The sequence below is a fragment of the Amblyomma maculatum genome, chromosome 8 (assembly GCF_055883805.1).
Source record: "Amblyomma maculatum isolate TAMU_Amacu chromosome 8, ASM5588380v1, whole genome shotgun sequence".
NCBI lineage: Eukaryota > Metazoa > Arthropoda > Arachnida > Ixodida > Ixodidae > Amblyomma > Amblyomma maculatum.
In genome coordinates, this window is record NC_139351.1 from 62780191 (window position 1) to 62852279 (window position 72089).

General features: G+C 46.4%; 1 protein-coding gene across 1 annotated transcript; it reads left to right on the forward strand.

Moving 5' to 3' along the window:
* The first annotated feature begins 41620 nt into the window (after positions 1-41620).
* Positions 41621-58523, forward strand: LOC146181285 (uncharacterized). The gene is made up of 4 exons (XM_084575752.1): positions 41621-41903; positions 43200-44069; positions 56101-56176; positions 58384-58523. The coding sequence occupies exons 1-4, from the start codon at positions 41751-41753 to the stop codon at positions 58521-58523; spliced, it is 1239 nt and encodes a 412-aa protein (XP_084431878.1). The 5' UTR covers positions 41621-41750.
* The last annotated feature ends 13566 nt before the right edge of the window (positions 58524-72089 follow it).

A 72089-nucleotide genomic window follows, 5' to 3' on the forward strand; every position in this document is an offset into this window, starting at 1 on the left:
GCTTTCTACACTTAGCGTACGTGACGCGGACATGGATCTCCAGCGAGTTGGGAATAAGCGATGTGTTTCGTCGCCCTAAGGATCGGATATGGCACGAGAAGATCGCCCGGAGGAATATCCTCCCAAGAATTCCCGTCCTTCATCTGGAGGACCGGGAAACCCCACTTAATGTGAGTACAAAGCACCTTCGTGGTGCTACGTCATGTCGCGCATCTGCCTTATTGGCTTCCTGAACTCAATACCCGATATGGCATTGAGACTCAAAATTCTCTCTTTAAATGCCCAGGGGATTCGGAGCAAACGGAAGCAGACAGAAATAGTAGATTTGGCTTTAAGAACGCTGTGTGCTTTCTTGTGTCATCAGGAAGCAAATTTTATTACTCTTTCCTATGTATTGGTATTCAAGAACCAGTTTTAGTTGGAGTGCTTCTTTTCGTTCGCTACGCTACTTCGCACTCGAGTGGCGTAGGAATTGTGGTGCTAAGCAGATCCTTCTGCACAACCATCACTTGACATATGACATGTTAAGGCGTGTACAAGCTTTCGATTGTTCATTTCTGCTGTGAGGGTGCCCATTTTTGAATTTATGTGTCGGAGGAGACAAGCCTTGAAAATAACTTCTTTAAAGGGTTAGATGTTTACTTTCTGGATCGCCGCTACGTAATAATAGTGGGCGATTTTAACTGTGTCATAGTCTCACACTTAAGATGTTCAGGGCCATGGTTTAGGGCGACGGACTTGGAGAGCACGTGAACTGCAACGTCTGGTTCAGAACTTTGCGCTTCTTGATGCACACGAACTCACATGGGCTGCGTTTCTGCTGGACATTGTGTCGTGGTTCATCGGCGAGCAGGCTAGACCGCGCGTATGTGCCCCAGTCACTTTCTACATGTGTGACGGCTATGGATATTCTGGCCTTGCCTCTGACAATTAGCTCAGGAGAAAGGGAAAGCGTATTTTCTACACTCCTTTCGGTGGACACCTGAAATGCACCGTAAGGGAAGGGAGGAACGAGGGAGTGAAAGTGGATAGAGGTAAAAAGGAGCTATAGTGTAGGGCTACAGAGTAATTTCGACCACCTGGGGTTTTTAACGTGCGCTGAGATCGCACCGCACACGGACGCCTCTTCGTTTCGCCTCCATCGAAAGGCAGTAGCCGCGGTCGGGATCGAACCCGGGTACTCCGGCATAGTAGTCGGGCTTACTATGCACCACCCCGGCAGGGCTGCCTCAGACTCCGACTCACAATTCTGACCACCGGCCAGTATTGGTAACTCTCCGTTCGTAGACCTGGCTCATTTCGTTCGTGACGTTTTGATGTGCGTGTAACTTACGATTTGCGTTCACGTCAGACCTTGTCACAAGGTTTGCGCGCTTCACTCAGCGATAGTGCTGAGAATGAGTAGGATTCGCGCAGTTCAATTTGGCGCATGCACAGTTTGGTAGAGGGTCGCGCAATAAGGCGTCGCGTGTCTCTGGAGCTGGCAGATAAGCTGCTAAGCTCAATTTGCGTACAGGGCGAGTTGGCATTCCCCTCTGATGCGTGCCTCGTGTGATGGGTTACATTGCCGGTATCATTGCCTTACTGGAGCATCGTCCCTTTCGGAGGCTGACTGGCGTTGGAGGCGTACTCCATCTGCACATTCTGAAGTGCTTTGATTTGCGCGGAGAACTTACATCCATAGGTCAGCGTTGAGCAGAGCGCTGCCATCTGTATCCCATCAGACTCGTGACTGCATGCGTTTCTTGGCGCAAGTCAAAAACATGCCGTCTCAGGATATCATTATTGATGTAAGGGCTGTAGAGCAGCATTCAATATTAGCTGGGCTACCGCTGGTGAGCCCTGAGATGCATGATGTGCTTTGCACACTTCCCCCTTTAGAAGAGGTCACGACAGCCTTAGAGTCAATGAAACGCGGGTGAGCACTTGGGCCTGATGGGTTCCTTACACAATTTCATTTAGATTTCTCGGACGTTGTCGGTCCAGGACTGATCAGTGTTCTTCACCAGTGCTTTAACATTTAGGTTTCCCGGCCAGTTTTTGGAGAGGGTGAATAAATGCGATCCGCTGAACCGCTGACTCGGCTCACCCAGGGAGACACCTCTTTTGTTTGGACTCACGAGCAAGAAGCTGCTTTTGCCGAGCTGCGTCTCCGTCTCCAATTGCTGCCTGTTTTAGCCCATTTTGATGAGCAGGGTGAGGCCGAAATACACACCGACGCCAGTAACATTGGCCTTGGAGCGGTTCTCGTGCAACGTCAAGAGGGTGTTGAACGAGTCATCGCCTATGCCAAGCGTACTTTGTCGCGTGCCGAGATGAGCTATTCAGCGACTGAAAAGGAGTGCCCCGCCATTATCTGGGCTGCTGCAAACTTTCGCCCATACCTTTATGGTGGCCCATTTAAACTGGTCACTGATCACCATTTCTTGTGTTGGCTGGCCAACCTGCGTGACCCATGCGGCCGCCTGACGCGATGGAGCCTCCGCCTACAGACGTTTGACCTCACTATAGTCTATAAGTCCGGTCATAAACATGAAGACGCTGACACGCTCTCTCGTGCGCCTGTCGAGCTCGCTTCACCAGACACGAATGACGCTGGCAACTTCCTCGGAGCTGTTAAGGCTTCCGATATGTCAAATCAACAGCGTGCCGATCCAGAGTTGCGAGCGCTGATCGAGTATTTAGAAGGTCGTCCAACCTCCATACCTAAGTGCTTTTCTCGGGACCTATAAACTTTCTGCCTGAGAAGTGGTGTGCTCTATAAGCTCAACTCTAAATCCGAGTCGAGCACATACCTCCTCGTGGTACCTACAGTGCTGCGAGAGGAAATCCTTTCCGAGTGCCACGATGAACAAATTTCTGGCCACTTGGCCTATTCTCGCACACTTTCTAAAATACGAAATATATTCTACTGGCCCAACCTTGCCACTGTAGCTAGGCGCTATATCAAGAGCTGTCCGCAATGCCAGCATCGCAAGGTTCCGCCTTCAAAGCCTGCAGGCCTCCTCACGTCCATAATACCACCACACGCACCGTTGATAAAGTCGGCGTGGACCTTCTCGTTCCTTTCCCTCGGTCCTCCGGTTGAAACCGTTGGATAATAATCGCCACAGATTATCTGACTCTCTATGCCGAGACCAAAGCGCTACATAGTGGTACAGCATCTGAAGTTGCCAATTTCTTTGGACACCAGATTATACTGCGGCACGGTGCTCCAACCTGTGTTATTACTAACAGAGGGACTCCCTTTACTTCCCAAACGATGGCCGAAGTTATTCATCTTGGCGGTATGGCGCATCGAAAAGCTAGTGCTTACCATCCGCAGACAAACGGGCGGACCGAAAGGCTTAATAAGATAATGGAGGACATGCTGGCAATGTATGTCGACGCCCAGCACAAGTCTTCGGATGCAATCCTACCCTACGTGACATTCGTGCACAATTCGGCAGTCCAAGAGACGACACGTTTCCCGCCGTTTCACCTCGTTTACAGCAGTGAAGTCCAGACGATGCTGGACGCAATGCTCCCTTGCGAAACAGATAGCAAGCTTTCTTCTGACGCCGAGAAGTTTGCCTAAGGTGCTGAGCAAGCACGCCAACTAGCACGCGTCCACATCGCCCAGGAACAGGGCAAGGATTCACGCCGGTACAACCTCCGCCACAGACAAGCTTGCTATAACACTGGAGACCAGGTGTGGGTGCGGACTCCTGTTTGATGTCGCGACCTATCAGAAAAGATAATTTTCCGCTACTTTAGACCATATAAAATCTTGCGGCGCCTCCGTGACGTCAACTACGAGGTGCTCCCGGATATCTCAGAGTAGAGAGGTCGTCGGCTACCTCATCCAAAGACAGTCCATGTCTTGCAAATAAAGCCGTATATTGCGCAGTAACTGAAAACTGGCATCTGCAAACATTTTATGTTTGCTTTTGTTCGCTTCTGTGCACGTGCGTGTTCGCTTCTGTGCGTCACACATAAGGAGGGAGGAATGCCAGGAAGTGCTCGTAAAAAAAACGTTGAAGTGAATCGACTCCGCCTTCGCAGGGACGTATCTAAAACTTTGACCATGGACTTTCACGTTTACCGGCTGTCTTAATCTAGCCCCAGTCACCAACGCCGTGACAAATCTCTGTAGTGAAGTATGAGCGCTGTGTGCTGAGGTGAAGTAAAAATGAGAAGTGCAACAGCTGGATTAAACCACTTTGCCGGTGGCTCTTGTGAATGCAACATTTACAACAGCAAGAGCTAAGCACATGAGCCTCTAGAATACTTCCGTAATCGGCTATCGGCGTCTCGTGGTAGCAGCAGCTCAGCTAAATTGACTGCGAAGCTAAGGCCCCTACCACTGACCTCCTGTGAACCCTGTTCTGCACCAGCTGAACTACCGTACACCTCAAGCTTCTTGTCTCATCTTTCTGCATTTGCGTTCTCTGGGAACGCACTGCAGTGCACTAATAGATCCTTGATTATATACCACCTTAGATTCAGCGCCCTGCTCATGCCACTTCTACGACCATGTAAACCTTCAACGCGATACTGGTATTGTTGCTGACAACAACGTGAACTTTACAGCTCACTATGCACCCATCACTCCAAAAGGCCCTTACAGGCCCTTACTACACACTCCTGGCCGAATATGCACCATAAGCAATGACCTTATCCCTCATCAGTTCAGTTCAGGCGTTCAGTCGTGTCCGACTCTTCGTGACCCTATGGACCATGTCACGCCACGCTTTCCGGTCTCTCACTATCTTCCTAACATCACATAGCTTCATCTGCAATGCCTCGAGAATGCCATCTAACCATCGCGTTCGCTGCCTACCCCTTCTCCGGCGACCCTCAACCTTTCCCAACATCAAATCTTTCTCCAGCGACTCCTCTCTTCTCATCAGATGACCAAAGTAGCTGAGCTTTAACTTTAGAATTTGACCCTCCAAAGAGCAGTCAGGGTTTATGGTCGACAATATCGACTGATTTGATCTTCTGGCAGTCCAAGGAACTCTTAAGAGTCTTCGCCAGCACCACAATTCAAAAGCGTCAATTCTTCGGCGGTCAGCCTTTTTCACAGTCCAACTCTCGCATCCATACATCACAACTGGAAAGACCATAGCACGGGTTATACGGATCTTGGTTGGCAGACTAATGTCTCTGCTCTTTACTAGGCGGTCAAGGCTAACCATTGCTCTCTTTCCCAGAAGCAGGCGTCTCCTAATTTCATGGCTGCAGTCTCCTTCCGAGGTAATCTTGGCGCCCAAGAACAGAAAATCTGTCACAGCTTCCACTTCTTGTCCATTGATGCTCCAGGACTTGATAGGGCAAGACGCCATGATCTTCGTCTTTTTAATGTTCAGTTTAAGCCCAAACTTCTCACTCTCTTCTTGTACGCGCATCAGAAGTCTCTTGAGTTCCACTTCACTTTCTGCCATTAAAGTGGTATCATCCGCATATCTAAGGTTGTTGATACGTTTTCCAGCAATCTTCACTCCAGCTGAAGACTCGTCCAGACCGGCCTTCCTCATGATGCACTCTGCATATAGGTTAAATAGGCAGGGCGACAGTATGCAGCCTTGCCTCACCCCTTTCTCAATCGGAAACCAATCAGTAAGACCATGTCCAGTTCTGACTGTGGCCTCTTGCCCTTCATACAGGTTCCTGAGGAGACAGATGAGGTGAATTGGAACTCCCATCTCTCGGAGAGCTTGCCACAATCTGCTGTGATCTACGCAGTCAAACGCTTTCGCATAATCAATAAAGCAGAAGTAAATGGGTTTCTGGAACTCTCTTGCTTTTTCCATGATCCAGCGAAGGTTGGCAATTTGGTCTCTAGTTCCGCTGCCCTTGCGAAACCCAGCTTGCACGTCCGGAAGCTCCCGATCCACATACTGCTGCAGCCTACCTTGCAGGATTTTTAACATCACCTTGCTAGCATGCGAAATAAGCGCGATCGTGCGGTAGTTGGAACAATCTTTGGCACTGCCTTTCTTTGGAATGGGGATGTAAACTGACCTCCTCCAATCCTGTGGCCACTGCAGGGTTGTCCAAATCTTTTGACATAATGTATGCAGTGTGTTAACAGCGTCGTGGTTGAGGTTTTGAAGCAACTCAGCTGGAATACCATCAATTCCGCTTGCTTTGTTCTTAGCAAGGCTGGCTAAGGCCCATTCAACTTCACTCTTCAGGATGCCCGGCTCGAGATCAGTAATCACAACCGTCCTATGTTGGGATTGCACATCCGGGTCCTTATTGTACAGTTCTTCTGTGTATTCCTGCCACCTCTTCTTTATCTCTGAGGCTTCAGTGAGGTCCTTGCCTCGTTTGTCCTTTATCACGCCCAGCTTAGCACAGAAGCTTCCTTTGATATCTTTGATTGTCTTATACAGAGCTCTTGTGTTTCTTAATTGGCTGTTGTCCTCAACTGCTTGACACTGTATGTTCAGGAAGGCATTCTTATCTCTCCTTGCTATTTTCTGAAAATCCGCATTGAGAACATTGTATCTTTCTCTTTCCCCCATACCTTTTGCCATCCTCCTTTCCTCAGCTATTTGCAAAGCCTCTTCAGATAACCAGTTTGCTTTTTTGCATTTCTTTTGCTTTGGAACTACCTTAGTAGCAACTTCTTGTATTATATCACGAACATCAGTCCACATCTCTTCGGGCTCTTTGTCTTCTAGATCTAATTCTTGAAATCGATTCCTCACTTCCACAGCATATTCTAATGGAATCTGATCCAGATCATACCTGAAAGGCCTTCTAGTTTTCTGCGTTTTCCTCAATCGAAGCTTAATTTTGGCAACAAGAAGCTGATGATCGGTGCCACAATCGGCCCCAGGCCTTGTTTTTACTGCTTGTATAGCGCTTCTCTATCTCTGCCGGCAAATAATATAATCGATCTGATTCCTGTACAGACCGTCCGGTGAAATCCATGTGTACAGGCGCCTCTTGTGCTGTTGAAAATGAGTATTCGCTATGGTCAGGTTGTTTTCTTGACAGAACTTTACTAGCCTCTGCCCAGCTTCATTTGGCTCACCAAGACCGAACTTGCCTGTAATTCCGGATATTTCTTCACTCCCGACCTTAGCATTCCAGTCTCCTATGAGAAAAACGACGTCTGATGATGGGGTGCGGTCTAAAAGGCATTGTAGGTCCGCATAAAATCTCTCAACGTCAGCTTCTTCAGCAGCAGTGGTCGGTGCATAGACTTGGATAACTGTTATGTTGAAAGGGTGACCTTGGATCCGAAGTGAAATCATTCGGTCGTTTTTGGGGTTGTACCCTAGCACTGCTTTGCCCATTCTTCTGTTTACTATGAGAGCGACCCCATTCCTTCTCTTGGATTCGTGCCCACAATAAAAGACATAATGGTCGCCGGAGTTAAATTCTCCCATTCCGGTCCACTTGAGCTCGCTGATACCCAAGATATCAATGTTCAATCTGTCCATTTCTCGCTTGACGATATCCAGTTTACCTTGCGTCATAGATCTTACATTCCATGTTGCTATGTGATATATCTCCTTGCAACATCGGACTTTCCGGTCGCTTCCCGACACATCCACAACTGAGCGTCCTTTTGGCTTTAGCCCAGCCGCTTCATTCGTCCTGGAGCTACTAGGAATCGCCCTTTGTTCATCCCCAGTAACATGTGGGACGCCTTCCAACCTGGGGGGCTCATCTTCCGGCGCCATATCGATAATGGTATTGTGACTGGCCATAGGGTTTTCTTGGCAGGAAGTACTGGAGTGGGTTGCCATTACCTTCTCCAGTGAATCACATTTTGTCAGAACTCTCTGCCGTGACCTGTCTATCTTGGGTGGCCCTACACAGCAGAGCTCACGACTTCATCGAGTTTCGCAAGCCCCTCCGCCACGACAAGGCAGTGATCCATGAAGGGGTTATCCCTCATCACTCTCACCAATTCAGTTCAGTTCAGTCGCTCAGTCGTGTCCGACTCTTCGTGACCATATGGACCATGTCACGCCACGCTTTCCGGTCTCTCACTATCTTCCTAACATCACATACCTTCATCTGCAGTGCCTCGAGGATGCCATCTAACCATCGCGTTCGCTACCTACCCCTTCTCCGGCGACCCGCAACCTTTCCCAACATCAAATCTTTCTCCAGCGACTCCTCTCTTCTCATCAGATGACCGAAGTAGCTGAGCTTTAACTTTAGAATTTGACCCTCCAATGAGCAGTCAGGGTTTATGGTCGACAATATCGACTGATTTGATCTTCTGGCAGTCCAAGGAACTCTCAAGAGTCTTCGCCAGCACCACAATTCAAACGCGTCAATTCTTCGGCGGTCAGCCTTTTTCACAGTCCAACTCTCGCATCCATACATCACAACTGGAAAGACCATAGCACGAGTTATGCGGATCTTGGTTGGCAGACTAATGTCTCTGCTCTTTACTAGGCGGTCAAGGCTAACCAGTGCTCTCTTTCCCAGAAGCAGGCGTCTCCTAATTTCATGGCTGCAGTCTCCTTCCGAGGTAATCTTAGAGCAAAAGAAGAAAAATTCTGTCACAGCTTCCACGTCTTGTCCATTGATGCTCCAGGACTTGATAGGGCAAGACGCCATGATCTTTGTCTTTTTAATGTTCAGTTTAAGCCCAAACTTCTCACTCTCTTCTTGTACGCGCATCAGAAGTCTCTTGAGTTCCACTTCACGTTCTGCCATTAAAGTGGTTTTATCCGCATATCTAAGGTTGTTGATAGGTTTTCCAGCAATCTTCACTCCAGCTGAAGACTCGTCCAGACCGGCCTTCCTCATGATGCACTCTGCATATAGGTTAAATAGGCAGGGCGACAGTATGCAGCCTTGCCTCACTCCTTTCTCAATCGGAATCCAATCAGTAAGACCATGCCCAGTTCTGACTGCGGCCTCTTGCCCTTCATACAGGTTTCTGAGGAGACAGATGAGGTGAATTGGAACTCCCATCTCTTGGAGAGCTTGCCACAATCTGCTGTGATCTACGCAGTCAAACGCTTTCGCATAATCAATAAAGCAAAAATAGATGGGTTTCTGGAACTCTCTTGCTTTTTCCATGATCCAGCGAAGGTTGGCGATTTGGTGTCTAGTTCCTCTGCCCTTGCGAAACCCAGCTTGCACGTCCGGAAGCTCCCGATCCACATACTGCTGCAGCCTACCTTGGAGGATTTTCAAGATCACCTTGCTAGCATGCGAAATAAGCGCGATCGTGCGGTAGTTGAAACAATCTTTGGCAGTGCATTTCTTTGGAATGGGGATGTAAACTGATCTCCTCCAATCCTGTGGCCACTTCAGGGTTGTCCAAATCTTCTGACATAATGTATGCAGAATGTTAACAGCGTCATGGTTGAGGTATTGAAGCAACTCAGCTGGAATGCCATCAATTCCGCTAGCTTTGTTCTTAGCAAGGCTGGCTAAGGCCCATTCAACTTCACTCTTCAGGATGCCCGGCTCGAGATCAGTAATCACAACCGTCTTATGTTGGGTTTGCACATTCGGGTCCTTCTTGTGCAGTTCTTCTATGTATTCCTGCCACCTCTTCTTTATCTCTGAGGCTTCAGTGAGGTCCTTGCCTCGTTTGTCTTTTATCACGCCCAGCTTAGGACAGAAGCTTCCTTTGATATCTTTGATTGTCTTATACAGAGCTCTTGTGTTCCTTAACTGGCTGTTGTCCTCAACTGATTGACACTGTATGTTCAGAAAGGCATTCTTATCTCTCCTTGCTATTTTCTGAAAATCCGCATTGCGAACCTTGTATCTTTCTCTTTTCCCCATAACTTTTGGCATCCTTCTTTCCTCAGCTAATTGCAAAGCCTCTTCAGATAACCAGTTTGCTTTCTTGCATTTCGTTTGCTTTGGAACTACCTTAGTAGCAACTTCTTGTATTATATCACGAACATCAGTCCACATCTCTTCGGGCTTTTTGTCTTCTAGATCTAATTCTTAAAATCGATTCCTCACTTCCACAGCATATTCTAATGGAATTTGATCCAGATCATACCTGAAAGGCCTTCTAGTTTTCTGCGTTTTTCTCCACCGAAGCCTATTTTTGGCAACAAGAAGCGGATGATCGGTGCCACAATCGGCCCCAGGCCTTGTTTTTACTGCTTGTATAGCGCTTCTCCATCTCTGCCGGCAAAGAATATAATCGATCTGATTCCTGTACAGACCGTCCGGTGAAGTCCATGTGTACAGGCGTCTCTTGTGCTGTTGAAAATGAGTATTCGCTGTGGTCAGGTTGTTTTCTTGACAAAACTCAACTAGCCTCTGCCCAGCTTCATTTGGCTCACCAAGACCGAACTTGCCTATAATTCCGGATATTTGTTCACTTTTACAGCAGCGTAATAATAGCATGTGTCATGTTTTATAGTTAAATGCATTTCTACAAGTTAGCAGACCACACGTTTCAAGTGATTCAGGTACAAGCAACACAGCCCCAAACTTAAATCATGCCACACATAGAATACAATACCTATGCACTGCTCATCGATGAAATTATATAGGCAGAGATCCACGTTATTGCGTAATTCACTGCTTTCCGTATCGTCAACTGACAAGTTGAGGTATACAAGGGGTTACTGAAAATACACTAACTACAGCCATCTCACAAGTCGCCCTCAAAAGTGTGGTGCACCCCATCCACGTGCTGATATAAGCAATCCAAGAATGCCCATGTGCTCTGCAATGCCTCACAAAGTTAAGAAACTTCCAAGTTAGCTAAATTAATCTGGATTTATCCAAGGCGTCCTTTATAAACCATGTGAAGAATTAGGGCATCAATGCACTAGCTTACCATGTTCAGGGATGCCCAAAAGCTGTTGCATTGGTGCTGACAAGAGAAACTGACTGGCATATTGTGCGTCACATTGGATCAGTGGTTAGGGCTATCAGCTGTTGAATCCAATGATGTGGGTTCAAATGCAGCTGTACTGGTTGCTTCAGGACGGAGATGAAAAACAAGGTCCATGAGCAATGTGCGATCTCGGTGCTCTTCCTTCAGTAGGCAACGAAGCAAATAACTCACACAAACATTCCTGGTGGCAGAAAATTCTGGAGCCTTCCACTATGGCGTGCCTCATAGCCCAAGCCTGTGGAATATAGAGCCCTAAAAACCAGTCTAACTAAGCTGCAATTGTTGCTGTCCTCTAGAGTGGCTATGATGCTTGGCTCGTGAGCACCAGGTCACAGTGCTGAATCCTGGCTGTAGCTGATACATCTTCATGGAGCCAAAATGCGTTTGCAATATCAGTACACGTTAATGCTCCTAAGGTGGCATAAATTAATCCAGAGCCCCGTGCTTCAGAATCACTTATACCTCGGTCACGAGGTACTTCTGCAAGGTCTTTACTGCAAAAGGAGCAGCGGCACATCTACATCGTGCGTGCGAAAGAGATAGATGGTGAGGATTCAGGTAACCTCTGTTAACACCTGCTGTGGACCAGCAGAATCTTTTTAAATATATAATACAGTTCAACTGAAGTATGGCGATATGTAATAAATAGTACATTAGCAAGCAAACACTGCCCAATAAAAATGTGTGCAGAACAAAAAGCAACAAAGAAAGAACACTGCACAAGTAGCAAAGAAATACACGTGTACGACGATGTAGCTACTGAAAACGTTCGTAGTCTTCTCTCCCCGCTACAGATTTCTAAAGGTTATTGTAATGTAAATGTTACCTCAAAAATGAATTAGGGTTAAATATAACATCCAATCTTTAAATACGTCAGGGTTTGTTTTTCGAGCTCACTCATGGTCATGTTTGGGCTGCTCATTTGCGCAACTTGAAGGCCGATGACACCCGCCTTTCCTGCAACCGACCTTTTCACAGAGGTCTCAAGGTTTGCTGTGTAGCTCCGCGTCAACCTTCTTTGAAGCAAGAGACATCAATTTCAAATGCCTAACAAGGGCATCTATGAGGAGGTATTAAGCACATTTACAAGCTTAAACCTTACACATCTAGTACTGTTATTGCAAGAACTAAAATGCGGGCTTCATTGCTAAGTAAGTCATATTGAGATCATAAATGGCTTACGCTTGTGCACTGAAATTCAGCTATCATATTTATTACAGGGTGCTTAAAGTTGCTCAAGTAGCAACATGTCTTATGACTGCATTGACGACATCTGTCATATTCAGCAGAAAGCCGTCATCTAAGATGTGGAATTCTTTAATTAAGTGTATGATCCTCTCAGTGTGAAGACAGTCCCGCGCTATCCTTCTTGTCTTCAGGACATCTCTAGCGCTCATTAGGCTTAGTGACAGCTTGCTGAAAGGAGGCATGCCAATCTTTGTCAAGTGGCAGGAGGTCAGCATTTGTGATGACCTTATCAACCGTAATGTAATCTCCTGTTACAAGGTAGGTAAAAAAATCACTCTATAGGACTATTTCTTTATCTGACACCTATCCCCCTATACTTTGTATATAAAAAAAGATGTACTCATCAGATGTAGCGCCAACTAAAACTTCAGCATGTTGCCGTGCCTGTAGAGCGAAAATTTTTGTTTTGTGCCTCCATACTGCATGATGTTTGCAACCCGATGTCAGTACGATTTATTACATACAGCACGTGGATCCGCAAACTTTAAATGTTTCGGCAGATTACACGGAACATCCTGTAGGGATGAAAAACGAGTCATTTGCTTCAATGCCCGCTGAAGGAAGAGAATCCACTTTGGGAAAGGCTAAAATATGGTGTGACACTAACGTTCCATGCCACTTCTTTCACAGGCATCCCTATCCTCAGCCGTACAAGAGCCACCAGGAAATATTCTGCCCTGTTAAGTACACGTAATGGTCATTGTACAGTATGCGGCATGACAGAATTATATGCTATGCGCAGGACATCTAAAAGCAGAGTATGATGCAGCCCAGTGTAACACTGACATTCCATGGTCTGCCTGAAGATTCATATTTATTTCAGGATACTGCCAATCCCTTCAGGGATTTTTACAGGAGTGAGTTTGTTTCTTGTTGCAGCCATGTAGACTACAAGGCATAACATTGTGGAAAAAAAATAGAAGAACACTGGAAAATATTCAGACAATGTGACAATGCACTGGAAAAAGGAATACAAAGAATACAAAAACGCATCAAGCACCATCACCCTATCACATTGTGCATGTTCATGAGATTGCAAAAATACAGAAATTTCCCGGAATGGAAAAAAAGTACATCAGGTCTTGTTTTCTGACAACCCACATTTGCCAACCATTTCTAGGAATTTCTCGACTGTTGGCTGTGCAGTCACCGTACCGTCTAGAGAGTTCCACTCTCGTACAGCTCGCGGAAAAATGGAAAACATAAACGTGTTATTTGCACAGAAATATTCTAGTGCGAGTTTATTCTCGTGACGCGCTTCTCCGGCAGTGTTGACGGTAATGTAAGTGTCAAAACCAACTTTAAACTTGTTATGCAAGAGCATATACAGACACTTCAGCCTGTGAAACGTCTCACGACTAGCTAGCGTATCAAGCCCGATTTCAGACAGCATCTGCGTCGGTGAGTCGGTACGCCTATATATGTTGTAGATAAAGCGCACACCTTTCGCTGGACAGCCTCAAGCGTGGTTATGTGATCTTGAATATGCGGGAACCATGCAACGTTTGCGTATTCTAGAATTGGGCGAACGATTGTTATGTAGGCCAAAAGTTTGGCTTCCTTTATGGAATGCCGCAGGGCTCGTTTCAAAAGCATGAGCTTTCGCATTGCTTTATTTGCCACGTGCTCCACGTGAGCAGTCCACCCCTGGTTGGCTGAAATAATGACGCCTAAGTATTTATGTTCAGTGACGGTCTTCAGTGTGGAGCTGCCATAGCCATAAGGAAATTCAGTTTAGATTTCTTTTTCGTTACAGTCATAGAAACTGTTTTGTCAAAGTTAAAGGGCATTTGCCATTCCGAACACCATTCAGCTATCTTTCCTATATCATTGTTTAAGATTATTTGATCTTCTCGGCTTTTTATTTCTCTGTACAGGTCGCAATCATCAGCGAACAGCCTTAGTTTGGATTTTGTCTGGTTGGCAATGTCATTAATAAAGAGAAAGAACAGAATTTTGCTAGAACAGAGCCCTGCGGTACACCAGAAAGGATCGGGACAGTATCTGAAATGTGGTCACCGAGTTGCACAAACTGGCGACGGTCAGTTAAATAGTTGGCGATCCATTGTACTATAGGCCCCCCTCCTAATATATAATTTAGTTTCTGTAACAGTTTAGCATGGCACACTCGATCGAAGGCCTTCGAGAAGTCTAGAAAGATTGCATCTATTTGTGTATGGTCATTTATTGCTTTAGCAAAATCGTGTAAAATCTCCACAAGTTGTGTGACAGTAGACAGGCCGCGCCTGAAGCCGTGTTGGTGAGGATGAAGAATAATGTTTGACTCAATGAACTCTGTAATTGATGTAAGTATAATGTGTTCTAACAGTTTACAGGAAGTACAAGTAAGAGAAATGGGTTTGTAATTTTATTGGCAAGACATCATCTGATTTATGAACTGGTATTATTTTTGCAACTTTACATTCCATGGGGAGGCAGCGCTCGCGGATAGACTTATTGAACACAAGGCATAAGTACTTGCTCATAGCTTCGGCATATCGTTTGAAGAAGACATTAGGTATTCCGTAAGGACCGCTGTACTTCTTGTCTTCTAGGTTTAACAACACTGATAATGCTCCATCTTCGGTTACGACTGGGGCACCTATCACACCGTATTGGTTTCTGTTTTTTTTGCCGGAAAAGATGGATAATACCATTGTCAGGTGTAAATATGGATTGAAAAAATACATTAAACGCTTCTGCCTACTTTTTCTCTTCAAGAGGGGGCAAAGGGTCCGGACGATTTTCATTGTCGCTAATATAGCGCCAGAATTTGTGGGGCAATTCTTTTATAAAATGACTAAGTGTTGTACTGCAGTAATGCTGCTTTGCTTCTTTTGTCTTTTCTTTCAGCTCTTTGTTTAAAGTATTAAACTTTTGGAAGAAGTTTGAGACCGGGCTTGATTTGTTAGATTTTCTCAACCTTTTAATTTTGCGTTTTAAGTGTTCACGTGTTATTCATGGATTGAGGCTTTTTGTGTTCTTTTTATTTGTGGGACAAACTGCCTCAGGCAGTGCATAGCATGTGCCTCCAATTATAGCCATATTTCATTGATGTCTGCGGAACACTCTGTGCATATTTCACGAAAGTCAAGGTACTCATGCGCAAGGTAAGTCATGATAGCGGCATCTGCTTTGTTAAAGGCATATACACTCTTTGCAGACACGTTGGCCGATTCTTCCCGGAAACGATAGTGTGCAAAAAACCATATCATGATCAGATAAGCCACCAAGAATATTTACACTAGCATTTTCCTTCACAAAATGATCGCTTACAAAAATAAGACCTTAAACAGAGCTTGAAGCACCCTGCACACGAGTAGCCTTGCAAATGATTCGTAGTAGATTTAAAATGAACATAAAGTTTACCAGAATGTTCTTTGTTACCATGGATGGCCTTAATAAGTTCCAATTAACGTTTGGAAGGTTAAAATCACCTGCCATTATTATGGCGCTTCCAAGCATATTTATCTTATTTATTTATTTATTTATTTATTTATTTATTTATTTATTTATTTATTTATTTATTTATTTATTTATTTATTTATTTATTTATCTATTTATTTATTTATTTAAGCATACTGTAAGCCTTGGTAGGCTCTTACAGGAGTGGGTGAACTGATGGGACCGTTATACAAAATGAAAAACATCAGAAACACAAAAAAATGGAAAACATACGCACTGCAACACTCTAACGGGCATTCAATATGTCGCATAGGAAGGACTTTTTGCATGTACTCAAGAAGCGGCTCAAGATAGGAGACCTCTGCATTTGGGGGTCTGTATACTGCACCAACGTAGACAGAGCTCGGACATAGCTGAATCTTACACCAAACTGCTTCTACGCCTGGAACGTTTGGCATTAACGAATAGCATATTGCTTGTCTCAGGAGCACAGCCACGCCCCCGCCCCTAGTTAGTCTATCTTTCCGAACCATGGTGTAGCCAGGTGGAAGAATTTCATGGCTCTTGATGTCAGCATCAGCCATGTTTCCGTAATGCAAACTATATCAGGGTTTAGAACAATCAAAACTGCCTCTAGCTCTTCAACGTTGTTCGCGAGGCTACGCGCATTAACATTAATGACAGTCAAGGGCGTCGGCGCCTTCGAGTTACTAGAGTTGGAGCAACGTCCAGGCTTTCGTTTTTTTTTTAACTTCAACAACGTCGTTGCTCTCGTCGTCCCATCTGTACAAGCGTTTATTTATCTTGATTTTATCGTAAATCAGGTACACCTTGTCTTTTTGGTCACGGTTTACTTTCGTTCGCTCCCAAATATATCAAGATGAATAAGCCCATTTTGTGCATTGGCATACTGCCTCTTCCAGTAGGCGGCTGCTGCCTGCGCCACACTGATTGCTGTCCTAGCTGAGGACAGATCAGCGTTTGCTTCATTACATTCCGCTGTCATGGCAGCAAGCTCCTGTTACATGGGCCTGCTAAGGAGAGCAACAGAAAGCCCTGAAAAAAAGCGTGTTACAACAGGCCACCAGTTGTTTCACACAAAATCTTTCTTTCAGAACACACCCACCCCCCCCCCCCCACACACACATTATATATATATATATATATATATATATATATATATATATATATATATATATATATATATAGACTGAAAGAAACGCGTGCTAAGACAGTTCAGAAGTTCTGCCACACGAACACTTTTTTCAGGACACACATACGCACACACGTATATATATATATATATATATATATATATATATATATATATATATATATATATATATATAAACGCGCTTCTTTTTCAGATACTGTTTCACTGTACTGGTCCAAAGAAATATTTTTGTAGCGCATTTCGCTTACATTCTTCCCCTCTGAAACCCAGTTTTATGAGAGCCTTGTTACATTCGTGAAAAAAAAACGTTACTGTCTTGTTTCGTCCGGGAACAGCAGACGAAGGCCCGGTGCCCGAACGACGTGGCTTATCTTATAGCAAACTCTCGCGATAATCGCGCCACCGCTATCGCTATACCCGCGATTACACAACACTCCTCCCCTTTTATTTAAAGGGTGCAATTGTATCCTTATACACTAGTTAAAAGCGAGCTTCGCATCGCTCGGGTGGACGTCGTTGTCGTAATGGGTAGCGCCTCCCGGGAGCTGACGTCTCAGATGTATGAGCGGGACCCGGAAGGACCCCAGGAGACTGTTCGGGCCCCGGCTCATCCGAAGCTGGCTGATCACCCGTCGTGCTTGAAGGGAAAACCAGGCAGTCTGCGTCGGTAGACCTTGTCACCGTAGGGCTTGAATTATCCAGCAGCTGGTCGAGGTGCCGACGCCAGATGAACTTGCCTCGAGGTGTGGCCACCATGACTTTGTAGGAGACTGGTCCAGTCTTCTCTAATATAGTCCCACGAACCCACTTCGGCGAGCCTCTAATTTTGAACTAAAACACTTTCATTAATGCCAAAACAGTCCCTCTTGCTTTTACGCTGCTGCATCTGGGTGAACTGCTTGTGCATCACCTTTCCCTCCACTGTAGTCTTGATTGCGTCCAGCCTAGTACGCAATCTTCTACCTATCAATAGGTTAGCTGGAGCCTCTCCCGTCGTAGGATGGGGCGTATTTCGGTACGCCAGCAAAAAGTTATGAAGTGTTTTTTTCGACAGACTCACCAGGAGATGCCTTGCGTAGTGCAGACTTCAACGTTTGCGCGAAACGTTCTGCCAGACCATTTGTGCTTGGGTGGTAAGGGGCGCTCACGACATGTCTGGCTCCGATGTCCCGCATGAATGCCTTTAACTCATCGGAAACTAGTTGTGGTCCATTGTCAGACACTACCGTCTCCGGTATTCCGAATCTGCAGAAAAGTTCACGTAAGCAAGCAACAGTAAGTTCGGACGTGGTGCTCCGCATGACAAACACTTCTGGCCACTTTGAGTGGGCATCTACTACCACTAGAAACATTGTTCCTCTGAAAGGCCCCGCGAAGTCCAGATGAATACGCCTCCACGGCGTGGTCGGCCATGCCCAAGGATGCAGAGGTGCCTTACATGGATCATTCCGTTGTTCCTGGCACGCTTGACAACTTCGTACCTTTGTTTCCAAGTCTGCATCAATTGACGGCCACCATACGTAACTGCGAGCCAATTCCTTGCTCCGCACGATGCCGGGATGACCTTGATGCAGTTCTTCGAGCACTGACTCTCGTAGGGAAGACGGGATCACAACCCTCATTCCATACATGGGGCACCCTTGATGCACACTGAGCTGCAACTGTGTCAAAAAATTGCTTTAGGCTCGCATCTCGTAAGTGCAGTGGCCAGCCTATACTTGTATACTGGATCACTTTGAAAAGCAACGGATCACGTGATGTAGCTCGCGCGATCTCTTTGGCAGATACAGGCATCGACTCCAGGCGCAATGCATAGAACGATTCCTCGCCTTCGGACGTGCCGTCCTCCTGGCTGTTAAGAGGGAACCTTGAAAAAAAATCTGCTTCTGCGTTGTCACTGGACTTTTTGTACACAAGCGAGTATTTGTAAGCAGACAAAGTGACAACCCATCGCTGTAAACGTGCTGTCGCAATCGGTGGAATGCCTGCCTTTTGCCCCAGTATAGTTTGTAACGGCTTGTGGTCCGTAATCAACGTGAAACATCTTCCATAGATGTAGAAATGAAATTTTTTGATGGCAAAAATAATGGCAAGCGCTTCCTTTTCTAGCTGACTGTACTTTTTCTCGGCGTCAGTTAATGTGCGCGACGCATAAGCGACCGGGCGGGAGCTTCCATTTTCTGCAACATGAGAAAGTACTGCCCCACGCCGTACTGGGAAGCGTCACATGCCACTTGCAAAGGTTTATCTGGGTCGTAATGCGCCAGCACAGATGATGACGTCAACGCGTTCTTGATTTCCTCGAAAGCCACTTGGCACGATTCATCCCAACGCCATGGCTCGCCGCAACGCAGCAGTTTGTAAAGAGGGCTAGCAAGAGTGGACAATCGTGGAACAAACTTTCCGTAGTAATTCACGATGCCCAGAAACGACTGCAGCTGCTGCTTGCAAGTGGGCGCAGAAGCTTTTACTAGCGCTTCTATCTTCTCTGGCGTTGTTCTGACTCCTGCTGCGCTGATAACATGACCCAGATACCGCAGTTCTTTTTGAAAGAACGAACACTTTTCTTTTTTTACTCGAACCCCGCGCTCCATTAACCGCTTTAGGACCGCTTCGAGATTGCCAAAATGCTCATCCGGCGTCCTGCCTGTGATGAGAACATCATCCAAATAGCAGCTGACACCTTTCAAGTCTTTCAACATTGTGTCCATATTTCTTTGAAAAACGGAAGGTGCCGATGAAACTCCGAACGGCAGCCTGTTAACGACAAAAAGCCCTTTATGGGTATTAAGAGTCAAGTATTTTCTTGAAGACTCCGACATTACTACCTGCTGATACGCTCGGTTGAGGTCAATCTTAGACAACTCTTGGCCCCCTGCGAGCGCTGCAAACAACTCGTCGACTCTCGAGAGTGGGTACCGGTCAGTTTCAAGACAAGGATTTAGGGTAGACTTGTAATCTCCGCATAGCCTTATGCTACCGTCTTTCTTTACTACTGGTACCACCGGTGTGGCATAGTCACTCGTCGCGACTGGTGAAATTACTCCCATGCCTTCCAACTTCATAAGCTCTACCTCGACTGCAGGTTGCAATGCAAAGAGCACACTTCTTGCCTTTAGAAATTTCGGCACACTATCTTCCTTTAGTGCCAATTCCGCTCTTTCTCCTGCAATCGTCCCCAGTTCGTCCTTAAACAAACTCTGGTACCTGTCTAGAAGCGTGCACAATCTACCGCTTTGACTTGAACATGCAGAAACATCTGACCTTGAAATGGCGTTGAGCTCCAAAATACGGCTCCAGTCGAGTCTGATAGCTTGCAACCATTGTCGACCAAGCAGAGGGAGTCCCTTTTCTCTCATGATGTAAAGAGACAGCTGGGCCCTCTGTTCTCCATACTGCACGGCAACGTGAGCACCTCCGACAGGGTCAACGATGGCTCCCTGGAAAGTCTTTAGCTTGAGCGTCGTTGCCATGACCTTAATCGAGGGAAACATCTGACGAAACTGATGCAAAGACATGACGGACACAGTAGCCCCAGTATCCAGCTCCATTTCCAAAGGTACACCTTGCACGTTAAAACTTTTATCGGTTCCAGGCCAGGCGAAACAATTTCCTTCATGTTAACAGACGCTTGACCGGGAATTAACACCTTCACCGAGCTTCGCCGCTCTCCCTTTGGCTTTCGCTGCTTACTAGCTTAGCACACTCTTTGAATGTGTCCTTTTTTATCACATTTGAAACAGGTGTCTGCGATATGCGGGTATGAACCGCTTGCATGCTTCGCAGACCCGCAGCGAGAGCAATTCCGCTGCGTCAAACCACTTTCCCCAACCGTTTTGACCTTGTGAACGTCCGGTATGCTCATTTCAGAGGCGTGCGCTTCTACCACGCTCTTTTTAGCCGCTTCCGTGGCAAGCGCTCGTTCCACAGCTTTCTGGAAAGTTAGCTTGTTATCCTCCCTGAATAACACACGCTGTATGTCTTCTCTGCGCAAACCGCAGACGAAACGGTCCCGCAGAGACTGATCTAGGGCCGCCTCAAATTCGCATGTCTGCGCCAACTTGCGCAACTGAGCTACAAATTCTGAAATGGACTCAGTCTCGAGTTGCGCTCTTCTGTGAAACTTTGCGCGTTCGCTAATTACCGACGGCTTTGGTGACAAGTGGTCACCTAGAAGCTTCTTTAACACGTCGAAACTTTTAGCTGACGGCAAATCAGGTGCGGTCAACGACTTGAGGAGACTGTGTGTCTTTGGGCCTACGAGACTCAAAAAAGCATGTATACCTTGTCATCCTCGGGGATACGGTTGACCAGAAGAAACGACGTCAATCGTTCCTCGTACGATGGCCAGTCGCTCGTAGACTCGTCGAAAGGCTCGATATGTCCCAGTCGACCGAAGACTTGCGTCACTGAACCCGCCGCTGCCGGATCATCCGTTGCCTTGTCGGCTGATCAGGATCCCATCCTCGTCACCAATATCGTGTTTCGTCGGGGAACAGCAGACGAAGGCCCGGTGCCCGAACGACGTGGCTTATCTTATATCCAACTCTCGCGATAATCGCGCCACCGCTATCGCTATAGCCGCGATTACACAACAGTTACCTTTTTCCCAACATATAAATACCAGCATTTTAATGCAGCAGTTGTGTTTTTTGCTCCAAAGCTATGACATACAAGCCGTATGTCTCACCTGCAGTTCTCCCAATGGTGGGTGACAGTGGTTTCACCACCCATTTTTAGGCCGACATCTCCAGCCATCTGCCCACTACTCCTCGCCATTAGCCTTCAAGTCTGCTGCACACGAGGAAGCGTTCTGTGACTGATGTGACCAGGCACGCCGTTTCAGATACTGCAGGACGCGTCACTGCCCTCTCTGTTTTATTTTGGAACGGCAGTCTCGCCGTTTTAAGGCCTACTCATATTTTTATCTCTTCCATTCACTTGCTTCCTACGCTCTTCGAGTATACGCAAAGTTTAGCGGAACCATTGCGTTTTGAGGGTAATCAGCACACGGCCTACAGACCGCGAGTTCAAGCATCTTCACAACACAACGGGACTGTTGTAGCTAGGCACCGCTGCTACTTTGTCACAATGCAGAAAGGGCGGCGGTGGAACAGGCATTTTTGGAATTTTTCTTCAACCCTCTCAATAATGTGTGCAAAGCAAGGCACTTGAGAGCAAGACAAATCGTTGTTGTCACCTATCTATTGTCTCACATTTATAGGCAACCATGATTAGAGTGTTAACCAAAAAATTGGATTCGATGCAAACTCTTTTCAACCGTGAGTTAGGATGATTCTATAATTCAAAATTTCAGATTATTCAATCATTTTCTGTGAATGCGTAATTATTGAGATTTTACTACCGTTGAAGTGTAGCCCCTTCATTCTTGTAAATATATCATTATTGCTTGCTTCAGAAACGAAACAATTTTCTTTTTATGCAATGCTACCATAGCACAGCCCCTACTTAAGTGGCAAATTTTCCCTTTCAAAACGTTAACTGTTTCACTATAATATGGAGTTACTAAACGTACCAATTTTAGGCCAGGAAAACGCAAATCTTGTACTCTTGAGCGCTGGAGTGGAACTGACTCATAAAAAGCCAGCAGGTGGTACAGTGGAGTGTCATGCGCAGGCGATGCTCCCAAAAGAAAAGTTGCGCAGCCATCTGTGTTGTTTTTTTAGACATTTGGTGTATTATTACTATTCGGTTTACACAGCCTCTACAAATTCCCACCACTCCTCAAATGTCCACTGCTCAGAATTTTCTGGGGAAATGGGTACACGCTTTACTACCGAGAAACTACATGCTTCTATTTGCAGATTTCCCAGATGTTGACTTCAAATTCACATTAAGCAATTCACCTGCGTTAATCAACTCCCTAAAAGTACGAGCTTCTTCACAGCAAGCATGGATAAATTGTCTTCATACAAGAAATAAGCTATTTGTAGGGTTGATAGCAAAATAGTGTCTCTCAATTCTCACCCAGAGCAAAGTGGTTTGGCAATGTTGGTCTGATATAGGAGGCAATGGAGACTTCTCCCTGAATTAATAATATGCAAAAAATCTATACAAAGGAAGATTATTTTAGGTTGATCCTCATAAACATTTAGCTAGTGTGCCTAGCCTTCGACACATTGTCTAGAGTATGAGAAGAATCTTTCCTGCTAAGCATTTACTTTGGACATGTGCAGTATTCATACATGCCACCTAAGGTACATTGTAGATTGATTGGACAAGTGACTTACCTAGGCTTTCCGTGTGCCATGCGCACTCTATGTTTGCTAAAAAAAATTGCAGCCATGAAATTTGGAGACGCCTGCCTCTGGGAAAGAGAGCAATGGTTAGCCTTGACCGCCGATCCGTATAACTCGTGCTATGGTCTTTCCAGTTGTGATGTATGGATGCGAGAGTTGGACTGTGAAAAAGGCTGACCGCCGAAGAATTGACGCGTTTGAATTGTGGTGCTGGCGAAGACTCTTGAGAGTTCCTTGGACTGCCAGAAGAGCAAATCAGTCGATATTGTCGACCATAAACCCTGACTGCTCATTGGAGGGTCAAATTCTAAAGTTAAAGCTCAGCTACTTAGGTCATCTAATGAGAAGAGAGGAGTCGCTGGAGAAAGATTTGATGTTGGGAAAGGTTGAGGGTCGCCGGAGAAGGGGTAGGCAGCGAACGTGATGGTTAGATGGCATCCTCGAGGCACTGCAGATGAAGTTATGTGATGTTAGGAAGATAGTGAGAGACCGGGAAGCGTGGCGTGCCATGGTCCATAGGGCAACGAAGAGTCGGACACGACTGAACGACTGAACTGAACTGATTAGGGTCGAACTGAGAGGCCAAGCAATATTTTTAGGAAGGCACTCGTGGAAACCCAGCAAGAGCAACAAACTGGAATGATAATAGTGATTTAGTTAGAGTTGCATCCTCCAGATGTATAGACTGTCAGGTCATCTGCAGGACAAAACTCACCAGGAGACAATATTGGAGATGTGAAGTTAAGCCATGAAAAAATTCAAATTCTTTTTCCACCAGGTAGAGTGGCGGCACACTAATTCAGTAACTACCACGCATTCTAATCTAACAGGCTCTAGTTCCCTTTCATCTTTACATCTACCTCTTCAAAGGATGTTAATGTTGTCGAACAAAGGTGACACCTACATTTTAGCAGTGACGAAGCAGGCGTGCTTCATCTCTCGAAAAGCACCAAATGTCTGCCCCGCATGAATTGGCGCGGAGGTTATCGTATTCTAAAACGCAATTCAAAGATGAGGGATCGAATCCGTGATGCGGAGGTGGAAATCAACATAGCTGTGTACAATTTGATGTCAGTGCAGGTAAAGAATCTCACGTGGTTGAAATGTCTCGCAACCTTCACTGTGGCGTCTCTCATAGTTAGAGTCATGTTGGGACGTTAACATCTAATACAATAAAATGAAACACTTATGTGGTACTCAAAAACTTACAATCATTGGGGGTCATCGATGATAAGCCACTACCCTCAGCAACATCGATTTGCACCATTTTTCTCGGAGAGGCAAATATCACTCCGCACTTCTCGTTCAGACACTTTTCCATAACTTCGATGGCTGATATCGTGTGTACAGATACCACAAACTTAAAGATGTAAAGCCTACTTGTTAGTGCATACCAATGTTTTGCATATGCTGATATTCGTCGGAAACTCATGGTTGTCAATGGCCAAAAAAAGATTATTGTATCATGTGATGAGATGCCAAAAGTTCTGCATACACACACAGTTACCACGAAGATACACAAACTGGTTAGACATATTTGGCAAGCTGCCAAACAACTGGCAGGTTAAAGACTAGTGATTCCTATCAATACAGAGAATCCAGGACCTTTAATACGATGTATTCACTATTGGTCTTGAATTCATAAATTGTTTTAATAGAAAGAGACAACAGATTCGATCCCGCTGTGGAAAGGTTCATCGGGAGCTCTAAAAGAAGTGGCACGTTCAATCTGCATAAATGTTTCATAAGTGACCAGCTATCATTGACCGAGACTGAATATTTTTAAAACTGCTTGCTTACTGTAAATCCATAATGTGTAAATACATAAGGCTCATAGTGATTATTACTGCTCGCATTTATTATTACTGGCATTAATATGGCAACACATTAACTGCAAACTTAACTTTACATACCTCGCTGAAATGACAAGAGCTAAAGCAGATTGCCCTTTGCACGTTTTAAGGAACTTCGACATTTTTACCCAAGAGTTGGAGGACATTTCCAACTTACCATGAGCCATTGTTGTCTCCATTATTGAATGTGCTGTATCAAGAGGGTCCGAATCAATTTTGATTAAATAAAGCACTGATTATGTGCTGGTCGAAAACTTACACGCATCGGTGGCTACCGGTGATGAGACGGTACCATCAGCAGCTTTATCTTGCACCACATATTTTGGAGCTGCAAAAACCATGCCACACATTTCATTCAAATATGTTTACCTTAATTCCTTCATTTAGATGGATGCGATTTACAGCAATCCCGGCCGCTGAACAAGTCAAGGGAGACAAAAAGCGAGGCGCCCGTGTACTGTGCAATGTCGGTGCATGTTAAAGAAGACCAGGTGGTCTTTACCGGCGGCATCAAGTATGGCGTCCCTCACAGACCTGCTTTAGGACGCTAAGCCCTATAAACCAAACTAAAATATCCTGCTTCCACTAATTTAAGGATTTCATATTTACTTTTTAGTGCATATAAGAATTCGCAAATGCTACTGCTTTCCGTTGAACCTAATGGTTGCTAACGAACGAGTTGTCAATGGCCACAAATGATACTGTTATGTGATGAGGTGCCACAAGAGCTGCACTTGTACGCTCTCAACATATCCACAAATTTTTTAAATTATTCTTTAAGTAAAGCAGCCGAACAGAATGCAGATTATTGCAATTACTGCCGATCTTCGCTTGATATCAAACCTCTGTCAAAAGCAAGAACAGAATCAGGCTTGCTGTGCACCCCTTCAACATCAGCTGTAAAAAAATGTCATGTTTAATCTCCATAAATTTGTTCTAGGTGGCCATCTGTCATTGACAAAGACAGAAAATTTTAATTACCGTTCGCTTGAATTTTCTTAAATTTTGAGTGTAATTTGCTTCTAGTGTTTTCGCTTTTGGCAAAAAAAAATTGTAACCGTCAACACCCACAGAAAATGCTCTGACGTTAGAAATGAACCTTCTACAAATATGTTTTATTTGCCATATAAAAGCAGCAAACACCTCACCCTTTAATTACAACTTGTTGATGTCAGTTAGATTTTAGAACACATGAGGTTCACTACAAGGACAGCTGGTGTCCATTATATCGCTTACCCTCAAAGAAAGCGAAATCACAGTTGTTGCTTTTGTGGTCCACTAAATCAGCAGCTGTAAAATGGCACACACTTACTAAAATTAGTTTTCAATGTTCATCTGCCCTGAAAAATGCTGAACAATTATTACCAGCTTAGTTATGGTTTATACTATTTTATAATTATTGCTATTGTAAAGAAGACGAACTTGTGCTCGAGCCGCGTGGTCTTCGCCTGTTCGCGCGCTTGGCTGGTCTCAATAATCGGTGACTTGTGCTACGCCTTCTTCAGTTCAGTTTCATTCTCATAAAAATAATTCCCACCTTACACTTGGTGCCGGTGCCCGTTAGGATCCATCCTCTCGACCTGTAACTCCTCAGCCGCACGTTACCACCTCCTGCGATGCCTGGATGCGCCAACCACTAAGCCGTACGAGTTGACACCGCCGTCATTTGTCCCGGCACATTCCGCTCGAGACCCCGCCAACTTTGGCGGCACTGGCGACCATGGCATTAAAAAATGGCTCATACCCTATGAGTGGGTGAGCGCTTATAAAAAATGGGACACGGAAGCCAAGCTAAGCAACGTGATTCTCTAGCTTATCGGCGTTGAAAACCTATAATTTTGGAACCATGAAGCGGACATTCCATCATGGTCAGTGTGCAAAGCGAGCTTCTCTGAAGTTTTCGACCGTCCGGCTCTCAGAAACCTTCGCGCTCATAGCGCTTGCGTGCGCGTTCTCAACAGGTCGGCAATAATTTTACCAGTTATATCGAGGATGTCATCGGCTTGTGCAAATACGAGAACGCGTAGATGTGAGAGGCCGTCAAGACCGAGCACATTCTGCAAGGAATTGATAATGACCCCTTCCAGATGCTGCTAACGCGACCTCCGGACTGTCGCTGTTGTCACACTATGTCAATTTTGATGAACTACGCAAGCAGAGGGCCTGACTCGCGCGAACACTACGCATACTGAGTCGCTTGCAAGCCTGACAGACGCAAGTGAACAGTCTGCGCTCCTGCCGCAATTCAAGAGCTTCATTCGAGTAGAATTTGCTTAACTGCTCTTCCTTTTGTTCCACCACGAACAGCCTCCATCACACGTATGTCCAAATCTGCACCAGACTATTTGAAATGAGCCGAATACCACGCGGCTCGAGCACAGGCTCATCTTCTTTATGCTCTTTTAAGTTCAAAACTTAGTCTTTAAATTAATAACAAGAAATCTGTGGCGACAAATACCAGTCGGTCAGGACCTCGTAAACGTGCAGCACATATTTATTCCCTATAGAGCTGCACAATTATATTTTTTTTTTCAGAGATATTTAACACGTAAAGAAGCAAAAACTAATCATTTTTTATAGCTTGTAGCTGCCAAACTTAAGAATAAAAAATAGAACTTGGAATAATCCATCACCTCTAAAGCATACTGTCATTGCGAGCTGCTGAAGATGTAGTAGTGGGTTGCATTAGTTGTAGATGAGCTGTAAGGAGGGTGGCAAGAATTATACCTACATGCAATTAACCACAAATTTCACACTGACTGCTCATCATACATCAGCAAAATCACAAGTGGTACTCAGGATCACTCAAAGTCTGATTCGCTCAGGGTTGTGCTTCAGTCGTGTAGACTCATAACTCAGACTCACTACGACTCACGGCTCAACCAGAATCAACCAAAAATTTTGATTCACGATTCACTTCCTACTCGCGACTCATCAGGGTTCACTTAATCATTTTGTCGACTCACATATCATCCGGCCTCGCTCATTTTGATTCACCACTCATTGCTACTGTTTTCGACTCAGGGGTCATTTGGGCTGATTGTGCTGAACAACTTTTGCCCCCGTAGAAAGACCAAGGTTATCTTAAATTAGAGGCGTTTGTTTTTCGTGTTTTGGTTTGGTTGATTGTTTTTCACGTAGGTGAAGCGCCACCTATTTTTACTTTATTATCAAACACAACCGAGCTATGAAATAAAAACTGTCAGCAGACGGAAACACAAGGTCAGAAAGGGCTTGACTGGCCTTCTATACACCTTAAGCTGTACGTATAATAGTGGTAACAATTCGAGTACCAAATATACAAAACACAGCAAGCAGCACACACAGACAGGCAGCACACAGAAGTCTCTCTTTCGGTTACCGCGAGACAGTCAAGCAATCGCACCCGCAATAGCCCTTTGCTGTGGCAATATAGATATTTACTTCTCTTTTCTGATGGTAAAAACGGCGCACACTGTCGTCATCAAACCACAGAACAAGATGTGACCTTGAGTCTGAGCTCACTCTCGGCGGAGATTATAATCTGAGTGTTAGTCTGGGCTTGCTTATGACTAAGATCAGGATCCGAATGTTAATGTTAGTTTTCCTCAGTGAGTCGACCCTGAGTGATTCCGCCACCCTAAACTGTTCACATGGTACAAAAGACGCCAACTTATTTACATGTTAATCCCACACATGCAAATGAACATGTTTTCCAAATATTGGTCATGTGTCTAGGAAGGCAGCAAAATTATAAGCTTTCCAATGTTCCTGATGTTGCACCTTTACATTGTTTTGCTGTATGGGGTAGAAATTTCACCCTAGTGCAGGTATGACAACCATTTTCTACATTTCTTAACTAGATATTCAGTTAAATATATGTACCATAACATATGCACATCATCGGCATCGAAATACAGAGCTTTGAAGCTCTATGAAGCTGGAATGAAACAGTCAGTTACCTGCTCTCTTCGTAAAGCGCTGCTGCCTTTCAACAACGCCAGAACGAGCCAGCCGGTCAGCGAAATTGATGGTATGTAGTCAGGATACTGCTCAAACCGTCCCGGGTACGCTGTCACTGCCATTTCGAATGCCAGCGCAATCTGCATCCATGTCGTTATGCGTACCAGCCTAAAGAAAACGTAGTTGAACCAAGTGCTGTTGTAACTATTACAAGCTGTTATGATCTGTAGCACAATAGATAGATAGATAGATAGATAGATAGATGGATTTATTGAAAGGAAAAGGCAGAGAGGTTGGCCCGAATAATTCAAATCTGGCCTGCTACTCTGCACTGGGGAAGGGGAAGGAGAGAAGAAAGAAGGTCATAATGGGTGACGATGTGGGAGAAGGCATATAAAATATAAATACAGACACAGCAGCTTGCTTTACAAGCGCGAATCAAGCCCGCTGGCGCTCAAATAACGGCAAAGAGCACGCACTGCCTGGACGCCCTTCCCCTTGTCCTGCCAAGCGCCCAGCAGCAGTTCCTCCGACAGAGGCTTCTTGTCTAAACGCTTCAAGGAAGCAGTTAGCACATTTCTTTCGTTCGCATACTCTGGGCACAGCAATAATACATGTTCCACAGTCTCTGGGATGCCACAAGTTGAACATTCCGATGAGTCCATCTGTCCAATTAAATGTAAGTACTTGCGCGTGAAAGCCACGTTTAGACGAAGTCTATGTATCAAGCATGCCTGATGACGCGGAATATCACGCGGAACATTAAATTTAAATGTTCGATCGAGCCTTCTTAGACGGATGTGTCGGGTGTCTGGTTGAGCCCAGTAAGCTGCTGTAGCAATATTCATACAACTCTTTAGAAGACACGTCGTATCCGCTCTTGAAAAAGGCACAGCTGTTTGGAAGCCATTGATGAGTGCGCTTTTCGCTTCAACATCGGCCTGCTCATTCCAATGTAGGCCACAGTGGGCAGGGATCCATTGAAACATTGTAGATTATTGATTATTGAAAGATTATTGTAGCACAATAATCTTCTTCAACAAACTTAGGGTTATTAATGGCTTATGAACAGCTTCACCTTCCCCAGAAAAGCAGTGGCCAACGTTGTACCTGTGTAGAAATGCTCCCTGCAGATGCGAGCGTGCTTCGCCGGCTGCCACGCCCTCTCAGCATTTTATTTGTGACGAACGGCAGCGATTTTTTTCAGCCACGTGCGTGATAGCTTTGAGATGGGAAGCGGAAAAACTTGACGCTTTCCACTTATGCAACCGACGACACTGGATGTTTTGGGCATGCCTTACTCTCACGAGCAGCACCCGCTCGAGCAGAGATGGCTGCCAGAGAGCATGCACCCACGCTATGAATGCTTTTAGCCTCTGATCAGAGTGCCCAGCGCACAACCTGCCTTAATCCTCCTGCTGGGTCAGTACCATTCAAGCGATCGTCCTGCTGGTCCTACCGCGCAAAAATGGAGCTGGAAGCGCTGGGAAACGGACCTCCGGGGGCAAATCTCGGCGCATGCGTAGAAGGTCTACTTAAAAACTTACACTTCAGAAGACACGGGAAGAGCGATGGCGTCGCTCGATAGTTGCATGGAAAAGACGCTCACAAAAGAAAAATGCTCCAATAGTTACACAGCCGTAGGCTAAGCACGATTCACTAACTCTCGTGGAGCAGAGTGTTGGACGGGAGGCACAAACACAATAAACCACAGCATAATGCCAAATATATCAAGACGTTCACAGCAAGGGCAAGCCACAACAACATGATAGGGAAGTAAATCTATCGCAGGGCAACCCCAGCGTCGCAGTGAAGAAACACGCCCTGTGACGCAGCGATATACCAGTGTCACCGTGATTGTTACATGGATTCGGAATCCCAGCCATCTCTCCGACATCCAAGCCAGGAAAGCGACGCACGGGTACCTTGACCCCGTTAATTGGTGCAGCGAACACTGACTCTGCAGAAGCAGTCATTTCCGCCAGACTTAGGAGTCTTAAAATCAAAGCTAGAGAGTCAAGTTGGTGCTGCACAGTACCCAGAAATGTGGCGCGACCAACACAATCACATGAGAAGAAACACAACTCAGGCGCACACTACCAACTATATTGTGGTTCTGAACACTCACTTCCTCCTCACTAATCATCCTCTTCTGCACCCAAGTGCATCTTCTTCACAAACCTCTTCTTTGCCTAGGAGATAGTAGCACTTTCTTCCCCGCAGAACTCAAACATCGTGCAAGCATGACAGATACAAATTCTACACTCAAGTAGTACATCTCCACACATTTCTTCTTTGCCCAGCAGCTATTCCCACAATTTTCCTAGTCTACCGCAACCATCATCCAAGCAGGACAGGCACAAAGTCCACCACATAGACACACACTAGCAAACAAGCGCCACACATGTGTAGTAAATGAAGTGTTTTGTATGGACATGTCTTACTGCACATGTGTGGGGGTAATTCGAGGTTTATTGGAATAGTATATCAGCAGCGATGCAGGCTCGAACGCAGTAATCGTTTTATTTATATCCCTCAGTAGGTCAGTACGTATAGTTTATTTCGGTAGTACAGGCCCAACGTTTTTTTTTTTTTTTTTAGCGGAGGCGTGGCAACGTAAATCCGGCAAGTTTGTGGGTCAAGCTTTAGCCTGACCCACAAGGATTCGAGCTTTGAAACTTAGTCTCCTGTTTTGTTTAGTTTCTAAGAACCTTTAGGCTTCACAGAGAAACGAGCTTTGAAAAGAATTTCAACTATGGAAGTTCTTAATTTTGTTAATATTTGGCATTGCTGAGAAGAGTCAGAATTCAAACTGATGATAGGATCCAGTTTGTTGGTGGCTTATGAGATGTGTAGCCTTGACCTGCTAGCAGCCTATTTTCTGAAACAGAATTTCTTTAGATGTATAGGGAAAGTAATGGTATGTTATCACGGATATTTAAAAGCATGGATTTAATGCAGTCTTTATATTACTGCACTTATGGCTCGTGTGTCAATAATGCTCGCAGTCCAGTTGACACCAAATTGTATCGTCACACTCCTTTTGCACAAGATTTCATCTGCCATCGAGGGAGTGCTGCCTGAATATGAGGCAGACAGCGTCATGAATCTGTTGGGGCGATTTAACCTATCAGCCATGGGTGCCTTGCCCTAAATCACCCTTCTTTAAAGGAGACATTGGCATGGTAGGTATCACATGCTGATATTTTTTTGCCTTCTTATGTTTGCTTTAAGACTGGTTCATGCTGTCTTGCATTGTTTTCTTTTCAGAGCATAAAGGGTGGATGTATAACAGGCATCATTAAAGCAAAGCTTGAAATCAGCTCTGTGTTACATGATTATTTCTAGGTGTTTAGCTCAAGACTGACCTGTTGGTGTATCTTGCTCGTAGTCTGTACTAATGGAAATTTCAGTGCTTTAAAACGGGAGATATACTTAGCGTTTTTTTTTTTTTTTTGCAGCAGTACCTACTAAAGTTCATACAGCTGAATACTTTGTTTAAGTGACGTTCGTTCAAGTGGTCTTCTACTGTATTTCTGTGACTAAACGAGAATATTTACTTTGCTTAAAGCAGCATACACACAACTATTTACTTTCTTGCTAGCCACCAAGATTTCAACATAACTCCCCAATTCATTTTATTCACAACCTAAATAAATGCATCATTAACCCTAGAGCCAAACAGTTACTAGCCGTAAGGTCACGAAGTAATATTTCTATATTTATCTTTTTTGGAGAACATTTTTTGTTTAACTTTTTAGGTGGGCTTTTCAGTTCTGCAAACATGAGTTGGCTTGTTGAAGAAGGAGTGGGCTGGCTGCAAGACGAAGTGAAGTATTAGTGTGACTGCCTTTTCATGGGTATCAAATAATAATGTATTGTAGCGTGTAAAACGAATCCCTTTACAGCCTGCTGGGAAAATGTTCTTTTTTAAATTGCATGTTGGGGTTGTGCCTGGGTAAACATGGATGGGTGAGAAAGATCTTTCTGCCATGGGGTGTGAACTGTATTTTGTACAGAAAGCCAAAGGCTGTCGTAAATGTGTTTATAGATTGCTGTGATTGGTTTTTTGGGCGAAATATCCTACAGAGAACATTGCTCAAAGATGTTCCTTTAAACCCCCATGAACTTTGGTTCTTAGCTGTGGAAAATGACGCCACTGTTCTGTACGATATTATAATGCTATTTAGCTTGCATAGCGCATGGAATCGCCAAATGACTGTTCGCCGTGCTGATCTTTATTGTCACACCTATCCAAGAGTATATTGAGGCTTCTGTCTAACAGATGATGTTTTGAAAGTTCAGTCATGCATACCTGAGCTTATCAATGTATTTTAAAAAGTGATAAGTTTGAATGTTTGATAACTAGAGGTATTGTATGTAAACTAGCTCTCCGCCAGCCTGTAGTGTTTGTGAAAAAGGCAACAATGACAAAAAGGGTGTTTTGCTAGGGCTTTTAAGGCTCTTAAATCTGTACAGCTATGTTTTAGTATATGCAGTGGCTCCTGTACATGGCTAGTTAAATAATTTCTGTTCTTTTGATTACATAAAAGTCATTCTAAAGCCTTAGAAAACCTCGCTCACTTCTATATGTTTGTGTTTGCATTGTGTTCACCACGCTTGCTATAGCTGGAATTGATACAGTATTAGTTACAAGTAAATAAATAAAAGAAGCAGCAACTACATTTCCTGTGTCCGCAAATTTTTGCGAGAAACATAAATGGCACATTAGATTTTAGTGTTGTTTGCTACTGTGTTTGATAGTGAAAGGTCTTCCTGTCATTGCATAAAAATCTTTGAGAAACTTCTGAATTAGTTTGATACCTGGGGGCGTGGAGGTTGACTTCCCAGACAATATTGTATTCCTTTAGTACCGTAAGCATTCATAATAGATAAACGTAACCCCTTGCATATATCACTGAATCTTCCACTATGGAAGCGAATTTTGTGCACAAGCATGTTGCTGTAGTTTTCCTCAGTGGAGCATTGCATTTCCAATTCTGGGCTTCTATTTTTATGCCTTTACTTAGCAACCATTAGAAATACTCCTCGTATGTTTGTTTTGCTTGTGCATTTGACTTTTCCTTTTTTTATTATTCAAAAGAACTTTCTCCCTGCTGTTCTGACTAGTGTTCTCGTATGTATATGCAGTCCTTTTGCTGCTTCATTCGGCCATATCTGGAGACTCCCTGTTGCCGTGGTCTTGCCGATAAGTAAAAGCGAGGCAACCTGATTTCCGGGACAAGTAGCAGTGGGACGTAGCAGCGTGGTTTCTTCAGCTTCCATGTGAACTTCTTATAAAAGACAGGTATTTTTCCTAAATTTTACTTTCAATGTGATCAAGATTTTACTTTGGTGACAAGCTCTTGAAAGGAAAAGATGGGCATGACTGGCTTTTTCTTATTTTCTTATTCTCGGTAATACACTATTAGGACTTGTTACCTGCATATGTAGCAAAAAGTATGTGCGACTGCATATTCCAGCAGTAAGCTGCATGATTTTTTAAGGATGAAATGTTTTAGCTCCTATTGTCGGTAACCTAGAATTGACGAGCCAAATCAGGCAAAACCAGGCACCAAAACGTGATTATGCGAGGAACGACTGGGTTTTATTAGACAAGCTCTCCACTTCTAGGCCTTCGTACAGGGCCAACATGTTTCCCAGAATGCATCTCGGACACATGCCAGTCTGGTATCTTCAAAATGACCTCATCTAAATTTGAACAAAAGCAGTGCCAACCTATTTTTAGTACGACCAGTTCAGCAGTGACCTCAAAATTTAGATTTGTAACCCCGAAAATATTGCACTCTGACTCCCAAAAATTTGATGTCATCCTCATTTACCTAAAACTAGTGTCGAACACCAAAATTTACTACATCAAATTCAGCGGTGGCATTTAGTTTTAGGTAGGCCACCCCCAAAATTGGGCCTTCTGAACCCTTGAATTTTGAGCTCATTTAAATTTGACCAAAATTGGTGTCCTGCCTAATTTTAATATGACCAATTCAGTGGTGACTTCAATATTCAGATGCACTATCTCTCAAATTTCATCCCTGGACCCTCAAAATATGACTTCATCCATACTCGACCAAAACAAGTGTGCATTGCAATTTCTCTAAGGCCGACTCACCAATGCTTATCAAATTTAGGGGGGTCCCATCGGGGTGGTGCCGTGGTTAGGATGCTCGACTACTGTGGTTAAGGATGCGGAATCGAATCCTGACATCAGCGACTGCGTTTTGGGGTAGGGGAAGTAAAATCTATGGCGCCCATGTGGTGTACAATGTCAGTGCACGTAAAGAATCCTAGGTGGTCGAAATTTCAGCCCCCACTACTTCATCTCATAGCCTGAGTTGCTTTGGAAAGTTAAACCTCATACACCAAGCAAAATCATCAAATTTAATTGTCCACCACTAAAGATTCCCCAACAGGTGCTCAAAATTTGACTTCAGAAATTTGACAAAATTGGCATCAAACTGGAATTGAGTGTGACGAGATCAGTATTGATTTCGAATTAGTTGGGTCACCCCATGATTTAACATGCTTATGGAATCCCCATGCATGCAGCTATTGAGCCTCCTCACATGAAGAAAAAAGCAAGTTGTGGAAAGCGATCACTTTGTGATTTACATGCCAAAGCAGAAGACTGGTCACCCTGGCCAACAATGCATTAATTATACAGCCATTCCCAAATTGAATGACCGCCACATAGTCTATACAGGCTCATGCTTGCATTCATTCTGAATGCAGGAGAGGCAGTCATTCTTTATTACCTGCCACAGTGGTGCCGTGGATACGCTCGACTTATATGCCCAAGTATTCGGTGGTTGCTATTCGATGGAATCAACAAGGCATCCATGTGCTGTGCGATGTCAGTGCACGTTAAAGAGCCCCAACTCGCCGACCTTTTCGAAGGCCTCCCCTACGGCGTCGCTGATAGCCTTGGCTGCTTTGGGATGTTTAACCACATAAACCAAACTAGTCATTTTTACCAATCCATCTGACTTGTCTTTCCGCGTACACACCAAAAAATAGTGCCAACATAAGACTTGCCACTATTCCTAAGAATGCCTAGTGCCTACATAAGACTTGCCACTATTACTAAGAATACCTAGATTATTATGTATTTATGCATTTTATGATTATAAATTTTTCCTCAGTGGAGCATTGCATTTCCAATTATGGGCTTTACTTTTTATGCTGTTACTTAGCAACCGCGTGAAATACTCCTCGCATGTTTCCTTTACTGTGCATCTGGCTTTTCCTTTTTTATTATTCAAAAGAACCTTCTTCCTGCTGTTCTCACTAGTGTTCTTCTATGTATATGCAGTCCTGCTGTTGCTTCATTCAGCCATATCTGGAGAGTCCCTGTTGCCGTGGTCAGTGCCGACAAGTAAAAACGAGGCAACCTGACTTTCGGGACAAGTAGCAGTGGGACGTAGCAGCGTGGTTTCTTCAGCATCCATGCGGACTTCTATAAAAAACAGGTATGTTTCCTAAATTTTACTTTCATATTTGATCAAGATTTTACCTTGGTGACAAGCTCTTGAAATGAAATGATGAACACGAGTGGCACTTCCTTATTTTCTTACTATTGATAATACATTATTGAAAGTTATTACCTGCATATGTAGCGAAACGTATGTGTGACTGCATATTCCAGGGTAACTGTAATGTACTTCATAATTCCTTATTATTGCTCTTGTATTCACCTAGACGTTTGGTGTTACTGGTCTGCTTCAATATTTACTTAGGTGTGTGTGTTATCTGCTACGGCAAACATAGGCATCACTCATAGAAGGAAAATGGGAGCAAACAGGCATAGTGGCATCACTTGCTGGTAGCATGCACCAAAATGTATGTATGCATACTGAAAAGTTGCTGCTCAACATGTTTCTTTGCTTGATGTAACAAATTGCAGAGGAGAGAGTTTACTATTGGCTACCAGTCTGATGACCAAGCCTACTGGCATGTAAATTTCACTCCTTTGTTTCCTGGGCCCGTATTGTGATTAACCAAATGTCGAATGATGCAGAGGAAGAAAGGAATACAACTAAAAACAACAGTAGTTTCTATCTCCTAAGGGTGTTTTGCAGGTACTAGTTTGTACAGAAAGTGGTAGTAAACCAATTAGCACATATATGAGAAAAAAGAGGCATCTGAGTGAATAGAAATATGTGAGATGCTGAAACAAAGTATGTAAAATTGGCAGAAAAACTTTAAGCATATATATTTCTTTTCTAGGTGGCACCATGATAAATTTTGATATGGCTGCTACATCAAAAACACAATGTCATTGTTGCTGTAGGAAGCCAAGCGCTTCTGTGTCAAGGGTTTGTGCAATAAATGAAGGTATGAATGTGCATTTCTTTCTTTGACCAGTCTCACTTTTCATGAAAATGGCACACATGTTAAGAGTGAGTAAAATCCACATTATTACTGGACACCTGAAATATGGTTAGCATGATAACATAAGATATTAGTACTTTGTATGAACACGATTCTTCGGAATAGCGGTGGCCAATTATCGGAACACAGTCGCTACAGTGTCTATATATATTGTCAATAAACCAATCATAGGAGGTATAAATACATTCTATGAAAATACATTCTATTGAATTACGGTGACGAATTCTCGGAAGGGTGGTCATACATAGATCATATGTGTTCTAAAGACATTATTTTGACGGTCGATAGCTTCTATGGTCATATTGTCTAAAGACATCACATAAAGTAATCATACACATTTTTGTAAGGGTATTCTGTGATGCATAAAGAAAGTAACAAAATTCCCATAAAGAAAGGTGTTGGACAAGGAGACATGATCTCCCCAATACTATTCACAGCTTGCTTAGAGGAAGTATTCAGACTTGGAATGGGAGCAGTTACTGATAAGGGTAGATGGAGAATACCTCAGTAAGTTGCGATTTGCTGATGAAATTGCCTTGCTAAGTAACTCGGAGGATCAACTGCAAATAATGATTGATGACCTAGACAGGCAAAGTAGAAAGGTAGGCTTAAAAACCAATATGCAGAAGACTAAGGTAATGTTCAACAGCCTCGGGAAGGAACAGCAGTTTACGTTAGGTAGCGAAGCACTAGAAGTAGTAGGCGAATATGTCCACTTAGAACAGGTAGTAACCGCTGATTTGGACCATGAAAAGGAAGTAACAAGAAGAATAAGATTGGGATGGAGCGCATTTGGTAAGCACTCGCAGATTATAACTAGCAGCTTACCGGCATCGCTCCAGAAGAAAGTATACAACAGTTGCCTCTTACCTGTACTCACCTATGGGGCTGAAACATGGAGGCTAACAAAGAGGGTTCTACTTAAGTTGAGGACAACTCGGAGGGCTACGGAACGAAAAATGGTAGGGGTGACATTAAGAGATAGGGAGCGTGCATATTGGGTCAGGGAAATAACTCAAGTTACTGACATTGTAGTGGAAATCAAAAAGAAATGGGCATGGGCAGGACATGTAGTGCGAAGAGAGGATGACCGATGGTCGCTTAGGGTAACAAACTGGATTCCAAGGGAAGGAAAGCGTAGCAGGGGGCGGCAGAAAGTTAGGTGGGCGGATGAAGTTAAGAAGTTCGCAGGGGTCAAGTGGATGCAGCTAGCACAGAACCGGGTATATTGGAGAAATATGGGAGAGGCCTTCGCCATGCACTGGGTATAGTCAGGCTGATGGTGAGAATTATGATGCTGTGATGTGCAGCGACGCTCCACATCTTTTCTGCTTGTGTCGCCGCGCCGGCTCCTGGTTTCTAAAAAGCATCGCCTCTTGCTTATCCAGCTGTAACATACATGTCGATTTATAGAACAATGACTCAGTTGACTGTTGCGACCTCTATAAGATGCTGCAACCAGAGAAAGCTGCTTGGATTCGGCAAAAGCGGCTAAGATTTTATAAACACGAACAACACTGTAATTTCCGAATATTTCACGATAGCATACAGGCACCTTGTCGCAGAAAAGCTGGTGTTGGTTTTATTTTTATTCTTGTCCTTTGTAACGCGAAAGTCCAAAAGAATGAAAGACATAAAGATATAAAAAATGGCCTCCAGACGTTCCAGGATTCAACCTCCTGGCCTTCTAATTGTAAGATGAGCACGCTACTGATAAATCAGTGTCCCACACTTTTTCGTTCTTGCAAAGGGGTGTTTTGTGTAAGCTTTTCCGTACATTGTTATATGAAGGAACTATTACGAAATGAAATAAATTAAGCGGGCGCCACCAGCTCACCCTATAATAGGATGACCGGACAAGCACCCGCACTGTAACCTGGCCATGCAGTTGTAATGAACGCGAACGACATGTTTCTGTAACTAAATTGGTGATTGATAAGCTGCCGACTAACAGGTTTGGACGTACGTATGAGTCGTCTTCGTCTTTTGCGAGCGCGGATGACGTATCTATGTCTGCTTCTATTCTGAATGCTTCGGCGAGGGCCGACGGTGATGTACGTACGTCTGGTCCTCTGCGGTGGGGTCTGCCATATAATTCTGAAGCCGGAAAGGCGGAGTCGGAGGCTAGGCGAGCAAAGGTGATGAAGGTTAGGCGGCGTGCTGTGTAATGAGTAGGTCCAGTAACGCTATCGCGTACCACCTTAAAGACGGTACTGAAGCGTCCGGCCAATAATAATATTTATAAATGCTCAGACGCATTTGGAAACCGCGACAAGAGGGGCGAAAAAAGTGAGGAATGCGTTTTTGGCGCAAGTTGGCGGAATTACAGGCAAGTTATTGCTTTCGGCGCAGTATGGCACAGAAAATTTATTCTGTGTCAAACACACAGAACAGTCGCGTGTACTCCTACAACATGTCTGTTTTTGTTTCAACACTTTCAAGCAAGTGAATAAAGGTATAAGCTTGTATAAGCGTTTTCGAGCCGCTTAGTGGGAGGCTGCCTTCATGAAATCTTCAACACTGCCTGGCTCGAGAATCTCACATCTTTGATTACAGCAGCGACAAATTAATGCGGCGGCAGTCAGCGTGGATTTTGTCACAGATTTTACTACCTATATGCTCATATTATTAATGCACACAACTGACAATAAAGTAGTAATAATAGGGGTCAGTTGGCCTACCAACTGATGCAAGCTGACTAAAAACGGAAATACACCTCGAACCGGCTGATTCCACATGACCCCCAAAGGGGACCCGCTGCCTTCTAACTGGTTCTTTAGAGAAACATAGATGTGCTAAGAGTGTGTTTCAAATGTGCGTATTTATTTCATATTTGTTTTGTTTTTGTAGCGAGAGCTACACTGGGCTACCAGTCAATCATGTCGCGGTGGCCGGGAGAGGCCAGGTTTGCACATACGCCTTTACCATAGCAACCCGAGAGGAGCCGCAGTTGCGGCGCCAACAAAAAAGGATATGAAAACCCGTCGCGTCGTGGTGACTGATCGCACCGCTCGCGTTTTCCAAAGTGCATCTGGGATCCGGAAATTTAAATCAGGCTGAACAATCCGTTTCGACGCAAGTGTAGTGCTTACGAGAGACCTGTGGCACCAAAACGACTTGGCACCAGGGAATACTCAAATGTATGAGCCTTTGCATTTGGTATTTCCAGAATGGTCTAATGATACTGAGAAGGGTATTTTTGGAGCGTCTGAGGCATTTCTGTTAACGCAGGAAATTCCAACCTACATTGTAGGCCATGGGAATCGGTATCCACCCTTAGCGCCTGGTTTTAGAGTTTTGATGAAAAAGAGATATGTATACCAAAGTCTTTCATTGATAAGCATATAGTGATCACAACAAGCTCAGCCAAGTATAGCTTGCTACGTATATCCTGGCATTACCGAGCTAAGCCACTGCCAATTTTATTTCGTCCTTATTGGTAAAATGTAGAATGAATACATTATAAATATAATAGGCGTGCGGCACAACATCTTGAAATATGCTAAACCACATGTTTTGCCCGCTTTGGGTTGGTAGCATATTCAAAATGTACTTCAAATAGTTGGACTTCTTATACAGGGATAAAGAAGTTCCAACAATAAACTAACAATCTACTTTCAAAGCACTACTAATGTACTCTTGACCATTTTTTTCATGCAAGCTGAAAGTATACAACTATGTACAAACAGACTATACCATGCTTCGAATACACTTCAAATGGACCTGCAATAGCAAGCACTTATCTAACCGCAAAGAAAAAATATACCAAATATGTACCATAAATATACTCACCTATTCTGCAAAGAAAATAAAATCAGAGCTGATTAAAAAGAAACAATTTCCTAATAACCGAACTCTGTCTCCTTTTTCTTTCCCTGTCGCGGTAGTGAAGTGGTTAGGATGCCCGACTACTCTGCCTGAACACTCGAGCTGGATCGCGACCGCTGGAGGCTGTGTTTAGCTGGAGGCGAAGCTAAGAGGGCGTCTGCATGCTGTGCGATGTCAGTGCACGTTATAGATCCCCAGGTGTTCCAAATAACCCGGAGACCTCCACTATGGCACCCCTTTCTCTCCTTCCGCTCTCACTATCACCTTCCTCTCTCTTCTTATACGGCGTTGTTCACGCGTCCGCAGTGTACGTTAAAGATCCCCAGGTGGTCGAAATTACTCCGAACCCCTCCACTACTGCTCCTATCTCATTCTTTCCACTTTCACTCCCACCTTCCCTCCTTTCGTTACGGCGCGGTTAAGGTGCCCACAGAAAACGAGTGTGACAATTACCACGCCTTTCCCTTCCTATAAATCAATCAGGGCAAGTACGGTAAATATTGGCCCCGCCGGGGCGGCACAGTGGTAAGACGCCCGACTACTGTCCGGAACTTCCGGGTTCGAACCCGACCTCAGCCAACGCCTCCTATAACTTCCAGGCCTGCGCCCAAAAATATGACGTCACATCCTGCCGGCGGTCACTTCGCCATGCTCCTCTCCGCTGCCGCGCCGTGCAGTCGGTGCCTGGAGTGCTTCGCCGCCGGTAGCAATGTGAACGCCGCTGTTGCGCTCGACCAAATCGCTCGCCATCGGCGTTTGTGCGCGTTTTCCATGTGCGTTTATCGACGGCTGCAATGCCTAATAAGTGTTGCGTGCCGGGTTGTTCCGGCAACTATAATGTTGAGAAGAAAGTTCAAGTGTTTTCTTTTCCGAAGGAGAAAGACACCTTCGAGAAGTGGTTGCGCGCTATTCCGAGGAAGAATTTCGTGCCAACTTCATATACCAAGGTAAGAATGCTTTCACTGATTCTTTAGTTTTCATTTTTCTCAAACAATTTCGTTTCACCAAGAATGTCATGCGTGTGAATGGTCCGATGAAGCGTTGGCATGTGTGCTGAGAGAAAGTATTAATTTTGTTAGCCGTAATGTCCGCTGTATGAAGTACGGCTACAACCTTCTCTGTTGCCGCTGCCTCAGTTGACTCATTTGTAAAGTTTATGTAAATATATTCCCTTCGCGTTACATTATTTATTGCGTGGTCAATATGTAAGCTCTCAGAGGTGCAGGAGTTTTTGATGCAAAATTCCTCAGTGCAGAAGGTAACCTGAAGGGGAAAAAAATTCAGAGGGCTTAAGGCTGCTTACGTGCTATTAACGCGAAAGCATCGGTATGTCATCATGAGCGTTCGACCGGAACGCTGGTTGCGCAAAAGACGCGTTCGTGCACATCGACTCCACAAAATCAGAGGGCAGTTAAAGCTACGGACGCGAAAGCATCAGTGTGTCATCGTGAGCGTTCGACCGCAACGCTGGCTTCGCACAAGACGCGTTTCCGCACACCCATTCCACAAACTCGGAGGGCAGTTAAGGCTGCGAACGCGAAAGCATCAGTGTCATCGTGAGCGTTCGACCGGAACGCTGCTTGCGCTCTGAAGACGCTTCTCCGAACGCCGATTCCACAAACGCGTTTTGTGTCCAACGAACTATGTGTCAGATACTGCGCCATTTCCTTTCCCATATCCACAATTATTATCAAGAAAGGTAAGGGCGCAGTACCTCTCACATCTCGACATATCGGTGAACATTTCAACCGACATTTTTAGGAAAGGATGGGTGCAGTAACTCTCTCGCATCACAGCATCTCGGTGGACGCCTCAATCGCGCCTTTCATGCAGCGTCCGATTATTTCCGACGGGATCCTGCGAACTACAACGCCGGCGGCTTTTCGGGCGAACGAGTTGTATACACTTTCGCGTAAAACTTTAAATATGCGGCACGTTGAAAAAAGCACGCCGTTGGAAAGTTTTAGATTTTACTACCGATGTATTGCCGTTGTTTGAGCAAATGTTGCCAGGTTTACTTTCAATAAGGAACCAGTAAATTGCTTATTTTTTACACAAAGGTCACATTTGTGGTAGTAAACTTGCCAATTTTTTATATGAGTGAAAAAGGGAACCTAAGAATGTAATGGTAGAAATTCATAAATTGCTGGTTTAATTTATTTGCTTGGGCATTTGCCATTTACGAGAGCAATTTTCTTGCACTGATACTATGTCCCTCACACGCATATTTTGCATTCCTGTAGGTCTGTGCTGTTCACTTCGACCCTTCGTGCTTGGAACGAACAACGTCGTATACTGACTGGAAGACAGGAAAAGTGATAGAGGTGTCATTGCCTGTGCCACGCCTGCGACCTGGGTCTGTGCCTAGCGTGTTCCCTGGGTGCCCTACATATCTCACGAAGAAAAAACAAAGCTCAAGAGTACCGCCAGGTATCAAGAGATGCCGACAGGAGTCCTCAGGACTTGCTCGGGCTCTTCAAGAATCTGTTGCGTCATATGAAGCGGAAGAAGAAAGGCACCATTTTTCAACACGTCAGCAGATGAAAGCGTGCCTTCAAGCTGCATCAGTTTCAGATGTGTGGACTGTAATACACAACGACAGGTGCACAATGTTTCTGAACATTGTAAATGAAAGTGAACCATATTTGAATTCATCCCTAATGGTGTTTGACAGTCTTAAATTAAGTGCCTGCTATAAGGTAGCCCCTATCAAAAAGTTGAGAGATATTGTTATTCCAGACGCAGTTAATGATGTAAGATCCCTGTTGCAAATTTTAGACAGTCTCTCTATGCTGTCTTCTGAAGATCAAACATGCCACCTGATGGATGCAATCAGCGTTCTCCTCGAAAAGCTTGAGCGCAATATCCATGCAAAAAAGAAAGAAACTGTTACGTTTTTGAAAGAACAGCTGATAACACTTGCTAAAGGGCGTGTCCAGTACAGCCCTGAACTAATGGTGCTTTCATGCATTTTGTACACCATATCAGCACATGCGTATAAGTATTTAAGAAAGATGAGTGGACTCACTGCCTCATCCAAGCACAATACGAAATGTATGCTCTTCTTATCAGCTGGCTCCACAAAAAGAGTCGTTAGGGGGCACCTTCCTACAGTATGTAGCACACAGATTTAAGCAGCTGCAGCCTCACGAGACTTGTGTCACGTTGATGTTGGATGAAATCCACATCAAACCCTTTCTAGACTATAAAGGTGGCAGCATTAGTGGTGCTGCCGCAATTTCTACCGAAGCAGCAACATCAGCACATGTATTCATGGTACAAAGTCTTTTAAGTTCATTTAAAGAGGTGGCATATATCTTTCCAGTCAAAACGTTGACTGGTGATGATCTCCATGTAATACTGAAGAAAGTTATTTTGCGTTTAGAAGAAATAGGGTTTAAGGTTGTAGCAGTTGTCTGCGATAATAATTCATTAAACCGAAAAGCAATGATGATGTTCAGTGAACCGAACAAGCTCCGTATTCTGTACCCGCACCCTGCGGATCCATCCCGACCGCTCTTTTATGTAGTTGATGCCGTGCACTTACTGAAATGCATACGAAACAACTGGATTAACCAAAAAAATGCGGGCACAAGCTTCTACTATCCACACTTTGAGCTCTCTAACAACAGTGTACACCCAGACAGCATTAGGACTGCCTCATTCAAGGATTTGCGAGAAGTGTACAAGATAGAATCTTCACAACTTTTGAAGTGTGGGTATGGATTAACATCTAAAGCCCTTAATCCAAGCAACTTGGAACGCCAGAACGTTAAACTTGCATTGCAGGTTTTTAGCCCATATGTTGCTGAAGCCCTTGTAGTACACCGCGAGTCAACGTCTATCTATCATGCAGAACAAACTTCAGACTTTCTAAAAATAATCATACGTTGGTGGAGCATTGTAAATGTGAAAACACCAAACAAAGGCATACACCATCGCAATGTCTTTGAGAAGCCTATCTCGTGCCTAACAGGTGACCCCAAATGTACATTCCTCGATGCCTTCATCACATGGCTTGATGTATGGGAGTTCTACAAACAGGACACTGGCGAGCTCACTAAAGAAACGCTGAGAGCTCTGAAACTGTCTGCACACGCTCTATTGGAGCTTTCAAAGTACTGTATTGCCGAACTAGGCCACAGATATGTTCTCCTCGGCAAAGTACAAACTGACTGCCTGGAGAGTCGCTTCGGCCAGTACCGGCAGATGGCAGGAGGAAATTACCACATATCAGTTAGGCAACTTTATGAGACAGAGGGCAGGATTCGTTTACAAAACACTCTGCCTGTAATGAGCTCAGAGGATCTGAGAGACATTCAAGACACAAGCCCTGCCAGTGGCACCAACAGCAATTTTTGTATCAACGTCACAGATTCCGACCTTGAAGCACTAAGTGAACATATGCCTGTAATAGCATATGTTGGCGGTTATTGCGCCCACGCTGCATTGAAAGTCCTTAAATGTGCAAGCTGCCGAGACACCTTAGTTGTTAGAGAGGAGGTTGATCTGGAAAACGAACCGAATTCATTAATTGCTGGCTTAGATAGGGGTGGTTTGCAATTACCATCACCATTTGTTGTAACAGTTGTCATGCACACTGAGGTTATTGTAAAGAAGCTGACTGAGTACAATTGTTCTCAATTTTTGCAGACAGGAAATCAAAGGACAATTGTCAGGCAGCTGACATTACAGTCTCTGCCCCAGCTTCAGGAAGTAACAGAATGCGTAAATGGCCACACATATGAGCTCCTTCTTACACTTGTTTCAAACTGTGCCACGAATATATTGCTGAATAATTTATGCAAGCTGAGAAACGATATTCAGCGTGTTGGGAAAGAAGAATGTGCGAAGAAAAGAAAAACACGCATCTTTGTGGACGAACAGTCATAAAGCGGTTTTAAATTCCTGGCAGACTTTCACACCCTGGTTCATGTTCATTTGAAATTGTATTGTACTACACTGTATTGACAGTGAGCGAAATTAACTGTAAATAAACATTGCTTGGGTCACCCTGTTATCCACGTTTGGTTGTTTCATAGCAAAAGGGTATCGTAGTCTTCAGCATCAATTTAGCCCTTCGAGAGCTGTGATAAACATTTTTTTTCCACCTGCAACCATCTCCTCGACCCCCGTGCCTATCTTTCCTGCCTGAAAAAGCATATGTCAATCTCTCAAAAGCTACAACAATATTAATGGTACGTGTTCAATATAATGAACCAAAATAAAGTGGTAATGGTGCTTGATATGATTCAAAATCATTTAAGATTTACAGTTCACAAATAGCGTTACATTAGCAGTGCTTAACAGACGGCACTAAATCACGTACCAGTTCCACGAAACAAAAATGTGACCATAACCAGCATCCTCCATTCATGACCGATCGCATTAATGGGCTGCTCTTGTCAACAAAATAAAACTACTCAAGAATGCGCACAGGCGCATACATGATGCATTCATATGACGCAGTAATAGGCCACATGCAAAATTACTCCACCCGCTTGCTTCGCGATGTTCGTTGCGGTAAATAGAAACCAGCTGACATCCATAAATGCATGGGACATTCTTTCGTCGTTTACGAAACTCGCACCTTCAGACATCGCGCCTGCCACAAAAACGATGGGGGCTACAAGCGCAGCGCGACGCAGCCCGCACTACGCCGGCGACGCCACGGCCACGAACGGTAGGAGTGCCATCAGCCTCCGCGTCGTGACGTAGCCTACGTCACGTCACGTGACGCGCAGGCCTGGAAGTTATAGGAGGCGTTGCCTCAGCGGCTGCGTTTCGATGGAGGCGAAACGAAGAGGCGTCCGTGTGCTGTGCGATGTCAGCGCACGTTAAAGATCCTCAGGTGGTCGAAATTACTCCGTAGCCCTCCACTATGGCTCCTATTTCTCTCTTTCCACTTTAACTCCCACCTTCCTCCCTTTCCTCACGGCGCGGTTCAGGTGTCCACAGAAAACGAGTGAGACAGTTACTGCGCCTTTCCCTTCCAGTGAACCAATTAACGGTAGGTATTGCACATATCCTTTATTGTGAATCACTAATTGTCTCCCGTTTGATACCCCTCGCTATCGAGGTTTGAAAAGTTTACCCGAGTTTAGAATACGTGCATTTTCACGCAAAATTCGATCTATAGCCTTGCTAGCCCTGGGCTTTAGGCGATAAATCATACCTATGTGTGCGCATATGTAAGCCTAATGGCAGACGACGGTTGTTGTTGTAACTAAAGAGAGAATGAAAAGAAAGTGCACGGGTCTCTACTGGTTCTGCAGCTGAGCCCCTTCTGATTGATTTGTAGGAAGGGAAAGGCACGGTAACTGTCTCACTTGTTTTCTGTGGACACCGCAACCGCGCCGTAAGGGTAGGGAGGAAGGTGGGAGTGAAAGTGGAAAGAGAGAAAGAGGTGCCGTAGTGAAGGGCTACAGAGTAATTTCGACCACCTTGGGATCTTTAACGTGCGCTGACATCGCACAGCACACGGACGCCACTTCGTTTCGCCTCCATCGAAACGCAGCCGCTGAGGTCGGGTTCGTACCCGGGCACTCCGGACAGTAGTCGGGCGTCTTACCACTGCATCACCCGGCGGTGCTCTCTCGCGAGCCACGCATGCCCTTTCTGACGCAGTGCGTTTCAACCTCATGCTCAATGTTGTTGTTGTTGTTGTTATGAACTTTATTTTCCCATCGATGTAGCAGGCCCCCTACTCCCCGCCCCCGACACGCAGGCCTATGGGACGGAGGCCGGGGTCTCCGCAACTAAAGACAGGCGAAGTGACAGTGTTTCTTCGCGGCTTCAGTCGCCAGGCGGATAGCTTGCTGCTGGTTGGAGGGGAACTCGCTCCGCAGTAGCAGTTCCCAGGCTTCTCTACTATTTATGTTTTCCTTGGCGCCAGGGGAATCAAGGCATTGCCAGATTATGTGATCCAGTGTACCCCTTTCTCCGCAGGTTTCGCATTTATCGTCCGCCTTTTCCTCCACTTGCCTGTGGAAAAGCCAGACGGGACTTGTGAAATTCACAGCTTGCATGCGCCGCCAAGCGACGGCCTCCTTGTTAGCGTTCGGTCCGGTGGTGGCAGGGACCTTCTGCTAAGTCTGTAGTGTTAAAATTTCCTTATAAGTTTGCAGCCTCTCGTCCTTCCCATCGCAATCAGGCGGCTCTACGGCTGCCCGGAAGTAGAGAGCTCGGGCTAGCTCGTGCGCCGCCTCGTTGCCGGGGGCGGACACGTGCGCGGGGGTCCAAATAATTCGAATCCTTCTTTCAAGTTTTCCTTTCTCTAAAATTTTGGCTGCCTCCTTCGAGACCCTCCCTTTTCCAAAGTTCCAGACAGCTGTTTTGCTGTCACTAATAACTATGCTGGCTTCCGTTCCAACGCAAGCGAGTGCTATTGCAACTTCTTCAGCCGTGTCTACATTTCGGCTTCTAACGGACGCGGCGGCGGCGGGTACGCCGCGGCCGTTGACGACCGCAGCCACCGCCGCCCCCGACAACTTCCCGCTAGCCGCGTCCACGTAGGCGACCTCCCCGGCTTCATTTTCCTCGCTTTCTTTGCGAGAGTCTCGGCCCTCTTTTGTCTCCTCTCCTTGTTGTACGTAGGGTGCATGTTTTTAGGTAGGGGGTGCACTATTATATATTCGCGACACTTTCGTGGAATGTCTACTTTGTGGCTTGTTCCTCTATCTGACTGCAGCCCCACCCAGCCGAGGATGGTTCTGCCCGTGGTGGTTCGGCTCAATCTTTCTAGTTGCGCCATGCGCACAGCCTCCGCTAGTTCCGTCCAATTGTTGTGCACCTCCATTTTGAGGAGATGTTCAGTCGAGGTCGATATGGGTAGTCCCAGAGCGCTCTTCGCGCATCGTTTGATGAGTGCATCTATTCTGTGCTTTTCGTCTGATCTGATGTTTAGGAATGGTGTGGCGTAACATACGCGGCTAGTGATGTAAGCCTGCATTAGTTTCAGGAGGCTCCGTTCCTTAAGGCCCCGACCCTTGAGTGCGATTCTCCTGATGATGATTCCCGTGACTTGCATGGCGTACGCGTTCAGTTTCTTTACCGTTGTATCGTTGTACCCATCTGCTTGTAGAAACAGCCCCAGGATCCTAATTTGTTCGACTTTTCGCACTGTTTGGCCGTCTACTGTTACGCTGATGTTTATCTGGCGTTTGCACCTGAGCGCCTTCGGGTTGTAGATAAACAGTTCCGATTTTTGTGAAGAGCACGAGAGGCCCCTTTCGGCCGCGTAGGACACCACGGTGTCCGCCGCCGCTTGCAAGCGCTCCTCGATGCTCGCGTCACTCCCCTGGGTGGCCCACAGGTTGACGTCGTCCGCATACATGCTGAATTTCAAGTTTTCCACTTTCCTCAGTTCTGCCGGGAGGTTTCGCATGGGAACATTAAAGAGGAACGGGGACAGCACCGAACCCTGTGGCGTACCCCTGCTTCCCAGTTTGACGGTGGAGGATTCAATGTCCTGAAACTTTATCTTTATCGTTCTACCCGACAGGAAGTCTTTTACGTAGTCGTACGTTTTCTTTCCGACCCCCAATTCTTGGAGGTCAGAAAGAATCGAACGCCTTTGTCAGGTCTAGACCTAGTAGTACCCTCACGTCCCTGGTTTCGCTTTCTATGATGTCGTGTCTCAAGCGGAGCATTACGTCCTGCGTGCACAGGCCGGGCCGGAACCCAACCATTTCGTGCGGCCACAGGTCGTTAAGCTCCATGAAACGCGTTAGTCGCGTTTGGACTAACCGCTCCATCAATTTCCCTATACAGGATGTTAGAGAGATTGGTCGTAAGTTCTCTAGTTTAGGGGGTTTGCCTGGCTTCGGTATCAAAATTACATTTGCCGTCTTCCACTGTTGTGGGAGGCGGCCTCTGTCCCATACGATTCTTATGTATTTGGTAAGCGTGCGGATGGAATTATCGTCCAAATTTCGGAGAACCTTGCTTGTGATTCCGTCTGGGCCGGGAGCCGATTTTGTTTTTAGGCCTAATATTTCGGCGCGAACCTCCGCCTCCGTGATCGGCGCGTCTAGGTCCTCGTTTAAAGGTCCTTCGTAATCCGGCAGGGGTAAGGTTTGTGTGTCGCTTACGTACATGTTAATTAGTTTCGCCATGAGTTCCCCGTCCGTGCCCTCGGAACGCGTGTCTGGCTTTCGTCAGTCTTATGCCCGATTGAGTTTTCGAATTGTCAGGATTAAGTAGGTGTCTGTGTAGGCTCCACGTATTAGCAAGGCTCATGTTCCCTTCCATCTCGTCACACCTACTACACCAGTTTTGTTCGCAAAGTTTCACTGCGTAATCTTCAATCTCTTTGTTATATCTTGCTATCCTTCGCCTAAGGTTCCTGTTCCATCTTTGCGACCGGAGAAGCCTCTCCATGCTGAATTTCGCTTCCCACATATGAAGGAGCTTGCTGTCAATTGTCACCGGCGCATCGTCCTCCCGTGGGGTCGTGGTTGCTTCTCTACTTGTTTCTTAAGCGTCTCTGCCCATTGCTCTATGTTTTGGATTTCATCTGCCGATTCGCAGTTTTCTCTGATTTGCCTAAACCTATCCCAATCGGTGATTTTGGGCTTTTTGAGGCGACGCGTTTTGACGGCCTAGCTGAGGGTGAGAGCCAGAACAAAGTGGTCGCTGCCTAAATTTTGAGCTGTGTTTTTCCAGACTGCGTCTCCCGTGTTTTTTCCTAGGGTAAGGTCCGGGGTGGTGTCTGCACGTTTATGTGGCGCGTATCGCGACAATCCCGCGCCGTGTGATGAACAGACTCGCGTCCCTTATAGGGAAGTTTGTTTGGGATGGCAGGTCAGCGCTAGTCGCCCGTTATATCCTACATCTTCCGAGGAGCACGGGAGGTCTTGGTCGGCCATGCATCCCGACAGTGGTTCGAGTACTCGCGTTAAGGGGGGTGGAGAGGCTATTAGCTGACGAGTCTTACCCTGGTCGCTCGCTCATCTTGTACTGGATGAGCACGGGGCGTCGTGTGCTTGCACCCGATCAATACCTCGGTCCACAGGCAGACAGATCTCTGCCTTTTTACCGCGATGTTGCCGAGATAAAGTCGACTCTTGATGCAGACCTGCCAGATGTTAACGTAGGCGACCTGCCAGCCGTACGCACGAGAGAATTAGCAGCCGTTCGCAGGCTTTCAGCTGATGAGCAACGAGAGACCGCTGTACCCAAATGGCGAGCGTGGGCAGCTTGTCGGCTGCCAAATGAAGTGCGAGATTTTGACTGGCTTAGGCGCTGGGGCGTCCTCCCCACGAGACAGCGCCTTGCCAGATGGGGTGTTGTACCCAATGACCAGTGTGCCCACTGCGGTGCTCCCGAGAGCCCCAGACATGTTTTCTTTTTTTTTTTCGAATGCGTAGTTGCGAGAACAATGCGGCGGCTCACATATAGGATGTTTAACGACCGCATGAACCCCGGCGTTAGGCGCCGGCGCACCCCTTTTGAACACCTTGTGTTCACTGTGGTTCTGTTTGTGCCTCGTTGAGGCGCGCCCCACTCTTGCCTGAGCAATGTACCCAGCCTTACAGAGGCTGCGCCTCGTCATCTGGAAGTATCTGTCTGGACAGTTAGAAACGGACGGCGAGACGCGGTTTCTGCGGCGCTAGCACACGCGCTTCTATGTTGTACGAGGCAGCAGACTTGAGATGGATGTCGTACTTTATTAGAACTCTCCTCGTTTATACTCTTTTCCCCTCTCTGGGAATCATGTTTTTTTTAGTTTATTATGTATATGCAATCTGTAGTGTTTTGTATAGTACTTTGATTTGTGAGTAATGTGCGTTTTTGTATATGTTTTTACTCAATAAATTCTCTTTATGGTAGGACTTACTATTACTACTACTTCAGCTGGTGCCTGCGGAACGTAAGCGAAGGGCGAATTCCACTTGTTGGTTATCACTCACAGCGTCGTTTCTGCCAGGGCATTTACGTGACTTTATGTGGCTTTTGGAGTGGGGGGCTTTGCCTACACGAGATCGGCTGCAACGATGGGGCATTGGGCGCACCGCGCACTGTGCCAACTACCCACTTCAAGAATCCAATCGTCACATGGCCCAGCAATGCGTCGTTGCTCGTGTGTTTTGGAGGGCAGTACATGCCGGTTTCAGAAGTCTAGGTATTAACCGATTTCAGACAAATGGTAGATGTCCTCGCGGTCGCGTTGCACGATTGCTGATTGTAGCTGGCGTTTTCGTGTTATGGCGCAATCGTTGTGAGGCTGTCGCATCGAGCCGGCGCCGACGTGCGCTTTTCCCTGTCCTGGCGCGTCAACGAAAGGAGATCGTAGGCTTTCTGGTTAGGAACTTTTCTACCTTGGGGAGCGAGAGTTCCTTCGTCAATGGTCTTGCCCTTTTGTTTCCGTGCCGGATGGACATGCCTGGGTGGTTTTAAACCCACCTTGGTAACTCAATATATTGTAAATTTTTATGTTCACAACGAAAACCCACATGTGCAATACATACTGTACATGCGATTGCTGTATATGTTTATATCTAATTTATTTGGGAAATTATTCTACACTGTTTTTACCTTCCTGTACATTGCCATTCAATATTGCATATATCATCATCACTAACTGACAAACTTTATCCTGTACGTAAATACTGATTTGTGATGTATTTGTTCCTTAGGATGTATCTTATGTGCACATTCCTTTGTTGTTAATCATGTGTATTTCCTGTTTTGGTCATTTGTCGCCCCTCATGTGAATGTCTAATGTGAACGTCTAAAGTCTAATAGAACTTTTTCAGGGCTAGCCAGCCACCGAATGTTTCTGTTGTAGGCCGTCATTGCACCCGCCACCGCTTAGGTGGTGGACGGCGGCTGTTGCAGTGCGCCTATTTTTCTCCCTGTTCTTTTTCTTTATTCTCTATTTACTCTTTTTTACGCACGAGGCAGCTGAGGTGGCTCAGCTACAGAGCCTGTAGCAGGCCCGTGCATTTTCTTTTCCTTCTTCCTACACCCACAACAGCAGGGATCCATGGCTCTATCTAGATTCGCTTCTTTTACGCGGTTTCTGCTCCGCTGTCATACGCACTTCTATGTTGTACAGGGGACCAGACTTGAGATGCCTGTGGTACTTTATTAGAAGCCATGCCCTTTTCTATTGTTTCCCCTCTCTGAAGAATTAGGTTTCTGGAGTTTATTATGTATTATTACCCTATAGTAGTAGTAGTAATAACTTTATTACTAAACAGAGGAGTTTGTGGCATGCATGCCACTGAGCCCCCGCACGGCCCCACTACACTCAAACGTTCATATTCCTATGGTTCATGACGTCGGCAGCCCAGTCTGTGGCGATCTTCTGCCGAACCGGGTCCTCAGAGTGCAGCAGGGTCTCCCAATCCTCCCAGGTAGTAAGGTGCTCTAGATCCCGCGGGGGAGGATCCGCCGGGCATTTGGGTGAGGGTGACGGTGGGGTTGTTGCAAAGGGTGCAGGGGGGATCGGTGAGGGTGTGGTGGTACCGAGACGAACTATAAGGGGACGGGAGGGTGCGCGTCTGGAGTCGTCGCCAGAGCATCTGGTGGTAGTTATCTAGAGATGGGTGAGGTGGGGGATAGAGAAGTCGCTCGGCTCACTGAAGGAGTGCATGCGATCACGCGTGAATCCCGGGTCGGAGGCCGCCGCCGCCCGGTTTAAAGAACCTCGGGCTAACGCATTGGCGGCCTCGTTAACGGCATTCCCGGAGTGCGCAGGCACCCATATCAGCTCCGCATAGCGGGGCGGGTTGGCGGCGGGCGAGTTCAGTATGCTGAACGCAGAAACGTGAACTCTACCACGCGCAAAATGTAGTATCGCAGTTTTAGAGGCAGACATTATGTAGCGTTCTTCCATGTGTGCAAGCGCGTAGGCGATGACTGCTTCCTCGTATGCCCCCGAGGAGGTGACCGTGGGGAGAGAGAAAGTAGCAAGATGCTGCAGGAAGGAATTGTACCGCTCCCTCATTCGTGCATGAGGCGTCCACCCATACGGCGTTCGTTTCGGAGCCATAGTATTTGTGGAGCGCCTTAGCTCGGGCTCGGCGGCGTTGCTCGTTATAGTGGGGGTGCATGTTGCGATGGAGAGGCTTGATGAGAAGGTCTCGGTAGAGGGGGCGAGCTATAGGAAAGAGGGTAGGGTCATTCGCTGGGACGCGAATGCCTAAAGTTTCCAGGATATGGCGACCGGTGGAGGTCTTGGTGAGACGCAAGTATTCGGCTTGGCGATAAGCCTCCACAAGCTCCCCAATTGTGTTGTGGAGACCAAGCTGTAGAAGGTGTTCTGTGGAAGTGTTGATTGGGAGATGTAGGGCCGTCTTGAACGCCGTGTGCAACATGACGTCCAAGGCGTCGGTTTCCTGCCTGTTGAGTCGGAGATAGGGAACTGTGTATAAGAAATGGCTGAGGACGAAGGCATGAATTAGATGACATAGGTCGTTCTCCTTCATGCCTCTGTGATGGCCCGAAACTCGGCGGATGAAGTGCGATATCGCGCCTGTCACCTGCTTTAGTTTCTTGAGAGTTAAGGTGTTATTGCCATTGTTCTGGATGTGAAGTCTCAGAACCCGGAGTGTATTCACCTCTGGGATGAGACGACCATTGAGTTCAATGACAATGGGTATGGTGGGGCATCCGCGAGTCGTGGGGCGAAGTATAAGTAGCTCGGACTTCTCTGGGGAGCATGAGAGTCCGATTCTCTGGACGTGTTCTTGTATGAGTGATGTGGCGCTTTGTAAGGTATCCTCTATGTCCCCATCGCTACCGTGTGTGGTCCACAGTGTGTGGTCCACATGTCGTCCGCATAAAGGGTGTGTCTGAGATGAGGTATTGTGGACAGTTTGTGGGCGAGGGGAATGAGGGTGGCGTTGAATAATAAAGGAGAGAGGACGGACCCCTGTGGAGTACCGACGCTCCTGAGGGTGTAGGGTGGGGAGGAGAGGGGCCCAAAATGAACCTCCGCCATGCGGTTCGTTAAAAAAGCCGGAATGTAAGCGCACATCCGTACACATGTTCAGGGGAGAAAAGACAGTCATGATCGCCTGATGTTCGACGCGATCAAAGGCTTTGGACAGATCCAAAGACAGGACTGCCTTTCTGTGGTCCGGAATAGCCGGGTCGAAGATGTCGTGAGTGAGCTGCAGCATGGCGTCCTGAGCGGAGAGATGGGGGCGGAAGCCCACCATGCTGTGTTGGTAAAGGTCGTTGTCCGCCATGTGAAGTGTCAATCTCGCAAGTGCCACGTGCTCGAAAAGTTTCCCGAGACACGAGGTGAGCAAGATTGGGCGCAGGTTTTCTAGTTTAAGGGGCTTGTTAGGTTTTGGCATAAATATTATTTTGGCGCATCGCCAGGACTGGGGAAGGGTGCCCTCCGTCCAGCATTTGTTGAAGTAGTCTGTAATCTGTGCGATTGATTTGTCATCCAGGTTGCGGAGTATAGCATTGGACATTTTGTCAAGTCCCGGTGCTGAATTCGTGCGGAGAGTCAGGAGGGCCGCTCTTACCTCCGCTTCCGAAATATCAGCATCTAGTTCCGGGTTAGGTTTTCCTGAGTAGTGGTGCATGGGGTCGAATATGCAGGGTGAGGTGTATGTCCGCTGAAGTGTGTCAAGGAGAGCATCCGGGTCGCTGTTATGTGTGTGTACGAGGCGTGTAACATGGTGTGGTGTAGCGGATTTGGACTGTGTGGGATCTATGAGATGTCTCAGAAGTTGCCAAGCTCGCTTGGTGGACAGTTTACCGGCGAGTCCGTCGCAAACTTGCCCCCAATTAGAGCGACAGACCTCCTCTGCATGCTGTTGTATCTGCATCTGCAGTGTGGCCAGTCGCTTTGTAAGCATTCTGTTTAACTTGTTGCATTTACAACGCTCGAGTAGGCTGTGGTACGCCTCCCAGAGGTGGGCGAGGTGGAAATCTAGGGTGGGGGTGGCCTGCGTGGTTGTAATTCGCCGGGTATTGTGTTGGACATCGGTCATAAGTAGTTCTACCCATTCTTCGATGTCCGTGATAGGTGTGTTTGAGTCGTCCTTCCGCAATGCACGGATGGCTTCCCAGTTCACCAATTTTTGGGCGATGTGTGTGTAGCGGGATTGTTTAAAAGGGAGCGATATGTTAATGATGTAGTGATCGCTTCCCAGTGTGTGTTGTGGTCTTGTCCAGGTGACGCCACCGAGGAAGCGACTGAGCGTCAAGTCCGGACTGGTGTCCATGCTGACGCTGGTGCCGATCCGCGTGGGTGTGTGGAAATTGTTGTGTGTAGTGAGGCGCAGCTCTTAGAGTAGGGACCAGAGGCGTCTACCACGGCCCGTAGTATAGCTGTAGCCCCAGTCGGTGTGCTGGCAGTTGAAGTCTCCTCCGATGAAGAGAGGGTGTCTGCCAGCGAGTCGGTGGAGGTCCCGCAAGAGCATCTCCGGGAAAGACATTGGATGGGAAAGGGGGTGGTATATATTCGCAATGAAGATGGAGGGTACTGTGTGTGCGTAATGAATTATTTCCGTGATTACGCAGGGCGTGTCTGACGTACTGGTGTGCGTTTGGTGGGTGATTGAACGGTGAACAAGCGTGGACACCCTGGGTTTGTCCGTGGCATCTGAGGGGTAGGGCATAAAACTAGACAGTGATGCCCTAGTGGCCGTAACCTGGAGAAGGATGATTTGGGGTGGCGGGGTGAGGGTAGGAACGGGTAATTGGAAAGGCGCACGCTTGCAACGGAAGCCGCGGCAATTCCACTGGAGAATAGGTAAATTAAGTTGCTGCCCCGCCATAGTGGAGCGATTGGCAGTCAAGTACGCTAGGCGTTGAAGGGGGTGGTGGTTGCGACGAATGAATAGGAGGTAGTTTGAGATTGATGTGCTTCAGGATAACTGTTTGCGTGTGCTGTAAAGTTTGAATGCGGGTGTCTAGGTTGGTCATTCTCATGTCGAGCGTATGAAACAGGCGTGAGAACATCGAGTCAATTTTGTTCTCGAGTTGGGTGAAGAGGGAGTCGATTTTGGAATCTATCCGTGCTTCTAAAGCCTTTAGCTTTGCTTCAAATTTTGCCTCAACTTTCTCAAGGCCATCATGTCTGACTGGTCGGTGTTCTGATGTACGTTTCTTTTTGGTGGGCGGTTGCGTGGCTGGGGATGTTGGAGAGAAGGCGGGAGGTACGGCTTGGGAAAGGAGGGTGGATGAGGAGAGTTGGTGTGGGGTCTGTATGAGGGAGGACAGGCGGATTACTTCTTCCCGCAGGGCCCTGAGTTCTTTGTCGCGTGAATCTTCCTGGGGGGCTGGGGTGGCGGGGTTTGTTTGGAGATGACTCCAGTTGCTCGGTCGTCCCATGACATATTCTGTAGGTCCTTTGTGTGTTCTCCTTTGCAAAGCAACGTGGAGCGAGTGGCGTTGAGTTCTGCCTTCCGAGTAGCGTCTCCGGGCGTCTTGTCTTTAGGAAAGTGGTGCTGAGGTGCAGGGTTGGTTGTAGGTCTTCGCCCTTTAGCCTTGCATCTCCCCGTGCCCGTCATGTGTGCTTCTCCGCATAATATACAATCAGGAGTGCAGGAAGGGATAGTCTACTTGGGATGCGGTTTGCCGCACCTCGGGCAGTTATTCGTACGCGGCTGCGTGCACACATCTGTCCTGTAGCCTGGTTGTCTGCAGTTAATACAAGCGTCCATGTGGCCTCTGTAAGCGGTGCACCGGTGGAGTCTCCCGCCATAAAGAACTGTGCGAGGAACCGGTCCTTCTCTAAAGGTAATTAATATTGATCGAGTGCCACCCATGCGTTGAAAGTCCATGATTGGAGCACGTGGATTGTTGTTCACGAGATTTTCCAGTAGCTCCCTGGGGGTTTCATTCCAATAGGCATTCGAGATCACCCCTCTCACCGCACCGTCCGGGGGAGCGATGTAGACTGCTACGGCATAGTCGGTGCCTTGGTAATAGATTTTGGTGAGTTGCACCAACATAAGTGCATCGGCTTGGTGTAGCGGGCTTATTGTGCACGTGTTATTAGTGGGATGAATCCGTAGCTGGGTGCGGGTGGGCTCCTGGAGGGAAGCGGTGGCGTTAAGATTGAGACGCGGAGCTGTCGTGGCGGTACCGAGGCGAGGTTAAGTCCTCCACGGAACCGGAAAATCACCTTGTAGTCTTCAGTCGGTAGTGGCGGCTGCTGTCGTGACCTTTATACTACAGCGCGTGCGGCGCGCAGCTGCTCAGATGCCTGGGCCTTGATAGTATTTTGGGTGGTAGGTGCTGCAGCTCCAGCATCTGTGGTAGGCTTGTCTGCCTCATCGGTCTGCATGGCGGAGATCTGGTGATTCTGCTGTAGTGGACGCTCCTGGGTGCGTGCGGGAACGCTACGGATGTGCGTCCAGTCCCACGGATTGAAGTCCCGAGAGTCGATAGCTTCGCTTGGCAATTGCACCTTCATGGTGACTTTGGTCTTGGAGGTCGCATTCGGAGTAGGTGTAGCTCCCAGCGGAGTGAAGCCTAGCTCGAGCGACGCGGCGGCTCAAGGCGAAATGGGCCGTGGGGGCCTGAAAAATGGGCAGATCGGGCCAAACATTGGTCTGCGCGTGGCGCTCACCTTCACGGGGCTCTTGTAGGTGAAATAGAGGCCACTGGTTCGGGCGACTGGCGAATTTCGCCGTCTTCGCACGGAGCCGACGTGAAGCGCGTCCGCACTCCACGCGAGGCGGAACCGGAAGTATTACCCTATAGTGATTTGTATAGTGTCTTGGTGTGTGACTCCTGTGCGTTTTTGTATTTATGTATGTATGTATGTATGTATGTATGTATGTATGTATGTATGTATGTATGTATGTATGTATGTATGTATGTATGTATGTATGTATGTATGTATGTATGTATGTATGTATGTAAGTATGTCTGGTCTGTGGAGTTTAACGTCCCAAAGCAACTCAGGCTATAAGAGACGCCGTAGTGGAGGACTCCGGAAACTTGACCGCCTGGGGTTCTTTAACGTGCACTGACATCGCATAGCACACAGGCGCCGTGCTTTTCGCCGCCATCGAAAAGCGGCCGCTGAGGCCGGGATTCGATCCCGCATCCTTGGGAGCAGTAGTCGAGTGCCGTAACCACTGCGCCACCCCGGCGGGGTGTATGTATGTATGTATGTATGTATGTATGTATGTATGTATGTATGTATGTATGTATGTATGTATGTATGTATGTATGTATGTATGTATGTATGTATGTATGTATGTATGTATGTATGTATGTATGTATGTATGTATGTATGTATGTATGTATGTATGTATGTATGTATGTATGTATGTATGTATGTATGTATGTATGTATGTATGTATGTATGTATGTATGTATGTATGTATGTATGTATGTATGTATGTATGTATGTATGTATGTATGTATGTATGTATGTATGTACAAAATAAATTCTTTTTGAAGGATAAACCGGCCTTCATCCCGACCGTCGTAGGCTACGTTTCGATAGAGGCGACACGGAGAGGTGTCCATGTGCTTTTAAATGTCAGTGCACGTGAAATATCCCCAGACGGTCGAAATTACTCCGTAGCCCCCTCCCCTACAGCACTACGTCTAATTTAACTTCCCACCTTACTCATTCTCATTTTGGCGATGGACTAAATATTGTCGGAAATGCATTTCCGCTGTAAGAGTGAGCAACCAATTTGAACCAAAGGTGTTATGCCATTTTGTAACGCTGCAAAGGTTAACTTTTCCTTTTTGTCACAGTTATGCCTCATGACACTTGCAGAACATTTTATTGACCGCCAAGCCATCGACGACACTGTGGCGTTCGCACGAAGGTGTCCAAGAGCAAATGTGTCATGTGCAGCGACTTTCCTGCGACGCATTTGTTATTATTACTTTCTGAAAACTTGGGGGCTATGTTTATTGAGATTTTATTGCTATCAGGTCATGCAATAGAGAGCTTGTTTAACAACTGCACGATTTTAACTCCTGAAGCGTTTTAAATAGACTCAGCTAAATTATAGGCTCGAAATGATGTAACTACGCACGTAATTGTGACAACGTGCCTTTATACAGTCTTGCGTTTCTCAGCATGGCTTTCGCAAGCTAGTCTAGGGCACCATGGCTATATCAGCATTTTGAACCGTTTCTTGTCCTGAAGACTGTGAACAGCGGAGCAGCTCCCGGAACGGACGGCCTACCCGTCGAATTTACCGAGCCTGCTGGTCAGAAGTCAGTGACGCTTTAGTAGCCCTACTAAATGCAGTGCTGGAATGCAAAGGGATACATAGATCCTTTTCAAGAGGGTGTGTAACCCTCCTTCCTAAACCCGGCGCAGATCCTGCAAAACCAGCATCATGGATACCAATAACTCTTTTGAATGCAGATTACAAAATATTTGCAGCCCTACTCGTCCAGCGTCTTAAAGGACTATTAAGTAAAATAGTTAGTCCTCTCCAGACCTGTTCACTTCCTGGGAGGAGCATATTTTCCTGTCTCAACCTCACTCGAGACATCATACAATACACGAAAGCGCGGGCAGCACCAGGTCTTCTGGTTGCTTTAGATCAAGCGAAAGTTTTGACCGCCTCGAACATCAATACCTTTTCGAAGTTTTGCGTTGTTATAATTTTCCCAAAGAGTTTATCCAAGTTCTTGAACTGATGTATTCAAATATGACTGGGGAATTGTTGTTGAACGGGATTGTAACACCAACATTTAATGTCACAAGAGGGGTCCGGCAAGGATGCCCTCTTTCTCCTGTACTGTTCGTGTTGGCAATTGACCCATTGTTAAGGCGTTGGCACAACAATACAACAATAAGGGGCCTCCCAATGCCAGGTTCCAGCCGCGTTAAAGTCTCTGCTTACGCGGATGATGTTACCCTTTTCCTAGAAGATGTGGACAGCCTTGCAGGTGTCTTTACAACTTACAATGTTTACTCCACTTTGTCGGGTGCCAGAGTGAATATCGATAAGTGCGAAGCACTAAATTTGGGAAATAACGACATCGCTTTACCAGGTGGAATCAGACAAGTGGATCACAAGCGTATATTGGGTGCTGTTTTTTGCACAAGTGGTGTTTCCCCGCACATGTGGAAAGATATTGTGAGCGGGATACGACGACAGACTGAAGATGTGTCGGCAGGATCCTTGTCTTTGGAGGTGAGAGCTTATCTAATTAAGAACGTAATGTGTAGCAAGCTTTGGTTTGCAGCACGAGTGGCCCTACCACCGTCATGAACGGTACGCACAGTGAACACTCTTATCTTCTCTTGGCTCTGCCTTATGAAATCGCAGTACGAAACGCAAACATCCCTCCGTCTTCCTAAGGGAAAGGGAGGCTGGAGCCTACCTTTCGTCGTCACGTTCAGCAGAATTCTTTGTACAAAGTGCACTTGTAATCTTCTAGAAGACGAATCTTACCAAGGAAGGGTATTATTATTGTACTGATTAGGTCATTACAAGCGCACTCTAGTGCTCGAGGTCTAGGTAACTTAGCGCCAACAGCTGTTGTGCCTGCGCCCCAGTATGCTGCAGCAGCACGTATGTATACACACCTTGAAGCGCTTCCAAATGTGTTGTGGCGCTCAGCACCAGTATCCAGGCTGTGTGAAACCAAGTGTATGTCAGCCCCGCCTTTGAACTCTTTGCCAAGTCCGACACACAATTGGAAACCTGTTTCTTCGCGTGACTTGCCATCGACTGTCAGAGATGTCTACTGGCAGTACTCATGAGGCATCTTGCCAACCAGGGACAGGCTGAATAGATGGGGCATGGTGCCAAATAATAAATGTATAAATTTTGCTCAAGTAGAGACCAATAATCATCTTATAAAAGAATGCGTAATCGCGTCTACTATGTGGAAGTTTGTTGGGAAGGTTTTCGGTGTGTTTCCTACACATGCCCCGAGACAGCGGAATAAATTTGAATACTTGGTGTACTATACAGTGATGTATGTACTGTGGCACTTCCGTAATGTGTCCGAGAGGTCGAGAAGACGGAACAGAGCAATGTTTCCTAGGTTGCGCAAATTGCGTATAATTATACATGCTCATTTGGAGGAACGACTGTTTGTTTCGGGGGAACAAGAGTTCCTCCGTCAATGGTCAACACGATATTTTCTTGTTTCTAAAAACAGAGTGTCTTTAATTTTTTGATGGTCTGTGATGTAACATAGCGGCCAGCTCGGACCTACACTAGCAGCTGTGTAACCTATATGGTTAGGTCCCTATTGTTGTCCGTTGTAACTTTTGGGTATAAAGTGATCATATGCTCTTTTGATTGTCATTTGTTAACAACATTCATGCTTACAGTTAATTTTTTGGAGGGTGTCGTCCTCTTGTTGTCATCCAGTATCCTGTCATGTTTTCACATGATTGTATTGATCCCGTGCCATGGTGTTCACAGGTCTGTTTTGTACTGCTGTACTTGACATGTCACCTTCGGGTGTAATAAAACATTTTCTTTCGCCTTTTCGTTGTCCGTTCATGTGCCCCGGCGTCGCGGCTGCTGTCATGGTGTCCAGGGCCATAGCAACGGATCAACCACCGCCGGTCACTCGGCCTTCCAAGGCCCAGTGCTTCCAATGCACCGTGCCGGAGCCTGCTCCGGCGGACGACCTTATCGTCGCCATCGAGACAGTCGTCGGTGTCGGGAGGCTTCAATATTTGCAGCACCTCGGCGGGACCAAATTCTTTGCAACAGTCAGTTCTATGGCTCAAGCCACGAAGATGGTTGTAGTGGGCAATCTGCTCGTCGCAGGAAAGGAAGTACCGTTGGTGCAAATGGATACACCAGTGGTTTTTGTTACCGTTTTCCGGTTGCTCCCGTGCGTAGGGGACGACGTCCTCGCCGCTGCGCTCAGTCCTTACGGAAAAGGTGGAGCCGTCACAGAGCCGGTCTACAAGGGAAAGAGGCACGTCCGGAATGGATGCCGGCTTGTGAAGTTGGACATGCTGCGTGCGCCGCCCAACTTCCTCTCCGTCGCGGGCCACCGCGTAATGCTCGAGTACCGGGGCATGAAGCGGGTCTGCTCCCGGTGCGGAGAGGGGGGCCACGTCGGTGCTGAGTGTAGGGTGGTCAAGTGCGGACGCTGCTCCGCCTTCGACTGCGACACCGACGCTTTCAGAGCTGCGTGCAAACGCTGCGGAGCCCAGCATGCGACGTCTGACTGCGTGTTGCCCAGGTCATATGTTGCCGTGACAGCCGCGTCCGGGAAACCTGCAGGCTTCACATTTCGGGAGTCTCGGGGCGAGCCAGAGCCTCCCACCCAGGTTTACGTGGCCTCCTCCATCGAGGCAAAGGACGCCCTCCGTGTGTCCCCCGAGCCCCATGAAAGCGGAAACGAGGACACGGCGTCTACTGCCACCATGGCGGCTGGCGGGAACGAGGCCTCGGGCCTGTCTTCCGGAGACGAGGTGTCCAGCGCAGTGCCCTCTTCTGGCGACGACAGGGAGTCACCTGCCACTTCCCCCGCCCACTCTAAGGAATCAGAAGAGGAAGCCGCTGCGTACCAGTCGCAGCACATGCAAGGAGAAGCTGGGGCAGCCACAGCTTCACACGTGAGGCAACACTCTTCTGCGGAGGCGGCGTCCCTTACTAACAGCGCTGTTGCAGAGCTGACGAAGACTGGACGCCCAGGAGCCGCGCGTACCACACGTGCAGGTCTGGGTCGTGCGGGAAAGGCGCGATTCACAGAAGACTCCAAGCGTCAACTATCGGCATCTGATGGCAGCATGTCGCCATCCGCGGCAACCACTGCCCCCATGAAACGAATGAGAAAGGAAGATGACGGCACATTAATGGATGTCTCAGATGATGACACGTAGCCACCATAGCTCTAACATCAAGCGTCGCCGGCCCCTGTGGTCACTCTCTTCCTCTTTCCCCACGGCTAGCGGCAGCGCGACAGCTACCTGGGCAGCTCCCGCCGGTCGCCGCTGACCTCTGCAGGAATTTCAGCGTTTTAGCCTCGTCACCGTATGCACTGAACGATTGACTGCACGGGCACTGCTGTGCGTGTGTTTCTGTGCGGGACTGCGTTTCTGCAGTCGCCTGATGTACCCAGCGCTGCAGAGACTGCGTCTTCTATTGTCGAAGTATCTCTCTGGTCAACTGGACAAAGATGGAGAGGCGCGGTTTCTGCAGCGTCGGCACACGTGTTTCTTCGTCGTTCGCGACGGCAGGCTTGTTATGCCAGGTTTGCCGTACTAACCCCTCCCCCCTTTGTTACGTAGCTCGAATCATGAAGTGTATTGCCATATAAGATTTAATCATCTTCATTTTCTCATTGTAAGTCCTTTTGAGCTTGTGCTCTGTGGGTATTGATGAACACGGAATGACTATTAATATGTAATTGTTGCTAGTTAGGGAGATTATCGCACCTTCCGTTATCCTCCCATGTTTGTACTACAGTGCGTGTGTGTGTGTATATACATGTACCTATGTGTGTAGAAGACAATACATTTACTCTACAGTCCGAAAGCCTACGATGCGGCGTTTATGAATAAGTTAGTAAAAACGTATGTTGCAGACAACCAGCATTCCCCACTCCCGAGCTACGGTATCACGCCCAATGAGGCGCTTGACGCCCTCATCACAGAAGCAGAGGCATAGCAGAGGTAAAGGCGGAAATTGTAAGACTAAAAACTGAATCAGCCCCGGGCCCCGATGAGATCACCAATAAAATGCTAAGGAATCTGGACGATGACTCTATTAGTCTACTAACGGAATTCATTGGAAACGTTTGGGAAACGAGCCAGTGGCCAGATCAGTGGAAAACGGCAAACATAATACTAATACCCAAACCGGGAAAATAAAATAAATTGGTTCACAGGAAGGGAAAGGCGCAGTAACTGTCACACTTGTTCTGTGGACACCCGAACCGCGCTGAAGGGAAGGGAGGAAGGTGGGAATGAAAGTGGAAAGAGAGAAAGAGGAGCCGTAGTGGAGGGCTACGGAGTAATTTCGACCACCTGGGGATCTTTAACGTGCGCTGACATCGCACAGCACACGGACGCCACTTCGTTTCGCCTCCATCGAAACGCAGCCGCCGAGGCCGGGATTCGATCCCGGGAACTCCGGCACAGTAGTCGGGCGTCTTACCACTGCACCACCCCCGCAATTGGAAAATTTCAGACCGATTTCCCTAACCTCATGCGTAGGGAAGTTGCTGGAGCCCGTAATACAGGCGAGATTAATGTGCTTCATGGAGCAAAAAAACCTGTGGCCGCACGAAATGGTCCGACCACACTTGTGCACGCAGGACGTAATGCTCCGACTAAAGCATGATATCATAGACTCGTGATCGAGAGGCACCAAAGTGATCCGGGGCCTAGACCTCACCAAGGCCTTCGACAATGTCAGGCACGAGGCTATCCTCGAAGGGCTCGAAGTGCTCAGAGCAGGGGAGAGAACGTACAACTACATAAAAGACTTCTTATCGGGCAGTAAAGCCTGCATGATATTTCAAAATTTAGAATCTCCTACGATAGAGTTAGGAAGCAAAGGCACACCGCAGGGCTCAGTGCTATCGCCTTTCCTATTCAACGTGGCAATGAGAGGCCTCCCGGGTAAGCTTAACCAAATCAAGGGGCTAAATGTTAGCACGTATGCGGACGATATTAACCTCTGGATTAACCAGGGGAGCGATGCGAGTACGGAGGAACGCCTGCAAGCAGCGACCGACATCATTGTCGATTACGCGGCTAAAAGGGGACTTTCGTGCTCCCACATAAATCTGAGTTGTTCGTTTATAACCCAGAGTACCTCCGCTGCAAGAATATATCGGGGAGCTCCATATTCAGGTGGAGGGCAAAGCGGTGCCAAAAGTAGGTCAGATCAGGATTTTGGGGATGGTCATTCAATTCCACCGCCATAACGGTGAGGTCCTGAAAAAATTAGAAAGTTACGCGATGCAAACCCTCGTGCTCTTGAGGAGGGTCGCCACTAAAGGAAGAGGCCTCAAGGAGAGAAATTTACTAAAGCTAATCTAGGCATATGTAATAAGTAATAAGCAGAATCGGTTACGCCGCGCCCTACCTGGACATCAAGGCCGGCGAAAAAGAGAAGTTAGACTGCCTGATTCGAAGATGCGTTAAGAAGGCGCTAGGACTGCCCATGGGTACCTCGAGCAAACGACTGCTCGAACTTGGGTGCATAACACGTGGGCAGAATTGGCGGAGGCAGTGCGATTCTCCCAATTAGGCTAAGCACGACCGAGACGGGTAGGATAATCTTTGCAAAAGTAGGCCTCAACCCAGACAGGGGAGTTCAAAAAAGAGTGACAAACTGATTCTGGTGGATATACGGAATGATATATTCCGGACTTCCCACAACCGGACTTCCCACAACCTGAAGAAGATTGGAAAGCGCGCAGGCGTTGATGTTGTGTTTTCGGCCCCACTCAAACTATCAGTTCTATGCAAGAAAATTAACCCGTGCTATAGCAAAAAGAAAAAAATCGTGCATGATTAGACACCAGAATCAGTTTGTCACTTGCGACGAAGGTGTTGTATATCGCGTTCCGTTGTCCTGCGGACGCGAATACATTGGACAAACCGGCAGGTGTATAAATACCAGATTGAAAGAACACAACAAGAATGTAAATGATGGTGACCAGGGCCATCTGAGCACGCACTGTCGTAATTGTGGCGATGAGTCTACACGTCGCCGCAGAAAACCTTGCGTGCCCGAGTTCCAAAAAAGCACAATCGTTGCTCGACACAATGATCAGTGTGTCAGGGAGATAATTGAGGCGGTGAACATTGCTCGTACAGAGGAAAGGTGTGTAAGCATGCCATCAGTCGCACTAACCAAGAAAGAGCTGAAGTTTCTGAATCGATGGTGATTAGGGCCTTGTCCTATCGCCTTTGCCTTTCATGCTGATTGCTTTTCCTGCTCTTTCCTGCTGAAGCTTCAAATGTGTATAAATGCGTGGCATATCAGAATAATAAACAGTTGGAAGTCAGCGCTCTTTTCACTCTGTCTGTCGTCGTCCCTTCTTGTGGTTCGCACTGCAATACAAGTTAGATATGAACCAACTAGCCCGCCAAGCAACCGTTCTGGAACTAATCTTGCGTTGCTCAGCAAAGACTGTGCCTTATGTAGGAGAGAAAAGTCCCCAGCAGATTTTAATAGCATAGCACTTTCTTGAAAGGGTAAGGATAAACTGATGAGAGAAATTTTGGATGTCTGGGCAATATTTGTGGCTGGTGAGGATTATGTAGTATTGAATAAAGAGAAAGACTTTTAGATCACTGGAAGGACAGTGATAGATGATGCGATGTGTACGTACAAGAAGTTGAGAAAGAAGGCGTGTGGGTATAATTCATTAGCTGTCAATGCAGCATCGCCCTGGTCTGTCCGTCTGTCTGTCTGTCTGTCTGTCTGTCTGTCTGTCTGTCTGTCTGTCTGTCTGTCTGTCTGTCTGTCTGTCTGTCTGTCTGTCTGTCTGTCTGTCTGTCTGTCTGTCTGTCTGTCTGTGCGTCCGTCCGTCCGTCCGTCCGTCCGTCCGTCCGTCCGTCCGTCCGTCCGTCCGTCCGTCCGTCTGTCTGTCTGTCTGTCTGTCTGTCTGTCTGTCCGTCCGTCCGTCCGTCCGTCCGTCCGTCCGTCCGTCCGTCCGTCCGTCCGTCCGTCTGTCTGTCTGTCTGTCTGTCTGTCTGTCTGAACGTGTATATGTGTGTGTGTGTGTGTTTGTGTGTCTATTCTATGTTTTTTTCATCTATTCAGCTGCGTGCTTCCTCATCATTAAGGTTCAATGTCGAGCAATTCTGGAAGTGTACTTCACACAAATTAACTTCCCATTTACAAAAGTACATTTTGAATGCAAGTGCAATATGGTAAAAACAGGTATATTTTTCACGTATTCAAAGTATGATCGAAGCGTACTTTCAGGTCATGAATTTTCTATACATTTCAAAAATACACATTGCATATCAAGCTAGACATGAAATGCAGTTTAAAACTAATATTTCTATATTTATAAAAGCATATATTGAATGCATTCCCCACATGCAGTACATTTTTTTCTGCGTATTACGAGTATAGCTGGAACAGGGGCGCACCAACTAGTCCCACAAGCTGTTATTCGGAGTGTGCTCGAAGCGTACTTTTAGGCCTAGCACTTTCTACATATTTTAAAAAAGTATTTTAAATATCGAGCAATACTTAAAACTTTATTCAGACGAAATAATGTTATATTTACTTTAGTACATCTCGAATACATTAACAACATGTAAAAGCAAAGCTGTATTTCTCACTTTTCAAAGTATGCTCGAAGTGTAATTTCAAATGATATTTTTGACATAGTTTAAATATGCATTTGGAATATTGACTAAGAAAATTATCAACCTGTTTTAATACGTGTTAGGTCATTCCTGAAAGCCAATTATATTTATTCCTTATTTAGAATATACCGCAATATATTCCAAAGGTGACACTTTTTGATATCGGGTAGGACCCTGGAATAAGTTAATGCCAGTTAAATACGATCTGGGACCAGCTGCAGCCACCTGAATACAGTTAGAGACAGCTAAATCTGCCCTGATTGTTTTTAGTTATTTAATCCAGTACAAATGTTTCTACTTTCACTGGCGAAATTTGAGTCTGGCGTTCGGGTTACCTTCATCACAACTTCTTGCTGGGAGAGTGGTTTCCACTTAATACCCTACATCAAATGTTTTTCACATTGCAAGCATAAGCTCTAATGTTATTGGCAGGCAATCAGCAAGATGGTTTGACTATTTAGTGAACCAAACCTCGAAAGCTGCCACTTTATTCTCTTCGCGGTGGGGTGCTAAGAACGGAGAGCTCGGTACATTTGAACCGTTTGAATCCTGGATAAACCGGCCTTGATTCCGACCGGCGGAGGCTACCTTTCGACGGAGGCGACACGGAGAACCCTCCGTGGGCTTATTCTTGTTGTGTTGTTGGTGTGGCTGTAGGAAGAAGGAAAAGAAAATGCACGGGCCTGCTACTGGCTCTGTAGCTGAGCCACCTCCGCTGCTTCGTGCAGACAGAAGAGAAAATAGAGAAGGAAGAAAAGGAAGAGGGAGAGAAATACGCGCTCCGCAACAACGGCCGTCGTCCATCACCGATACGGCGATGGGTCAATGACGGCCTACAACAGATAAAAATTCAGTGGCAGGCTAGCCCCCGCCGCACGCGGCGGTGACCTACCTGTCCCAGCCCCATCAGGGGAGTCGATGTCAGCGCACGTTAAAGATCCCCAGGTTGTCGAAATTACTCCGCAGCCCTCCACTATGGCTCCTCTTTCTCTCTTTCCACTTTCACTCCCACCTTCTTTCCTTCCCTTATGGTGCGGTTGAGGTGTCCACAGAAAACGAGTGAGACAGTTACCGCGCCTTTCCCTTCCTATAAATCAATCAGTTTTATAAATCAATCAATCAGTGGTGGTAAAAATTACTCGATAGCCATTCACTACAGCTCCTCCTTCCACTTTCACTCCCACCTTACTCTCCTTAAGGTGAAGTTAGGTGTAAAACAACAAATGTTACGTATGCAGTGCCTGTCCTTTCTCGTTAAGTGGTTATTATTATTATTATTATTATTATTATTATTATTATTATTATTATTATTATTATTATTATTATTATTATTATTATTATTATTATTATTATTATTATTATTATTATTAAGGTGAATGCCTTTCTAAGGTCATCTGATGAAATTAAGTGCGCGACATTTGTGCGCGAGATCTGTCATATTCCGCGAGATTCTGCGCGCTTTGTTCTGGTCTAGTCTTCCTGCCATTTGATCTCACACTTGAATGCCCGTCAAGGAACGCCATACGACAGGAGCGATAGTGTACCATCCATTTGCCCCGCCGGGGTGGTGTAGGGGTAAGACGCCCGTCTACTGTGCAGGAAAACCCGGGCTCGAACCCGACCGCGGCTTCTGCGTTTCGATGGAGGCGAAACGAAGAGGCGTCCGTGTGCAGTGCGGTGTGAGCGTACGTTATAGATCCTCAGGTTCTTCGAAATTATTACGTAGCCCTCCACTATGGCTCCTCTTTCTCTCTTTCCACTTTAACTCCTACCTCCCTCCCTTCCCTTACGGTGCGGTCAGGTGTCCACAGAAACAACTATGACAGATACAGCGCCTTTCCCTTCCTGTGAAATAATAATAATAATAATAATAATAATAATAATAATAATAATAATAATAATAATAATAATTATTATTATTATTATTATTATTATTATTATTATTATTATTATTATTATTATTATTATTATTATTATTATTATTATTATTATTATTATTATTATTATTATAACCGTACAAACTCACACTTACCGGAGAAAGTGTAACAGATACTACGCCTTTCCTTGCCTGTAAACACGTTATATTCAACACAGCAACGAACGGGAATAAGAGGCAAACGATGAGAGACAAATGATAGGAGAGGATGGTAGTCCATTCTCCTCCTAATAATTACCTTTAACCTCTAACTTGTTCCTGAAAATTTTTGGGCTATTTGTATGCAGAAATTATCACTAACAAAGCAAAGAATAAAGGTGTTGTATAACAAATTCACATATTTTACCTCCTGAAGCGATTTTAAATCGGCTCAGCTTTATATATTTCAAAATGCTCTAACCAAGCGCATAATCGTCAGAACATGCCTGTATGCTACCTTGGGTTTCTCAACATCAGTTTCGCATGCTAGTCAGAAGTTCACCTACATCAGAGCTAAACGATGTCCAGGTTTCATCGACCACGTGGCGAGCGTGGGCAGCATGTCGGCTGCCAAATGAAGTGCGAGATTTTGACTGGCTCAGGCGCTGGGGCGTCCTCCCCACGATACAGTGCGTTCCCAGATGGGGTATTGTACCCAATGACCAGTGTGCAAACTGCGGTGCTCCCGAGAGCCTCGCGCATGTTTTTTTTTTATTGCGAAAGCAATACTACTTTCACTTTTCAGCCCTTCGCATAGCGAGGCGGTAGCTACCATTGACCTTTAGCGTGGCCTTTGGCACGCCGCCAGGCACAGCTGCGCAAAAACACGGGCCCCAACTTGCGCCGTCAACTCGCAAGACGCTAGCTACCAACCGCGGCCTAACTCCCGCTCCCTCCGTGAGGGAGCGCTACAGCCGGAGTGACGTCATCCCATCTGCCGCAAAAACAGGGGCCCCAACTGGCGCCGTAGGCTCGCGAGGCTGTAGCTACCAGCCCGCTCAATTTGTGAGGGAGCGCTACAGCCGGAGTGACGTCATCTCATCTGCCGCAAAAGCAGAGGCCCCAACTCGTGCCGTCAGCGTGCGAGGCGGTAGCTGCTGACCGCGGCCTAACTCCCGCTCCTTCCACGAGGGGCGCTATAGCCGGAGTGACGTCATCCCATCTGCGGCAAAAACAGGGGTCCTAAATCGCGCCGTCGGCTCGCGAGGCGGTAGCTACCAACCGCGGAGCTGCAGCTAGGCCACATGCTCCTAAAGCTAAGAATTATGGGGCGGCCGCCACAGCTACCGCCGGGGGTGCAACGTTGGATACTATAGGAGGTGGCCTAGCGGCAGGTGGAACCAACGCAGTCTCCAGGGATGCTTTCAGCTAAGCCACTGCCAATTTTTTTCGAAAGTGTAGTTGCGATAACAATGCGGCGGCTCGCATATAGGATGTTTAACGTCTGCATAAACCCCGGTATCAGGCGCCGGCGCAACCCTATTGAACACCTTGTGTACAGTGTGGTTCTTATTGTGTTGTGGCGTCGCAGGTGCCTCGCTATGGCGCGCCGAACTCCCGCCTGAGCAATGTACCCAGCCTTACAGAGGCTGCGCCTCGTCATCTGGAAGTATCTGTCTGGACAGTTAGAAACGGACGGCGAGACGCGGTTTCTGCGGCGCTGGCACACGCGCTTCTATGTTGTACGAGGCAGCAGGCTTGAGATGGATGTCGTACTTTAGTAGAGCTCTCCTAGTTTATACTGTTTTCCCCTCTCTGGGGATTCATTTTATATTTAGTTTATTATGCATATGTAACCTATAGTATTTTGCATAGTGCCTTGTTTTGTGAGTACTGAGCGTTTTTGTATGTTGTATGTACCCAATAAATTCTCTTTATGCGAGGTATTGCCTTTCTCACCAGGCCTTAAACTAAGTGATCACTTCCCGGTCGCGGTTACTCTGCGAGCAGCCCCGGGCCGTGCAAAAAGGCCCCTGATGTGGCGCATGGATGCAG

Coding starts and splice junctions, on each gene's coding strand:
- LOC146181285 (XM_084575752.1), top strand. CDS start 41,751: ATGCCTAATAAGTGTTGCGTGCCGGGTTGTTCCGGCAACTATAATGTT. Junction 44,070..56,100: donor TTAGGGGGCACCTTCCTACA/GTATGTAGCACA, acceptor GGTCTTGTCCAG/GTGACGCCACCGAGGAAGCG. Junction 56,177..58,383: donor GCTGGTGCCGATCCGCGTGG/GTGTGTGGAAAT, acceptor CATTCGGAGTAG/GTGTAGCTCCCAGCGGAGTG.